The sequence below is a fragment of the Octopus bimaculoides genome, chromosome 24, assembly GCF_046866305.1.
Source record: "Octopus bimaculoides isolate indiv1 chromosome 24, ASM4686630v1, whole genome shotgun sequence".
NCBI classification, from domain to species: Eukaryota; Metazoa; Mollusca; class Cephalopoda; order Octopoda; family Octopodidae; genus Octopus; species Octopus bimaculoides.
The window spans coordinates 27,554,343-27,619,800 of record NC_142951.1 but is presented as its reverse complement, the minus strand read 5'-3'; the positions used below and the strand labels follow the sequence as shown (position 1 = coordinate 27,619,800).

Here is a 65,458-nt window from a genome sequence, read left to right as displayed (position 1 = left end):
TTAAAATAATAGAAAACTGTCGTAAGCAGGTATATCCAATAGTTATTATATCAGAGTATAAAAGGTAGGACACAAACAGCTGGTAGTATCACCAAAGTGGTAGCACGTACACAGGTGGTAGTTTCCAGTGGTTTTTATCACTGAAGTGCAAAAGGTAGTACACACACAGTTGGAACTATCACCAAAGATGCCACAGAATGAATACATGGTTGAATATATGATAAATGGTGAATTCTTGAAATCATTGAGTGACAGGTTATCATTGGAAATATGTAGGAGCAATCAATGGTAAGATGTTGTTTACTCTCTAAGCTCAGTGTATTTACAAGAATTTGGCTAACAGACCACTCATCAAACTTAAAATGGCACCTCTCCTGCTGCTACTTATAGCCCGATGAACTGGGCCGTAGTAAGTTAAAAGAGTTCTTGTCACAGATACACTACAGTCCTAAGATATGAATCACTGAACTCTTGCCTGGGTTTCTAGTTCCCTGTTATTTAGTGCCCTTGCTCGTAACAGATGAAGTGCCCCCTATGCAGCAACCATTAAACAGAATGGATGTTGCCCTGCCAAAGACTAAAGGTAATAAAAACTGAAGAATATTAATTGAATGGACACACCCCAATTCATATTTTCCACCATCTTTTCTTATTTCTTTATTGCCCACAAGGGGCTAAACATAGAGGGGACAAACAAGGACAGACAAACGGATTAAGTCGATTACATCAACCTCAGTGCGTAACTGGTACTTAAATTTATCGACCCCGAAAGGATGAAAGGCAAAGTCGACCTTGGCGGAATTTGAACTCAGAACGTAATGGCAGACAAAATACCGCGAAGCATTTCTCCTGGCGTGCTGACGTTTCTGCCAGCTCACCGCCTTTTCCACCATTTTCCACCATCTTTTCTCTCTCTCTTTCTCCTCTCCTTTCCCAACTGAGGCCTGCCATGTATCTCCTCTACAAGACCCCTGTTTCTGTCCCCACTATCATTCTCTAACTCACTGATAATAATAGTTACATGTTGGCGATTTCTATTATATTACAACAAAACCCAATCTATTTAGTAACTGGACAGACCTATCAATAATCGCTGGACTGATCACCTAACAACTGGACACCTGACCTCTGCAGCTTGATGTGAATCAAAGAGAAAACTTCTTTCATTCACATTTAATTAGAACGAGGAAATGGTCCCCCATCACATTTTAGCCATTATCAATTTTAATAATCACAATCCATACACCACCTATGGCACCCATTCACTCCAACTTTGGCCCTTAAAACTGCAAAGAAACCATAACAACAAGCAGGAAATTTTGGCAACAAGAAATCTGAGGTGAAGAGCTTTAAACTTTATATAAAAGTTATAGCGTATGCATATTGTATTATAATGTTGCTATGTTAGTTCGATACATTAAGATAGAATATTAAGTGTAAAATATTCAATAGAACTCAGGAGTAATTTTCGAACAAAATACACACACACAAAAAAAAAAATAATAAATAAAGTTAAATAAAAGGCAAATTTTTGGCAAGATATGAAATACTATTTAATCTTTTTTTTTTTTTTCATTTCTCCCATAAAAGTATGGATTTTCTTTCTTTTTTTTTTGTATTTTATGACATGGTTGTAATAGGGAAAGTAAATATTCCCACCATCTTGTTCAACTGTGAAACAAAAAGATTACTTACAAATCTGAGAATTTGGGTCTGTGTGTTGAGGGTGATCTCGGTTCCAATTGTGTTAACTACAACTAATGTTTGTGCGTGCGCACCTGTGTGTGTGTTTGTATATATATATATATATATATATATATATATATATATATATATACACACACATAATCATTTAACATCAATTTTCCATGCTGACACGGGGTAAAACTGGTCCAATGCATGCCAGCCTGGGAGATGGACATTAAACGATAACGATGCTCTATCTACCTATCTATATATCTATCTAGACCAGTGTTTCTCAACCAGGGTTCTCTGGAACCCTAGAGTTCCACAAAAGGTTCCTAGGGGTTCTGTGAGAAAGAGTGAGGTAAGCTAATGCTAATTTCATGATCTTAATATCCCTATACATGCACAAAATATTATTGGTCATTGTAATATTGTAATATAGACATCATCCTATCTAACCTATTATGTTATCAAAAAATATAACACCCACACACTCACATATATATATGTGATATTTACCACATGAACTACAATGAAAAAAATATGAGAAAGATATGGTATATAATATATGTTTTTTGTGCAGGGGGTTCCTTAAGACATGTAATTTATTTTAAGGGTTACGCAAGGATAATAAAGTTGAGAAACACTGATCTAGACTATACAATATATATACACCATATTATAATGTCACTATGTAAGTCAAACATATTAAGATGGAATATCAAATATATTCTTAGCATGCTAGCATGGAATCAGATTACATATGCACGTTGCGTTAGGTTTGATGCTGTTCCTTGTCACATCAACAAAAACCCAACCCCTCAGGGTGTTTTGCTTGCGTAATTATTACTTCCACATTCCTGGCAACAACATCTCTTAAATTCTCTTTCTTTGTAGTTTAGTGTAGAAAATGGCCGTTTCTGTCAATTTCCTATTAAACCATGAAGATGACATTGCAAATAATAAATAACCAAATGGTTTAAACAACCATTTGACAAACACATACACACACCTATCTATGACCAATTCAAAACACACACAAAAAAACATACATTTATATATATATATATATATATATATATGCGGTGGTACGGTGGTTGTCTACTCCTTACACAGAGTTTGACCACCTCCTGCACCTACACCTTAGCCCTTTCATGGCGTCTGATGTGGCTTTTTAAACCAGACAGTGTGTGTGTGTGTATATATATATATATATATATATATACACACACACACACACACACACATATATATATAAATGTTTGTTTTTATGTTAAGTTATAACAGACAATTTTACAGTGATCTGATGGGTTGCTCTACACTTTTGTAGAGTACAAATTTATTATTCTTATACAAGAATGTTGTTGATTGTGACTTCGAAGTTTTGCCCAGCTATCATCAGACAATGCCTTAGCTGGTCACAATTTCAAAGTTACTGTCAACAACATTCTTGTATAAGAATAATGAATATACATACATACATACATACATATGTATACACACACACACACACACATTAATATATATATAGTGTGTATGTATATATATACAGTAAACACTTGGCCTTGATTTAAATGATTTCAGATTAACAGATTGAACAAAAATAAATACAGTACTGTATAACCACTGTAGTTACAGTAAAATTATTTTCAAAATAGGGATATAAAAATTACATCACCACAATTTGTATTTCAAAAATTTCATATTGTGCAGTAGAGTATATTGTATTAAATCCTTTTTTTGTTTTTCATATTAAAAATAATAATTAAAAAAAACCCTATATAAGTTTCAATTTAAAAGACTTTCGGCATTAATGGACACATTTCCCCTCTTTTAGTCTGTTAAATCAAGTGCTTACGCCTCCTGTAATTGTGTGTATGTATGTCATTAGTCAGTTTTATTTCAAGATTTCTTGCCAATAGAGAAAGAGCCGGTTTCTAACCTAGATCCAAGGCTCCTTCATTGGAATTTCAACAATATCAACAAGGTATTTCTGCATGTATGTGTTTATGTGTGCAGTATTTGGAGTTAGTGCATGTGCAGTTTTGTATGATTTGTTTCATGTATGTACCCACATGCACATATATATATATATATATATATATATATATATATATGTATATATGAGAGAGAGAGACCAAAAGAGTACATATGCCGCTATATGTATATATAAAAAATAATACAAAAAAAAAATGGAACAAGAACAGAACAGGCGACAATAAAACATCCAGACAGTTAGATGATACGAAAAGTGACAAGAAAAAACAATGACGGGTCATTCAGAGTTTTCTATCATCAGTCAAGTTCCCGATTTTCTCAGCAGTTTCGGCTGGTTATACTGGTTATAGCTGAAACTGCTGAGAAGATCCGGAACTCGACTGAAGATAGAAAACTCCAAATGACCCGTCCTTGTTTTTTCTTGTCCCTTTTTGTATCGTCTGTCTGGATGCTTTGATGTCGCCTGTTGTGTTCTGGTTCCATTTTTTGTATTCTTTTATATACATATATATATACATATATATATATATATATATATATATATATATATATATATATAGACACACATGTATGTGTATATGTATGTATGTATGTATACATTACTGTTTTATTCTGTTTGCAGTTTGTAGCAATTTATAGTAAATCGACACAAGCTTAGCATAAATCTATTTACACAAATACACATTTTGAAACAAGTTACTCTAGCTCAGAAAGAAAATCTACCAACATGTCAACCAATTGGTTATGAGTTCATGTTGGCCCATCATCCATTGACGACAGCACACAACATTCTCCTGCCACAGTTTATTTGTGGCCAAGGGCAGGTAATTCAACATTTCAATCCGCTTCTGACAGCTGCAACTAATTTTAGCTGATTCTGAAATTCTTTGCTTTTAGTTTCTTTGTAAAAGATTCAAGGCCAATGTTTGGTGGTAGTGGCAACAGTGGTGTGGTGTGGTATAATGGACGTAAGTTAACGCTAACGCAAATACATTGCTACTGGTAATAAAAGAGGGGACATGGAACACAAAAAAACAAAAAAACATTTAGTCCAAAGATCTAACACCACCTAGGCAGGCAGTCTCTTGGGGGAAAAAAATTCAGGCAGTAAAAATTATAATAATAATAATAATAAAAAGAAAAAAGAAAAGAAAATATTTCAAACGTTATATTTCTGTGATCTATGGAGCTTTGAAAAACAAATGCTCAGTTACTTTTATGATGGCAGTTATTTTTGGCATGACAAAAAAAGCTGCTAAGTAGAAGATGTAATTCAGTACAAAATACTTGATAAATAAGGATAAAAATGAAAATAAATAAAATAAACATGATGATGCTGATGATATATATGTGTTTATTTGTATGTATGTGTGAGTGCATGTGTTTATATATGTGTATGTGTGTGTGTGTGTGTATATATATATATATATATATATATTATTTAAAAGTTCGATTCGGTTCCATGCGACTTAAAGTTTCTCAGGCCTCTAACAGAGGCTGTCTTTTTCCAGGTTTTAGATAACCGAATCGAAAACCTGAAAGAGACAGGCTTCTGTTAGAGGCTTGCGAAACTAAGTTACTGGAACTCAAACGGTTTTAAATAATACATGTAACACCCACTAAAAGTATTGAGTGCCCTTTTCTTCCATTTGTCCACTCATTCAGGTATATGCATATATATATATATATATTTTATATATACTACACACACACACAGATATAAGGTGTTTAATGTATGGTAAGAGTAACAATGATTTTCCTCAATTCAGTCTCTCTTTCTCTCACTCTTTGACACACACACACACACACACACATACACAAGAACAATAACGTATCCATAATACAACAAGAGTTGGCACGAGAAGGCAGAAAACAATGAAAGAATTGCAACATCTGATTCAAAGATGGTTGTGATGAGGTAAAAAAATCCTTTGTTCATTAAAAAAGACAAACCCCAAAACAACCAAAAAGTCTAAAATTGTAACAAGTGTAATGAAAGGGGATCAATACTAAAAGCTGTGATATAATGATTGAACCCCCTTCAATTTGAGATGGCTACAATATATGAAATACTTGTTAAAATTGTTTGGTGTTCAAAGCATTTTAAATGTAGCCATTGTAACATTAATTTTACTTCAGTTCACCCCATCAGGAAGACATCAAAACTGGTGGTAATCTTGCAAAATTTAAGAACTGATAGAAGACAAGATTATGACTGAAGATGGAGCAGACAAGGAGATGTTTTATCTGCTGTGTTTTAGCAAATCTGTATTTTTTTTGTTTGTTTTTTCCTTTTTTTGCGTTTTCAGATCACCAGCAACCATTTTAAATTCACAGCATTCAGAAAGACAACAAAGCTGGCAGTAATCATGCAAAATTTAGAAAAATGATGATAGAGACAAGGTTAGGATTGAAGAGGGAACAGACAAGATGTAATGTCTGTCTGTCTGCAGTGTTTTTTTGGTTTGTTTTTTATCTCTATCTTTTCCTGTTCAGTTCACCAGAAGTCATGTAGATTCACAGCATCAGGAAATGTGACAAAGCTGGTGCCAATCTTTGCTAAATTTAAGAGACGATGATGGACAGATTAAGATCGAAGAGGGAGGAGACAAGGAGATGTACTATCAGCACTGTTCTATCTAACGTGAGATTTCCTTTAAGCCACACTATCAGTTGGTCTTATTTGACTCAGTCCTAACATCAGAATGTCTCTTTTCTCCTTTGGGAAACGCAGTTCTCTACCAGCGAGCCGAGCGCTTTCCAGTTCTTGCTCAGCAACTTCTAATTCGTGATCAATAATTCCTGCAGTCTCCTGCTCCCTCGTGATCCAGTCGAGAGCCATCTGTGAGCGCATATCATCGTCTAATGCACGGTGGGAGTAGTGGGCAAGAACTTCTTGCCGAGAGCAGTTCCGCTCCCGCATCGCCTTTAAGCTACCATTCCAGTGCAGCAGTTGGAAGACGGTCATCAATTCTTGAAACTCTAGCATTGTTCGGCTCTTGTTTGCTTCCAACATGAACTTGAAGGCCCCGATTCCTGTGTTAGCATCCTCAGCATCTTCTTTCTTTCCCTGCAAAGACGAAAGAAATGACTTATGAGTGGACTGGAGATAAAAGCAAGAATGAGCTAAAGAGGTAAAAGCGAAAGTGAAGAAAGTGAAAAGACGAAGGTGGAAGCAAGGCAGAAAGTGAGGAAAAGTAAGGTGACGCAAGGACAACATTGTAGAGAAAATAAGCAATTATTTAGATAGAGCAAGATGAAATGTGCCAGTGAACTGCTAGCAAACACATGCGCACACAGATAGACAGACAGACATGTAAACATACACATATATCATCATCGTTTAACGTCTGCTTTCCATGCTGGCATGGGTTGGATGGTTTGACAGCAGCTGGTTAGCAGGGAGCTGTCCAGATGCCAACTGTCTATTGTGGCATGACATGAGTACATATAGAGGTTTGTATGGATAGACACACACACACGCACACAGACACACATACATGCATACAGGAATAAAACATTTTAATTATATCAGGTCTTAAATTTTATAAACAATTTGGTAGACAATGGCAACGATATTAGGAGTAATTAACTGATAAATGACCATAAAGTCTTAAGTTTAGATTCGTTACTGTTGTGGCTTGAAGGCAGGCTGTATAATGTTTTGTCCTCTGTCCACCACACAGAAGAAAAAGACAAGGAAGAAGGATAAGAAGAATGGACAGAAGAAAAAAAAGGCAAACATGATGATGAAGAAGGACAAAGAAGAGGATGAAGAGGAAAGATAGGACAAAGATGAAAAGGGCAACAAAGAGGATGAAGAAGAGGACAAAGAAGAAGAGGGAGAAGAAAACAACAACATTTTCGAATTTTGACCCAGGGGCAGCAATTTTGAAGGCAGTGGATTAGTTGATTACATTGGTCTTAGTATTCACTGATGAGAGATAAAGTTGGCATTGGTGGGATTTGAACTTAGAACCTAATGAGTGAGAAGAGATTTCACTAAGCATTTTGTCTGGTATTCAGCCAGCTTGTCATGATAATAATAATAATAATAATAATAACAATAATAATGATAATAATAATAATAATAATAATAATAATAATAATAAGAGCAATGAGAGAACGCAAACCTCTGCCAAGGCAGCACCCACATCCTCTCAATGATTAGCTGGAGATGATTTTAAAAATCAGAATATCTGAAATAAACTCGACTGCTCTCACAAACGAGGATACTAAAAATGAACCTGACTGCTCTCAAAAATTAAGTTAAAAAAAACAGGAAAAATAATCCAGAATCCTTGTTCAGTATTGGATGAATCCCAAACTCTAATCTGTTCATGCAAGTTCATGAGGCCAAACATCCCTGAAAGTTTCATCTGAATCCATCCAGTGGTTCTTGAGATATCTTATCCACAGACAAACAAACACAACTGAAAACAGTACCTCTGCCTTCACTAAGGCGGTGGTAATAAATAATAATCCTGTCTATTATAGGCACAAGGCCCAGAATTTTCGGTGAGGGTGGGATGTTAGTTGATTACATGAACCCCAGTACTCAACTGGTACTTATTCATCAATTCAGAAAGGATGAAAGGGAAAGTTGACCGCGGTGGAATTTGAACCCAGAATGTAAAAAATGGATGAAATGCTTCCAAGCATTTTTCCCAGCATGCTAACGGTTCTGCCATATAAATATGGTGTTGTTGTGGTTCTTTACGTTATTGCTGCTGCTGTTGTTGTTGTTGTTGTTGTCGTTTTCCAGAAGTTTCCATTACAGTTACCATTGATACCGGCATTGCTCTTTTTGTTGTTTTTGTTTTTGATCTTGCTGTTCTTGTTCTTGTTGATATAGTTCCTCTTATTGTTGTTTCTGCTGCTGCTGCACACTGTTGCTGCAGCTGTTGTTGTTGTTAGCAACATCTTTGCTGCTGCTGCTGCTGCCAGCATCGTTGCACTTGTTATCGCTGTCATGGCATCAAGACGAAATCCTGTTTCTCCTTGACGATAAATCAATTCCATCTCCAACCGCAGCTGCGTTTGGTGTTAAAACTGCATTCACAGAATACCAGGCTCTCCATTGATTACCATTATTTCGTTGCACTCTGACATTTTTCAAAAATTGGGGAAAAAAAAAATATGTGAATTCTTGACTTCACAAAAATGCAAAACAAATATTACTGAATTACCCCCTGCCAAAAAAAGGGGGGTGTAATTACACAGAAATGTTACCACCACAAACAAGCTGAAATGCTTGATTAAACACAAATTATGGAGCTCCAACTTAGTATGTCTTCTCCGTATGGTGGCCATAATCTTATAATTTTGTTTGTTCCTCTGTTACTTTGCCCGTCTGTAATGCTTCCATGAGATTAATTGCAGAGGAGAAAGGGAGATAGGGGAAGGAGAGGTGGTGGTGGTGGGTGAAATGTGTAATTTTTTTTTTCGTTTTGAACCAAGTTTTGTTACCTTTGTTACTTATCCCATCTGTAACGCTTTCATGTAATTAGTTGAAGGGATCAGCAAAGAGTGGAAAAAAAAAGGAGAGAGGAAAAGAAGGTAAGGCGAAGAATGAGAGAGAGAGAAGGAGAGTGTTGTGTATTAAGTCTATAAAATTGTGCATAAAATATATAAAATCATCATCATCATCGTCGTCGTCGTTTAACGTCTGCTTTCCATGCTTCACTGGTACTTAATTTATTGACCCTGAAAGAATGAAAGGCATAGTTGACCTTGGCGGAATATGAAATCAGAATGTAGGGACATGTAGCGAAATACCACTAAGTATTTCGTCCAGCATGCTACCAATTCTGCCAGCTTGCCATCTTATATAATAATAATAATAATGATGATGATGATGGTGGTGATGATGATGATGATGGTGATGGTGATGATGGTGGTGATGGTGATGATGGTGGTGATGGTGATGATGGTGGTGATGATGATGATGGTGGTGATGGTGATGATGGTGGTGATGGTGATGATGGTGGTGATGGTGATGATGGTGGTGATGGTGATGATGGTGGTGATGGTGATGATGGTGGTGATGGTGATGATGATGGTGATGGTGATGATGGTGGTGATGATGATGGTGATGGTGATGATGGTGGTGATGATGATGATGATGGTGGTGATGGTGATGATGATGGTGATGGTGATGATGGTGGTGATGGTGATGATGGTGGTGATGGTGATGATGGTGGTGATGGTGATGATGGTGGTGATGATGATGATGGTGGTGATGGTGATGATGGTGGTGATGGTGATGATGGTGGTGATGATGATGGTGGTGATGGTGATGATGGTGGTGATGGTGATGATGGTGGTGATGGTGATGATGGTGGTGATGGTGATGATGGTGGTGATGGTGATGATGATGGTGATGGTGATGATGGTGGTGATGGTGATGATGGTGGTGATGGTGATGATGGTGGTGATGGTGATGATGGTGGTGATGGTGATGATGGTGGTGATGATGGTGGTGATGGTGATGATGATGGTGATGGTGATGATGGTGGTGATGGTGATGATGGTGGTGATGGTGATGATGGTGGTGATGATGATGATGGTGGTGATGGTGATGATGGTGGTGATGGTGATGATGGTGGTGATGGTGATGATGGTGGTGATGATGATGGTGATGGTGATGATGGTGGTGATGATGATGATGATGGTGATGGTGATGATGGTGGTGATGATGGTGGTGATGATGATGATGGTGGTGATGGTGATGATGGTGGTGATGGTGATGATGGTGGTGATGGTGATGATGGTGGTGATGGTGATGATGGTGGTGATGATGATGATGATGGTGATGGTGATGATGGTGGTGATGGTGATGATGGTGGTGATGATGATGATGGTGGTGATGGTGATGATGGTGGTGATGGTGATGATGGTGGTGATGGTGATGATGGTGGTGATGGTGATGATGGTGGTGATGGTGATGATGGTGGTGATGGTGATGATGGTGGTGATGGTGATGATGGTGGTGATGGTGATGATGGTGGTGATAGTGGTGATGATGATGGACAGAAATAAGCAATTACCTTAAATGCAGCTAAAGCATCACCAACAGCTTTCTCAATGAAATCGTCAGAAATCTTTCGAGATGGATGTTCATTGAAGACAGAGTTCATGAGGGCGATTTTCGCAGCACTTCGACGGGCCTCAGCTTTTGTGGAGCAGTTCTTTCGAGGAGGACGACGAAAAGCAAAAACAAATGGAAGAAAAAAAAGAAAAGGATTCGTTGAATCTTTTTTTTTTCACATGAATTTGAATGGAAACCTAAACAATTTCATAATGTTGTTTTAGCCCAAAGATCAACCCTGGTACAGTAGCAGATCTATGATTGAAGACATTCCAGCGATGACCATCCTGTCTGTTATTCAGACAGACTGTCTTAGAACACTTAGCTGCCAGGTCAACCCTCATACGGTAGGAAGCCTATGATCAAAGACAATCCAGGGATGACCATCCTGTCTGTTTTTCAGAAACAGTGTCTAGGACTACACTTCGCTCTCATGTCAACCCTCATACAATAGGTGGCCTACGATTAAAGACATTCTAGCCATGACCATCCTGTCTGTTATTCAGACACTATATGCCTCTAAAAGAAGTTTTCTCAAGACAAGTACCACAATTTAGAAGGCTTTCAATGGAATATATACTTTTAGTATGATATAAAGTCTGCTAAGATATATATACGACGAGTTTCTTCCAGTTTCCGTCTACCAAATCCACCGACAATGCTTTGGTTGGCCTGGCGCTGTAGTAGATGACAGTTGCCCAAGGTGCCATGCAGTGGGACGGAACCTGAACAAACTTCTTAACAACACAGCCATGCTTGTGCATACACACACACACACACCTTCCCCACCAAATAGGAACCCTTTCCATCCCTTATTCCCATTATCCTCCCTTCCTCACTCACACTATCTTCTCCAGCCACCTCCTTTCTGTGCTTACAGTTATCCCTCACCTCACCCATCAAGCCTACTCACTACGGGCTGTCCACCCTCATAAAACCAACACCTCTACTATTCCATGTATATCATCCCCCCACCCTACAATCTGATCTGTCCCTCCCGATCTCTGTCCTATCTTATATGTATATGCGTGCGTGCGTGAATATATATATACATATATATTCACCATGATAGGTCGCTAGCCACTATACCTTCTTCTATTTTCTCTCCCTGTTTATTTCTGTGTTCCTTTCTGTCGAAGAGCGTAGGCTCGAAATGTAAAAGACTTTCTCACTTCCCGAGCATTAAACTAATACATCTGTTTGTTGTTTACACACCCGTCTTCGTCTTTTGCTTTTTTGTAAATTCTCACTATATATATATACACACACACACACACATACATATGTATGTGTGTGTATGTGTATACATGGTATATATATGTACATGTATACACACACACACATTCTTAATAGCAAAATGACAGTATTTCATGTAATATATTGGCTACAGAAGTAAGATTTGAACCCACGACTATGTGGCTACTAATCCAACATTTTTTTCCCTTACAGCCACCGGGTCTCATTTGTGGATTCAAATTGGAAAAAAAAAAGAAAAAAAAAAGGAAAAAGAAATAGACTGGGTAAATACTCACCTGGAAACTGCCAAAACAGCTTCCTCCGGGCAGCGTGACATAACAGACGTAGGGCATGGCATTAGATGGCTGAGACTCATAGACGACAAGCGCTCCGTTTTTTAAATCAGCTCCTCTTTCTAATTTCATCTGCCAAAATTCCTGAAGAGCTTCTACAACATTAACTGAAAAACAGAAAAGAAAAATAAGACGAAAAAAAAAAAACAATTACAATCCTTTAACATTTAAACTGGCCATATCCAGCAAGAAACATTCCATGTATTTTATGTTCAAACTGGCCAGATCTGGCCTCCCACTCCTACCCTACATTATCATTCTAAAAATAAACAGTTACCTCATCAAAATCTCAAAGCTACAAGATAATGCATGATTAATTTTTTTTTTTTTTTTAAAAAAGGATTATTTCACAAGCTGTTAGATATGGTATGTCAGGTTTATAAATTATACTGTGTAACATGATTTTTATCCTTAGGTACCAACTCTTGTTTCCTATTTGCTTACCCCGAGAAAGTATGAAAAATGGCTAATATTTCCTTCAAACATTGCTTTTCTTACAATATTTATTCAAATCCCAAAGAATTCCTCTCAACACAAGGCTATGATGCTCTCCCTACTACTCCTGCTCATCATCAGAGATGCACATATTGTCAGCCACTGAGGACATGCTCAACTGGCAACGATCACGCTCGAACGGTGCTCTTAGCGCTCCACTGGTACAGGTGCCATCACGATTCCGCTTTCGCTTGCCCCAACAGTTCTTCGCAAGACGAGTTTAGTGTCCAATGAAGGAGACGTTGGCATGGGAGCCAGTCGTCGAATTTAGTTCGATTTCGATTTCACTTGCCTCAACAGGTCTTCGCAAATGTTATAAAGACAATTTTCTAAACTAGGTATAGGCATCGTTTTGTGAGAAGTAGGCTGCATGAGACTTGGCTCATCGTCAGGCATTACTAAAAAAATTCAAAGTAATTTTTCATGTATCATCCAGGCGCAGGAGTGGCTGTGTGGTAAATAGCTTGCTTACGAACCACATGGTTCCGGGTTCAGTCCCACTGCATGGCACCTTGGGCAAGTGTCTTCTACTATAGCCTCGGGCCGACCAAAGCCTTGTGAGTGAATTTGGTAGATGGAAACTGAAAGAAGCCCGTCGTATATATATATATATATATATATATATATATATGTATATATATGTCTGTTTGTGTGTCTGTGTTTGTCCCCCCAACATTGTTTGACAACCGATGCCGGTGTGTTTACGTCCCCGTAACTTAGCGGTTCGGCAAAAAGAGACCGATAGAATAAGTACTAGGCTTACAAAGAATAAGTCCTGGGGCTGATTTGCTCGACTAAAGGCGGTGCTCCAGCATGGCCACAGTCAAATGACTGAAACAAGTAAAAGAGTAAAAGTTTTGTAGGCCGCAGTTTACCCACAACTGTTTAAAACCAAGGAAACTTACTTACCTCTACCGTAACCATGTGTGTGCTTGGCAAAACTGTTCACCACGGCATCGACTGCCTCTTTGAGGACGTGCTTGCTCTTTGGGTCAGTCATTCGTTGATAGCTCGCCTGGGCAGCCTGTCTATAGACGAGAGGAGGCACAGAGGACTGAGAGGCTCCACCTGTGCCACCTGCCACCTTTACACCGGCTCTCTGCGGAACATTCGATCGGTTTATGTGGGCATTGGTCCTGGGAACGGGTCTGTGCTGTGATGTCATAGCCATCGTTGGAACAGATGTAACTGTGACTTGGAAATATACGGTTGACAAAGGACAGACGAATCCAAATCCTGAATTCACAGCAAATTTCTAAATGACACAGGCTGAAATAGAGGAGAAAAAAAAAACAAAAAACAATTAAAAAAACAATAAATATGAGTGGAAATAATAAATTGAAATTGATATTTCAGGAGTGGCTGTGGTAAGTAGCTTGCTTACCAACCACATGGTTCCGGGTTCATTCCCACTGCGTGGCACCTTGGGCAAGTGTCTTCCACTATAGCCTCGGGCCGACCAAAGCCTGTGAGTGGATTTGGTAGACGGAAACTGAAAGAAGCCCGTCGTATATGTGTATATATATATATATATATGTATGTATGTGTGTGTGTATGTTTGTGTATGTGTTTGTGCCCCCAACATTGCCTGACAACCGATGGTGGTGTGTTTACGTCTCCGTATCTTAGCGGTTCGGCAAAAGAGACTGATAGAATAAGTACTAGGCGTCCAAAGTATAAGTCTACTAAAGGCGGTGCTCCAGCATGGCCGCAGTCAAATGACCGAAACAAGTAAAAGAATGCTCCTTCAGCATTCAGAATATTCTCTAAAATCTAATCTTTATTTATTCACATTGTTTTGAATTAATCCTGCATTATCTCATAACTTCAAAATTTCAATGATGTGATTATGTTTATTTTTAGAATGACATTGTAGGGTAGGTGTGAGAGGCTGAACCTGGCTAGTTTAAATGCTAAAAAAATTTAAAGAACTAAGCTTTAGAAAGTTTTAATTATTTCCTTGTCAAAATATCTTCTTTTATCTTTCACTCATTTCAATCTTTGGACTGTGGCCATGCTGGGGCACCGCCTTGAATGGTTGACTCAAATCACCCCCCAGCACTTATTTTTTAAGGCCTCGTGCTTATTCTATTGGCTTTTGCTGAACTGCCAAGTTACAGGGATGTAATCAAACCAGCACCAGTTGCTAAGCAATGGCACAGGACAAAACTCAAACATACAGACACACGCAGTGGGATTGAACCCGTGATTGGGAAGCAAGCTTCTTACCACACACACTCTATTTTACCAATATTTTATGCAATTCCTAATAACGTTTACTCTTTTACTCTTTTACTTGTTTCAGTCTTTTGACTGCGGCCATGCTGGAGCACCGCCTTTAGTCGAGCAAATCGGCCCCAGGACTTATTCTTTGGAAGCCTAGTACTTGTTCTATCGGTCTCTTTTGCCGAACCGCTAAGTTACGGGGGACGTAAACACACCAGCATCGGTTGTCAAGCGATGTTGGGGCAGGTGTTTTCAAGCTGTGGTCCGCAAGGACAAGACAGGGGGTCCGTGGACAGCAAATACTTTTTATGGGCAATTTGATTTTATATATGTTTTTTAATTGAAATCTTTTAATTGACAATAAACCTATTTTGTTAAATACTGTTAAATAAATAAATGTAAAAATGTTATTTTAAGCAAATATTTATGTATAAATTTCATAAGCGTTTATAAGGGGGTCCCTAAGGTAAAGCCTGAAATACAAACACAGACACACAAACACATATATATATATATATATATACATATATACGACAGGATTCTTTCAGTTTCCGTCTACCAAATCCACTCACAAGGCCTTGGTCGGCCCGAGGCCATAGTTATTTTTTCAAAACATCGAATGGCTTTGGGGGTCCTGTAGTATAAAATAGGAACCGAAGGGGTCCCTAGACAAAAAAAAAAAAAAAACGGTTGAGAACCACTGGTTTAGATCCTCCCCTCCTTGGCTCTGAGTGACATGTTAGTATACATTTGTGGCAGAAATACACAATCTACATGAATAAAAAAAGTGATGTAGTGATGTGTACTTACTAAAACAACCTAAGTAATTCTCTCACCATTATAACCAGCACCACCATCACTGCCACCTCCACTACTGCACCCCCCACCCCCCAACCTATCTTACAGCAACAGGGGGAAAGGAAAGGGGTTGAAGCTGGGGAGGCTGGATTTGATAAAATTGGAGTAAGGGTCGAGTGTTTTTATATTTATTACAAGATAACACTTGTAAAGTGGCTGTCATAGAGGGAGAGAGAGAGAGAGAGAGAGAGAGAAAGGAAAGGACCAGAGAGAGAGTAAAAAAAAATTTAGGGGTTTTTATTCTATGGTGGTGGTGGTGGCGTGGTGAACTAGTTATGCCCTGGAGGGGAGGGCAGGAGGAACAAGAGACAGATTAATGCAGCTGTCAGAGGAATTCATGTTAACACACAGACACACATACAAACACATTGTGTACACAAAGACAAGCATATACTTAGAAGCACACGCATGTGTGTGTGTGTATGTGTATATATATATATATATATATATATATGCACACACATAGACACACAGTGGTGTTCCAGTCATGATACCCCTCCCCCTGCATGTTTTTTTAAGTAACAAAAAGAAAAAAATAATCCAAATATATATATATACTAAGTTGGCAATATCAAAATACTATATACATACATGTGTGTGTGTGTATATATATATATATATATATATATATTTATTTATTTATATAAGGGCATTACTATACAATAATATATATGTATGTATATGTATATATGTGTGTGTGCATGTATAAATATGTGTATGTGTGCATATGTATGTAAATATATATATATATATATATATATATATATATATATGAAAGACTTTTCCATTTTTCCCCACCAACCATTAAACTAATACACCTGCTTGTTCCCACACCTGTCTTTGTCTTTTTTCTGTATATTTGAACTATATATATATAGGGTCATCCTATAAATAATGTGAGTTTTTGTTATACTACTTTTATTTTTCAAAATTAAAGTAAACAAAGTTCTTTTTTAATCTAAAATATACTCTCCTTCATTTTCTACAATGCTCTTCCATCTATTTGGTAGACCTGCAAAGCCCCTCATCCAAAATTCACTTGTCCGTGAGGAGAAATACTCCCCCGTTACTGTTCTGACCTTGTCTACAGAATTCATATTTTTTCCGTCCAAATGATTTTGAAGACTATGGAATAAATGATAATCAGATGGGGCAATGTCTGGGAAATATTGTGGTTGGGGCATCGTTTTCCATTCAAACTGCTCCAACCTTTGGAATGTCATCCTCGCTGTATGGGGCCGAGCATTATCCTGATGGAAGAACACCTTTCATCTTGAAACCAAAGATGGTCATTTTTCTTCTAGCGCTGACTTAAGCCGCTCAAGCTGCTCACAGTAGATCTCCTTTGTTATCATTTGGTTTGGGTTTAAAAGTTCAAAGTGGACTAAACCTTTCAGATCTCACGAAACAGATAACGACATCTTACATGGGTGAAGACCTTTTTTAGCCTGAGGTGCCAGTGTTTCTCCTTTCCCAACCCACTCTCCTCGGTGCTTGACATTTTTATAGAGAACCCATTTTTTGTCACCAGTCACTATTCAGTCCCAAAAAGGTTCATTCGTGAGATGTGACAGCAAAGAAGAGCACACATAGACTCTCTGCGCATGATGAGACACGGTAAGTTTCTGAGGAACCTATTGACTGAATTTGCTGACATTTTCAATGTCACGCAGATGTCAATGAATGGTTGACAGACCAAATCCAAGCTTCTCTGCTAGTTCATCAATAGTTATAATAGGATTTTGTTCCACCAGGGTTTGCAGGACATCCTCGTTGAACACTACATACATATATATATATATATATATATATATATATATATATATATATATACTCTAGATATACATATATATATATATTGGGCTTCTTTCAATTTCCATCTATCAAATCTACATGTATGGCTTCGATGAAGCCAGGGCGAGAGTAGAAGATGCTTGCCCAAGGTGCCATGCAGTGGGACTGAACCTGGAACCATGTGGTTGGGAAGCAAACTTCCTACCATCCAACAACACCTGCATCTATCATGTTGAATGTTTTTGCTGATACACCATTAATGCCAAGGAACCTTTAAGTGTTTTAAAGTGGCTCCACATTGAGATCGTATCAACACTCTTCCAAGTTCATGACTTGTTCTGAATGAGTTTCTGAGACCCTACTTAAGTGCTGTTGTTGCCAACACACACAGGCACATATACAACACACAAATATAACACACATACAGCACATGACACACACAAACACAAGTAGAACACAAATGCACAGATACACACATACACATGTACAACACACATGCATACACACACACATAAAATACACATGCACACACATTCACATGTACAACATACACACACATGTACAACACATACACATGTACAACACACATGCACACACATACACATGTACAACACACGTGCACACACATACACACGTACAACACACATGCACACACATCACATGCACACACATGCGCACATACAACACACATGCACACACATGCACGTACATCACATGCACACACATACGCACATGCAACACACATGCACACACATGTACAACACATAAGTACAGATACAAGTACAACACACACGCACAAATGCATGTGTAACACACACAAACTCTCACACACATATGTATAATCCACACACACACTTAATGATTATTAGTTTTCTACTTCAGATATTACAAACATGAAAAAACTGCAGAGCTGTGTGTAAATGAAATAAGATAATGAGGTACAGGCCACATACATACTTTACATACACACTCACAAACATACACACATACAGAAGCACACATGCAGACACACACACACACACACATACATACATATCCACATACACACATATATAAACATACATGTGTGCATACGCACTGTTAACCAAAAGAAGAGAATACGAAAAACAGATGAAAGAAAACCCAGATAAAAGAATCAAGAAGAGAGAGAGGGAAAAAAAAACCCCTTATTATTATTATTATTATTATTAGCCTGAGGTGATGTATCCAGCAAGTTAATTGTTCCAATATTCAGACTTTTAAGTTCTAGTTTTACATTTATTATTATTATTATTATTATTATTATTATTATTATTATTATTTATTATTATTATTATTATTACACGTTTATTTATTCGTTTTTTTTTTTTGTTTTTTGTTCTTTTTCCCTTAAAGATTTCCTGCCAAATTCTTGAATTCAGTTGAAAGAAAATTGATTTTTTTCTTCCACCTTTAGATCCAGTTACACGTTTCTAGGAACAACATCTGAGAGGAACAGGAGTTATTTTTGGTCGACTATATTCTCTTCTCTTTCACCTATCTTCAAATCTGTTTGAAGCAAGGAGCGAAGAATTCTGCAGAGGAATTGTGTTAAAGTCATCATTCCTATCAACTAATGTTCTTTTTTCTTTCTTTTTCGTTCTTTTCTTTTTTTACAATTGTTGTTGTTGTACTTTTCAAGAAACTATATTGTATGTTGGGCAAACCTGTTCAAAACATTTACCCTGTTAATCTCTGGTTTAAAATACTTGCACCTCTGGACATGTTTAAAATACTAGAGTGTACAGGGATAATCATTAAAATACTAGGTACATTGGGATATTTAAAAATACTCGGTACATTGGGATATTTAAAATACTAGGTACATTGGGATATTTGAAATACTAGGTATATCGAGACAATGTTAAAATACTGGGTATATTGCAAAAAATATTTAGAATACTGGGTATATTGTGATAATGCTTAAAATACTGGGTATATTGTGATAATGCTTAAAACATATGTAGATATTTCAATGATTAAATATTTTGTTATGGTTCTTTCTATGAAGAACCATTATAGCACAATCATCATGATGGAGAGGACCAAGTAGAAAAAAGCAATTAAAAAAAAAAAAAAGGGGGCTTTGTGGTAAGTAGCTTGCTTACCAACCACATATATATGGGTTCAGTCCCACATATATATGGTATCTTGGGCAAGTCTTCTATAGCCTCGGGCCGACCAAAACCTTGTGAGTGGATTTGACAGATGGAAACTGAAAGAAGCCCCATCGCATATATATGTGTGTGTGTGTGTGTGTGTTTGTACCCCCCCCCCCACTATCGCTTGACAACTGATGTTGATGTTTATGTCCCATAACTTAGCGGTTCGGCAAAAGAGACCGACAGAATAAATACTAGGCTTACAAAGAATAAGATCTGGGGTCGATTTGTTTGACTGAAGGCGGTGCTCCAGCATGGCTGCAGTCAAATGACTGAAACTAAGCAAAAGAATAAAAGAATATAAAATCAGTTTCCCCAACATTCCAGGATAAGGTTATATTGTAAAAAAATATTTAAGGATCTCCTCTCCCTCACACTTGGTATTCCAAAAAAAAAAACATAAAGACTCTAACTTGAAACATGGGTGAGGACCTCACAAAATGTTTAAAAAAATCTATGGAAACACGAGACCGAATGAAATGGTAAAAATTTATCAGAGGAAATTACAGAGTTTTTGAAACTATTTTGTCACCCAAGTCCCTCCTGATTCAGCCCAGCTTTGCTTACTCCTGCTCCATGCGACCCAACCCGTTCTTGAGGTCAGCGGTGTGAAATTTGAAGAAATATCTCACAAATGTCTGGGTGGCTGGCTGGGATGAGGCGGCAGAAATTAAGTGCAACACGAGAAGAATGGAGAACGAGCGGTGCCATTAGGGAATAAGGAAGAGGAGGAAAAAACCTGTTAACAGACAGTACCCCCCCTACCAGTGTACTCCTTCCAACAGTACTCTCAATTACAGAGTGACTCAAGAGAATGAATGGAAGAAGCAGGGCAGACAGTGGTGGGGGGGGGGGAAGAAGAGGGGGGGAGGGTAATGTCATGTCAGCAGAAAGAAAGAAAGGAAGGAAGAAAAAAAAAAATGGTAAAGACTCTCAAGGAAAGAAAATCAGGACAGACAAAACTTTGAGCAATGATATATATTATGTCAGTGGTAGGAGGAGGAACACACACACACACACACACAAGCGTGTACACATATACATGCATACACATGCATGCACATACATGCATGCATACACACACACATTCGTTATTCTTTTACTGGTTTCAGTCATTAGACTGTGGCCATGCTGGGGCACCATCTTGAAAAATTTTTAGTCGAATAGACCAACCCCAGTACTTATTATTCTATGAAGCCTGGTACTGATTCTATTGGTCTCTCTTGCCGAACTGCTAGGTTATAGAGATCTAAACACACCAACACTGGTTGTCAAACAGCAGTGGTGGGGGACAGAGACCACAAAGACACACACACATATATACATATATGATGGGCTTCTTTCAGTTTCCATCAATCGAATCCACTTACAAGGCTTTGGTTGGCCCAAGGACACTCGCCCAAAGTGCCAGGCAGTGGGACTGAACCCAGCACTATGTGGTTGGGAAGCAAGCTTCTTACCACACAGCCACTCCTGTGCCTATTAGCAACAGAAGCAGTGTTAGTTCTTCTTTATATCTTAATATCGATATACTATTGAAAGCCACAAAACTGCAGTAGTCATCTTGAGAAAGCTTCTTGTATAGATGTATTTCGCTAAAAAAGTGCAGAAGTCAGGCTCATGCCATGAGTAATTACTCAGGGTAAGCAGTTGGTGACATTTATGTAGTAAAACACACAAAACAATAAGCGAAACACAGGCGTGTGACTGAGTTGGAAGCAGATTTACTTCTGCCTTTATAGTGCGTAAAGAAAACGTTGTTGTAGGAATGTACGCAGCACATGTACTACAGCAGTACTATGCGTAGCTTTAATACTGAAATTGAAAGGCAGGGGCGAATTATGCCTACATAATCTATAAAAAAATAAAATATTTTGCATTTTATGCATAGTAATCAGAGTAACCTTCATAATTTTATTGAATTAGGTGCTTATTTTACCATAAAAGGAAAACGTTACTATCGATCTATTTCATTCAGGGTAAGCAACTGCCTACCTTGCCTACCCAGGTGGTACATCTCTGGCAGAAGTCTATCAGCCATGGTGGAATTGCTGAATCAGGATTTCTGTGTCTTTGCACATTATCAGCAGCAAGTATCTGCTATTAATTGTGTGCTTAGACAAATTTTGCTTCTACAGACACAGAAAACTCTCCTCTTCATCGACATTATTATTTAACCTCCATTTTCCATGCTGGTATGGGCTGGATGGTTTGACCCGAGCTGGTAAGGCTAGAGGCTGCACCAGGCTCCATTGTCTGTTTTGGCATGGTTTCTACAGCTGGATGCCCTTCTTAATGCCAACTACTCTACAGAGTGCACTGGGTGCTTTACATGTGGCACCAACGCCGGTATCAATTCTGCTGTGGCGGAGGGGGTCTTCTTGAGTATAACGGGACATCAGGTGTCTCAGTCCTTTGCCATCTCCTTAACAAATCACTGGTGTTGCTAATGACAAATTTTTACCCAACCTGACAGCTGAGTTTGTTTGTTTTACAATGCTGCTTCACATGCCATGTATTTTGTTCCAGGCTGGTTCCTGTAGCATGAAGTCACCTCATAATTTCTACAGATTTCTTACAAAGAAGTCAACGCCTCCATTCTTTTAATAGCTGTCTTGCTAGTAATATCTAAAAAAGCTTAATGTGGTGAGCTGGCAGAACCATTAGCATGTTGGGCAGAATGCTTAGAACAGTGGTCCCCAACCTTTCCACTACCAAAGACCCCTTTTATTTAAATGAGTTCTCTCATGGACTCCAGGACATGTTCATGGACCCTCACTACTACCTTTGCAGACCAGCAGGGATCTGCAGACCACAGGTTGGGAAACACTGGCTAAGAGGCATTTTTTCAATCTTTATGTTCCAAGTTCAAATTCCGTCTAGGTCGACTTTGCCCTGCTATCTCTAGTGGTTGAACATCCATCACTGATGAGACCAAAGAAGGTTGAAACCACGTGATCTGGTGTTCTTGGTGCTGGAGGTGGCAGGGATTTATCTCCCTGCTAGCAATATAAATGAGGTCATTTTGCACCAAAATGCCAATATGAGATTTTTTCTCATGGTAAATACCGCAGTAAAGTTTGTTCTAGCAGAACATCCGTGTTTAAGTGGAGATAAATACTACTTAACTTGTGAGACCTAAAAGGGTGCAGAGATGTGTGTGTATGGGGGAGGGGGTGTCTTTTTTTTTTATATCAAGGAATAGGAAGCAGTTGCAAGTGAGAGATGTCAGCCATCACAGTACTGGCGGTGCCCCAGCATGGCCACAGCTCATGAGCTGAAACTAGATAAAATGAAAAATGAAAATGAATGAAAGTGCCATACCCCAATACCTACAGTTTATATAGTCACCCAAACTCATACACAGACATACACAAACATGCACACACAAGGAGACAGAGATAGATACACACATACATACATACATACATACAAACACAAACACACACACAAGCACATGGATATGCAGAATACATACATACAAATTGTGCACACACAAATATATATATATATATATATATATATATATATATGTATACACACATATATATACATACATATGTGTATGTGCATGCACACTGATGCACATGCATGTGCACAAAAAAATAATGGACAAAGTCAATGACTATTTCAAAGGTTGCAAGATGCAACGAAAATTTTAGTAAAAATAGATAAGTAAATTAGTGGAAATCAGACCGGTGAGTGTTAAATTAATTAGGCACTAAAACAGTATGACTCTCCCCAGACACACACACACACAAAAAAAGCAGTTTTTCTTCAAATAGATGCCAAAAGTTTGGGAGTGCAGAAAGAGGAGGGCAGATGGGGGTAACAAGATCTCACCATCTTGCTCTAGGGGTCTGTCTGGGAAGAAGGGTCAGATGTGGAGGAGGGGTGAGGGGGTGTGCAAGTGTAGGCATAGCAAGAGAGTGTAAGGAATTATGAGAGAGAGGGGGGGGGGGGAATTTGGAAATAAAAGAAGGCAGCTGAAGAGAGGAAGATATATATTCTTCAAAAAACTGTCAAATGTAATGAATTCTCAAATTGAAAAAGCATTTCCTGGCATTAAGAAAGAGAAGAGTGTGAGAAGAGGAGAAAAGGGGCAGACCTCTTTCACACAGTATGGTAATTCTGCAGCGCTTGGAATGGCAGCAGCAGGGAAAGCGGAAGGGAGTGAGAAAAAAAGGAGGGGAATAGTGAGGGTGTTGGTGAGAGGAGCTACAGTAATAGGATAATTTCAACAGGAAAAAAAGAGGGGGTGGGGGAGAAGAGGGGAGCCGAGAGGGCGCTTGATTCCTTCCACCCCGCCAACCTACACCCCCCCTCCGATAATTTTACAATACCAGTCATTAAGGGAGCTCTTAAAAAGGTAATAATAATAAACGGTTTCTGAGGAAATTGTGTGATTAGATGGAGGGGGGAGGGGATTTGTAGGAGTGGGAGACAGAGAAAGATTAGATATTAACCAGGTTCATTTATTGTTTACAGAACATCTAGGAAGATGTGGTTGAGAAGAGGAGATGGAGGAGGAAACAAGGCGGGATAGATCTTGTCATTTTTTTTTTTGAAGAAATTTCTTTCTTATGGCGTAGTTTAGGAAAAATTTGGCTGCTGTTTCTAACAGGTTGAGAGACCACGTAAAACTTGTTGTGCTGTTCCCATGGGGACAAGCAGTCACGACTTCTGGTATGTCCAGGAAGGGAGGTTTCCAATTGGGCTGTGTGGTAAGTAGCTTGCTTACCAGTCACATGGTTCCAGGTTCAGTCCCACTGCATGGCACCTTGGGCAAATGTCTTCTACTACATCCTTGGGCCGACCAAAGTTTTGTGAGTAGATTTGGTAGACGGAAACTGAAAGAAGCCAGTCGTGTATATGTGTGTGTGTGTGTGTGTGTGTTTGTGTGTGTGTGTGTGTGTGTGTGTCTATGTGTGTGTGTGTGTGTGTGTGTGTGTGTGCGTTTGCGTTTGTCCCCCATCATCGCTTGACAACCGATGTTGGTGTGTTTACGTCCCTGTAACTTAGAGGTTCAGCAAAAGAGACCGATGGAATAAGTACTAGGCTTACAAAGAATAAGTGCTGGGCCGATTTGTTCGACTAAAGGTGGTGCTCCAGCATGGCCGCAGTCAAACGACTGAAACAAATAAAATTAAATAAAAAACAATGAAGGAGGGAACAAGGAGGGACAGATTTTTTTTTAAAGACGTTATGGTGTAGTCTAAGAAAGATTTGACTGCTATTTCAGGCTGGTCAAGAGACCACGTCAAAGTTTTGTGCGCTGGTCCCGTAGGACAAGCAGTTACGACTTGCATGTCCGGCAATCGAGGCTCCCGATTGGCTAAAATTACATGAATTTAAATGCTTTCGTCGTCTAGTTTCAGTCATTTGACTGTGGCCATGCTGGAGCACCGCCTTTAGTCGAGCAAATCGACCCCATGACTTATTCTTTGTAAGCCTAGTATTTATTCTATCGGTCTGTTTTGCCGAACCGCTAAGTTACGGGGACGTAAACACACCAACATCGGTTGTCAAGCGATGTTGGGGGGGACAAACACAGACACACACACACACACACATATATATATATATATATATATATATATATATATATATATATGCGATGGGCTTCTTTCAGTTTCCGTCTACCAAATCCACTCTCAAGGTTTTGGTCGACCCCCAAGGTGTCACGCAGTGGCACTGAACCCGGAACCATGTGGTTGGTAAGCAAGCTAATTACCACACAGCCACTCCTGCGCCTAAATTTTTTTAAAATTAATTTCTAGAAAAAATTTTTAAAATGCAATTTTCGTCACCAGAATGTAAACTACATCAGAACTATACATTTTTGAAAGTAATATGTTGAAAATTTGAAAAACTTCAAGTGGTTGAAAGAACATGAACAAGACCCAGAAAGATAAATAATTCGTGTGGTTTAGCCACAGGTCAGTTCCTGAGTAAGCAAGCTGTCTATGACCGTAGGCATTCCAACCAGGACCACACTATCGTATAATGTGCTCCCTATTGAAAAAAAGGGATGAGGGATCCACGGGATGTTTTGACTCCTATTTCTGGCAGGTAGTGTTACCGCATAGGGGCTTTTACCCGTTGGCTGATAAGGAGAGTGTGTGAGGGACGGGGAGACGACGGAAAGCTGAGAGCGAGTTACGGAAATATGGAAGAAAGGATCTTTTCAATCTCAGTCACAGATTAAAAGATTTTTTTTTAACAGTTTGAAACTTCGGATACTTCGGTTGAAAATAATGAGAGAGAGAGAGAGAGAGACAGAGAGAGAGAGAGAGAGACAGACAGAGAGAGAGAGAGAGACAGAGAGAGGGAGTGAATACAAGAGAGAGAGAGGGAGAGAGGGAGTGAATACAAGAGAGAGAGAGAGAGAGAGAGTAAATACTACGGGAGCAAGAGGAAAAGAGAAAGAGAAAGAGACAAAACTGCGCGTGCGAGCATGTGTATGTGTGTGGGGGAATGGAACTAGAGAAACGAAGTGAGGAGAGAGAGGAGGAGGAATAAAGAGAAGGGAGAGAGAGAGAGGGTGGTGGTGGTGGTGTGAGCAAACCCGAGATAATCTGAAGACATTATGAGGGTAATAAATGAATGTTTATGTATGTATGTATGTGCGTGTATGTAGGTATGTGTACATGAGCGAGCAAAAAAAGCATACCGTACGTATGTATGTACAAATGAGTGAAAGTATGTCATGAAATCGTGTGGAGAAAAATATATACAGGAGCAATAAAAAAAAGAGATTCAGTCTCCTTTCTCTAGCACCACCGCCGCCACGATTCCCTCCCTACACAGTCTCCTTTCTCCTCCTCCTTATCTCACACCATTTTCAGTATGTCACCACCCAACCCCCTACTGCCACCCAGCCAAGTTTTTTTTCTTTCTTACAGCCTCACCATCGCCACCATCACGCTAACAACCATAATCCAGTTGACTATGTAAACCTTAAAACAGTGAAATTCCAGTTGAGATTCCATTGAACAGATTTCAAACAGATTCAAACTTGCTCCCCGACTCAGGGTCAAACCTTAAGCCGATTCTTCCCCTATCGCCACCACCGCAACCCCCTACAACCCCCACACACAGAGTCAATAAAACATCCAATTATAACTGGATGAAGACCCGATATTTTGCTGAGGTAGGGATGATATTACAATAAAATATGTCAACACACACACACACGTATATGTGTATACATATGTTGACATATATAAATACATGAGCCCCATGTGATGAGAAACTAATAGACTAACGTCCATTAGTATTAAAGCGTCTGTACAAGTGTTGGTACGCCTTTTGTATAAATAAAATATCTAAGTCTACATTGAAATGCATTGAGTCATTTTATAACCACGGCTTTCTTAATCAGGCAATTAAGATAATCATTTATTAACATACATGCACTTATATAGACGTATACAATGATACACCCACCCATATATACAAACGGTTCTCTAAACAAACAAATTGAATAACGAATGGTGGTTCTCACATGAGTTGAAATTTGATCTACGAATTCTGAGCATACTACACAGGCATATGTGAAGCCGAGAATGGTATATAAAAACAATTTGTTAACGTCCATGTACACATTTCATATAGCATGGAAATTTCCATATTTTATAATAAGAATATTTAGTTACTTTTATTGCTAAAAGCCACCAAAGATTGACAGAAGCAAAACAAAGAGGAGAAACGAGCACATATATACACACACATGTATATAATATACATGGTGTTTGGGTTAAGTTTGACAGTTTGCATAAAAGGAAGAGAAAACGTAATATCCCATCCAGAAATGGAAGTATTTTAAAAGATCAACAAGTCCCACTGCGTAGCACCTTGGGCAAGTGTCTTCTACTATAGCCTCGGGCCGACCAAAGCCTTGTGAGTGGATTTGGTAGATGGAAACTGAAAGAAGCCCGTTGTATATATGTATGTATATATATTTCGAAACGTCTAGATAGAATAGAGACAGCTGATGAAGGGATATTCCAAGGGGCTTTCCGTTTTCCTATGTGTTCGTTCCGTTGTCTGTAGTTTATTGTTCTAACGTCCTGTACCCTGATATGCATGTATATACACATGTAGATGTAAGTATGTACATATATGTGTGTATACATGTATATATATTCTTTGTATTATATATATATATATATATATATGTATGTGTGTGTGTGTGTGTGTTTGTGTGTCTGTGTTTGTCCCCCCAACATCGCTTGACAACCGATGCTGGTGTGTTTACGTCGCCATAACTTAGCAGTTCGGCAAAAGAGACCGATAGAATAAGTACTAGGCTTGCAAAGAATAAGTTCTGGGGTCGATTTGCTCGACTAAAGGCGGTGCTCCAGCATGGCCACAGTCAAATGACTGAAACGAGTAAAAGAGTGATAACCACAGTGGCAATCGATAAACAAACCTATGGGAAGCGGTGGTTAACTGACATCACTCACAGACAGGTTAATCTCTAAGAAATTAAACCCATTAGATTTGAACTGGACTATTATTATTGCTGTCGGGAGCTGGCGCGCCGATTGTTGCAAAGTCAATCGGCTGTAAGTCGGACAGGTCGTAAGTCGACGGCAACCTGTATACAAATATTCCAGACTGCATGTCTTACAAGGTCACCAACTGATTGTCCTGAAGTCACTCAATAACTATTCCAGACTCTCACCCATAGACATGCTGTCTCTTTGCTCTTACAACAATGGCCTCTGTTCTCAGAACTGGTTGGTCTCCTTTCACCTCCACTCAGGCTTAGTGACTCAATCTCCACTCTTCCTCCTCTGACACATATTGTCTTCACTTCCTCCAAGGACTTAACACTAACGAGGACACTCAGTCCGTCTTCTTCAGATCAAAGATCCTCAAGAATTCCCTCACTGCTGATGTTATCCCTACAATTCTTTTGTCTCTTACTTGTTTCAATCATTAGACTGGCCATGCTAGGGCACTGTGGCCATGTTAGGGCACTGTGGCCATGTTAGGGCATTGTGGCCATGTTAGGGCATTGCCTTCAAAGATTTCAATCAAGTGAATTGACCCCATTATTTTCTTTTAAAGTCTGGTACTTATTCTGTTGGTCTCTTTTTGCCAAACTGCTAGGTTATGGGGATATAAACACACCAACACCAGTTGTCAAGTGGTGATGGTAGTGGAGGGGGACACACAGACACACAAATAAATACACACACACCATAAGTTTCTTTCAGCTTCTTATTTCTTTACTGCCCACAAGGGGGCTAAACACAGAGGAGACAAACAAACGGATTAAGTCGATTATATCGACCCCAGTGTGTAACTGGTACTTATTTAATCAACATCGAAAGGATGAAAGGCAAAGTCGACCTCGGCGGAATTTGAACTCAGACGAAATACTGCTAAGCATTTCGCCCGGCGTGCTAACGTTTCTGCCAGCTCACCGCCTTTCAGTTTCTGTCTACCAAATTCTCTCACAAGGGTTTTGTCAGCCCGAGGCTATAGTAGAAGACACTTGCTCAAGGTGCCACACAGTGGGACTGAACCAGGAACCATGTGGTCTTGAAGCAAAGGTTTTACCGCACGACTGAACCTTGTAATTCAAGTGGAACACCAAGCAAGAGCATTGCTATTACTGGTTTTAATAGGGTCTGTGAGGGCAGTGCACATGGGCCCTTTCTTCCGCAAAAAAATCAGTGGAAGATTGTGTGAGTGAGTACATTCATGTATTACATCATAATAAAGCCAGATATATTCTTTTTTTTTTTTACTTGTTTCAGTCATTTGACTGCGGCCATGCTGGAGCACTACCTTAAAGGGTTTTTTTTTTCATCAAAGAAATCAATCCCAGGATTTATTATTTGGAAGCTTAGTACTTATTCTATCAGTTATGGGGATGTAAACACACCAACATCGGTTGTCAAGAGGTGGCGGGGGACAAACACAGACACAAAGACAAGTGACTGAGCAATCCACAGACACGTGTACCCCTTATGTAGTTCTCAGGGAGATTCAGCGTGACACAGAGTGTGACAAGGTTGGCCCCTTTGAAATACAGGTACCACTCATTTTTGCCAGCTGAGTGAACTGGAACAACGTGAAATAAAGTGTTTTGCTCAAGGACACAATGCGTCACTGGGAATTGAACTAACGACCTTACAATCGCGATCCGAATACCCTAACCACTAAGCCACATGCCTTCACAATATATATATATATATATAATGTCAAGCTAAGTAGAAGCATGGTTGTTCTTGTATACAGGCATGTCCCATGCATCCATTTCCAGCTGATTGTCCCTGATCTTGTGGGATCATGGATGTTGGTGCCACATAAAAAGCACCCATACCAGTGCCATGTAAGCACCCTCACACCAGTGCTGCGTAAAAGCACCCAGTCCACTCTGCAGAGTGGTTGGTATTAGGAAGGGCATCCAGCTGTAGAATCTATGCCAAAACCCTGACATGAAGTCTGGGCAGCTTTTCTGCTAGCCAGTTCCTCTGTCAAACTGCCCATCTCAAGCCAGCATAGAAAACGGATGTTAAATGATGATGATATACATACATACATACATACACACACACACATACATATATATACATGCATATATACACACATACATATATATACACACATATATATATATACACCCATACATATATATATACACACACACACATATATATATACACACACATATATATATACATATACACACACATATATATATATATATACATATACACACACATATATATATATACATAGATACACACAGATATACACACATATATATATACACACACACACACAGATATACACACATATATATATACACACACACACACACACACACATATACATGTGTATATATACATACTCACTCACATGCACACATACAAATATACTTACACACAAACCTGAAGATCAGGTACAGGAAATTAAAAGGTTATATTTCGTGAACTTTCCGTATCACAAACGAAAACTATAGACTTGTATCAAACACTGCTCCATGTTGTTTGTAAATACAAACGTTTACCTAATTATATATGTGTGAGTGTATGTATGTGTACACACAAATACAGATAGACAGACACACACACACACACACACACACACATATATATATATATATATGCACATGTATATGTGTGTGTGTGTGTGTGTATCTATATATATATGTATATAAGTGTGTGTGCATATATATATATATATATATATATATATATATATATATATATATATATATATATATGCACACAACCATATAGTTGAGAAAAGGGTGAAAATAGTGTAGAAATGCTCTGACAGACTTGATAGAGGAGAAAGAAATATACAATGTCTGGAATGCCGGTAGTGGTGGTGGTGTCGGTATATCTTGACAAAGTGTATTTAGTAGTTGGTGGTATGTACTGTGACTGAATGTAGTTGGTGATGGTGTGGACTGAGTGTAGTTTGGTAGCAGGAGTGGAAACGGTGGTGGTATGTGTATCCTGACGGAGTTGTTTTGTGGTTAGTAGTAGGGGGTGATTGTGCGCGTGAGGGTAAGCAGCAGTTGTTCAGGTGGTGCGTGTATGTATATATGTGTATATGGATGTGTGTGTATGTATATACATATATACATATACATATATATATATATATATTATTAATTTTTCTATATGTGATAGTGGATTTTCATCGATGAGTTCATGAAACTTGGTTCTTTTATCTAAAACTATATATTTATATATATTTTAATCTGTAAAGCTCAATTTAATTTTAATTTTTTATAAATTGATTTCAATTGAGTTTTTACCTGTAATTTTGGATTTTGTCCCTTATATATATATATATATATATATATATATATAGAGAGAGAGAGAGAGAGAGAGAGAGAGAGAGAGAGGGGGGGGAGATGAGGTTTATATATGGAGCAGAGGTTTAACCCAGGGTCAACTCATGATCCAGTAGACCTCATCATTATCAAATGGAATGTAATATAATGTCATCATCACCATTATCATCCAGTATTTCAGTCCGACAAAGTCTACCTAAGACTACATTATTCAATGTGTCTTTGTTTTCTCTAAGACAAGAAAGGCAAAAGTGCGATTTGAGGGAAATTTAGCTGCAAACTGCAGGTCTTCCCCGCCAACTCCATTTTGCAGACGATATTGATGTGCATAAGAGAGCGAATGTGGTGGCGTGATCTGCACCGACCACCCTTTCGCCCTTTAGAAGCCGGTCATCCACTGACCAGCTTATAAAAATACATTTTTCTAGTAACCTCAGCTACCTTGCTGAGGTTTACTCAAGTGTTACTGAATGGAAGGCCACAGTGTATGGAAGAAGACTTGTTTAGAAATCTCCCTTAAAAAAAACCACACCGTCACCATTTTACGAAAGGAAATGGCGTGTTTAACGTGGAAAGATTTTATTAAATTTTCTTTCAACCATTTGGTGCGCTTTGGTGCTTTAATAATGAATGAAAAATGCCAATATCCCAGCTAAGTCATATAATGTGCCATCCTTTCTGGGTTTTTTAGACGTTATGGTGTAGTATAAGGAAGATTTTGCTGCTATTTCTAGCAGTTCGAGAGACCACGTAAAGGTTTTGTCTTCGTTGACTTATCTCCATCTTCGCTGATCTCCATGACAACAAACAGCTCCGACCTACGACATGTTCGCAATGGAAGCATTCGATAGGCTAAAATTACGTAACTTTAAGCGCTTGCAATTTCACTATTATTAGTTTCTAGGAAAATTTTTTTTTAAATAAAATGTGATTTTCTTCATCAGCATGCAAAAATATTTTTTGAAAATATGCTGAAGGGGCAAATTTGAAAAATGTTCAAGTGGTTGGGATAAATTTAACATCCAAGCAAAGAGTTAAATAGCCCCAAAATGATGAGATGGCTCATAAATGGAATTCTTTTGGTTACAGGTTCGTTAAATAAGAGTTAACCCGAGGCGAAACAACAACAACAACAACAACAACATTACTGCATACCCCTATACCAAGCAGTGTTATGACTCGTGTAGTTGTTGGTTAGTCCTAGTTCAACCTTTACCCAACACATTAAAGACACTCCTACATAGACCATCCCGACAGAGTTATCCAATGTATCCATTATTTTTTAAGATGATCGTAGTGCGATTTTAAGGGAGGCTTTAATTGCTTTTTCTTGCCAGTCTGGTAACCACATAGATGCTCCCTTTTGGGCGCTTACTTCCTTTATTCATGTTACTAATAGATAGATAGATAGAGAGAGAGAGAGAGGGTAGGGCAGAGGCATTATGGACACAGTTGTAAAAATGGAAGTGGAGGCACGTGGCCTAGTGGTTAGGGTGTCAGCATCATGATCGTAAGACTGTGGTTTCGATTCCTGGATTCCTAGACCGGGCGACGTGTTGTGTTCTTGAGCAAAACACTTTATTTCACGTTGCTCCAGTCCACTCAGCTGGCAAAAATGAGTAACGCTGCGATGGACTGGCGTCCCGTCCAGCTAGAGAACACATACGCCATTGAAACCGGGAAACCGGGCCCATGAGCCTGGCTAGGCTTTAAAAGGGCGCATTTGATTTATTTTGATTTTTTGTAAAAATAGAAGGGTAGCATGTAATGTCATCATCACCATCATCATCGTTTAACCTCCATGTTCCATGTTGCATGGGTTTGGATGGTTTGACAAGAGCCAATTGCTCAAGGACTGCCACATGTTCCATTGTCTGCTTTGGCATGGTTCTGGATGCCCTTCCTAACACCAACCACCATACACTAATTTATGAGCACATGTGGAGGTGTATGGCTTAGTGGTTAGGTTGTCAGACACATGATCATAAGATTGCAGTTTCGATTCCTGGACAAAGCAGTGCATTGTGTTGTGTTCTTCAGCAAAACACTTCATCTCATTCGGCTCCAGTGCACTCCAGAGAAACCAGGAAACTGGCCTATGCTCATTATGGAGTAACATGAACTAACCATGAGTATCCCAACCATATGGTTCTGGGTTCAGTCTCATTGCGTGACACCTTGGGTAAGTGTCTTCTACAGTAGCCTCAGGCCAACCAAAGCCTTGTGATTGGATTTGGTAGACGGAAACTGAAAGAAGCCCGTCGTATGTATATATATATATATATAATATATATATATATATATATATAAATGTATATAATATATATATGTATATAATATATATATGTATATAATATATATATGTATATAATATATATGTGTGTATATAATATATGTGTGTATATAATATATATGTGTGTATATATATATGTATATATATATGTGTACGTCTGTCTGTCTGTCTGTGTCTCTCTCTCTCTCTCTCTCTCTCTCATATATATATATATATATATATATATATATATATATATATATATATATATATATATATATATTATTATTTGTTTCAATCATTTGACTGCAGCCATGCTGGAGCACCGCCTTTAGTCAAACAAATCAACTCCAAGACTTATTCTTTGTAAACCTAGTACTTATTCTAGCGGTGTCTTTTGCCGAACTGCTAAGTTACAGGAATGTAAACACACCAACATCGGTTTCAATACATGCTTCCATATCTTACAAAATAAATGCAAAGAATTACAATAGAGTTTAACTTTATGAAGAGGAAAATGTAGCACGTTTGTACGTGTGAATAAGTACATGTATACTTATTTTAATTAATATGCATATATAACAAGACACCTGTTCTTGTCCCCCCAGAATACTTTAGCTTCTCAGCACCTGGTATAAAGCCAGCATTCCCTCTCAAATATTCCCCAACAAGCAAGGTGCGATTCGAGAGATATTTAGCTGCAAATTGCAAGTCTTTCCCACCGACTTTGTTCAGCAGATGATATTGATCTACAAAGAACACTGGTGTGGTGGTGATCTGCACTGCCAGCCCTTACATTTTTATTACATTTTAATTATTTAGCTTTTAATAGATTAAATCTTACAGATTCCAATTTATTTTTTCATCCTCAGAGGATCGATAAAACCTATTGGTCAATCTATTTAATTAAACCACTGACTCAAATGTCTGTTGTGGTGACTATATCAAAATGCAATTACCATGGCTTTCCAAATGCGAGTTTTTCTTTGAAATGCTAATAGTATCATAGTTGCTGCTACATAGAAATCCTTACACCTTGTTTCAAATTATATTCACAATTCTGTGGTTTTGTTTTTATTGTTATTTTCATTGGTGTTGCCATGCTTGAGTAATTTTATGCATGCAATCTGGTAAATATGATCGTGAGATTGTGGTTTCGATTCCTGGACTGGGCGACGCGTTGTGTTCTTGAGCAAAGCACTTCATTTCATGTTGCTCCAGTCCACTCAGCTGGCAAAAATGAGTAACGTTGCGATGGACTGGCGTCCCGTCCAGCTGGGGAACACATACGCCATTGAAACCGGGAAACCGGGCCCATGAGCCTGGCTAGGCTTTAAAAGGGCGCATTTATTTTATTTTAATCTGGTAAATAAGGAGGACATGGTACTTTTCTCTTTCCTGTCTAGCAGCTAATTTAGCAACTTCACAAGGTCCAGTGGCATGAAAAAAGCACCCATATGCCACTGGCACTAGTGATGTTGCCACCCAGTACACACTCTAAGGTGGTTGACATTAGAAAGGACATCCAGCTGTAGAAAACATGCCAAGCTGACACTGGAATTTCAGCACAGCTCTGTAGCATGCCAAATCCTGTTGAACTGTCCAACCCATACCAGCATGAAAAACGAGTGTTAAACAATGATGATATTAAAAAAATTGCTTCATTTAGTCATTTGACAGCCATCTAATTATTCAATAAGATCGTTATTGCCGTTATCATTATCGATTTAACATCCACTTTTCCATAGTTGCATAGGTCAGACAAAGTTTACCGAAGCAGATTTTCTACAATTGGATGCTCTACCAGTTGCCAACCCTTACTCGTTTCCAAGCAAGGTAATATTTCCCCCCATAGCAACAGAGCATGGAAATGAATGACATTAATTTACAGAAACCACTTAATGTCAAGACAAGGAGACAAAAAAACATACTTCCACTAATATGCCTTAGAGGTGGGGGGGTGCTAAAAAGTTCCTGGTTTTAAGGGTATCGTGAAAGGCCTGGTTGGAGGCCCAACCATCCAAATCCCTTTTACAGCAAAGGAGATGCTCCAGCATGACCACAGTCAAATGACTAAAACAATATATGTATATGTATATTTTCTCCTTGTTTCTCTCATTTTTTTCTTTTTTTTCTCCTTTTTTTTTCTCCATTTTTTTTTTCTCATTTTTTTTCTCCATGTTCCTCTCCTTATTTCTTTATGTGTTCCTTTTTGTTGAAGAGCGTAGCTCGAAACGTCAAAGACTTTCTCTATTCCCGAGCGTTAAACTAATACATCCATTTGTTGTTTACACCACCTGTCTTCGTCTGTTGTTTTTTTCGTAAATTCTCCCATATATATATATATGGCGTTAGGAAGGGCATCCAGCTGTAGAAACTCTGCCAAATCAGATTGGAGCCTGGTGTTGCCATCTGGTTTCACCAGTCCTCAGTCAAATCGTCCAACCTATGCTAGCATGGAAAGCGGACGTTAAACGATGATGATGATGATGATGATATATATATATATATATCAAGGCAGTGCCCCAGAATGGCCAGTGTGATGACTGAAACAAGTAAAAAACATATTTATTGAGGTTTTCTTATATGGTTTTTTCCATCACCTAGATAGCTTACCAGCCAACACCAAAGATCAGATGTATGCCCTGCACCAGATGCCAACACCAGGCCTGCAGGTTAGGTGACCTAATTAGCAGTGGGAGCTACTATACACCTGACTCCCACAGCTAATTAAGTTAGTTGGGTAAATGGTGAGCAAAAAAAAAAAAAACAAGTTAGGAAAAGTTCAGGAAGCTACTAACTACCTCAGTTGTCGACAAAGAGCATCTCTTTCTCTCTCAGAGCGAAGGCCAGGTTGTATCTCTCTTTTACTCTTTTACTTGTTTCAGTCTTTTGACTGTGGCCATGCTGGAGCACCACCTTTAGTTGAGCAACTCGGCCCCAGGACTTATTCTTTGGAAGCCTAGTACTTATTCTATCGGTCTCTTTTGCCGAACCGCTAAGTTACGGGGACGTGAACACACCAGCATCGGTTGTCAAGCGATGTTGAGGGTACAAACACAGACACACAAATATATATATACATATATACCACGGGCTTCTTTCAGTTTCCGTCTACCAAATCCACTCCACAAGGCTTTGGTCGGCCTGAGGCTATAGTAGAAGACACTTGCCCAAGGTGACACCCAGTGGGACTGAACCCGGAACCATGTGGTTGGTAGGCAAGCTACTTACCACACAGCCACTCCTGTATGTATGTAAAGTGGGATTCTGTATGGCAGTGAGACGTGGCCTTGAAGGCAAAGGACTCGTGGGAGCTAGAAAGGGAGGACGTGAACACACATCTCAAGATGTGCAGTAATGTTACCATGCATGAATGTTACAGTGGGAGTGGCTGTGTAGTAAGACGTTTGCTTACGAACCACATGGTCCTGGGTTCGGTCCCACTGTGTGGTGGTATCTTGGGCAAACCTTACCTTTTATTCTGATAACCTCCACTTTCTTAACTTTTAATTAATTCTTTATTAACATTCATCAGATTCTTACTACCAATAATTTTTATGTCTATCAATCACACACACACACACACACACACACACTCTCTCTCCCTTTCCCGTTTCTCCCTCTCCCTGATCATTGTCACTCCTACTATACTCTTGCAATTTTCTCTCCTCCCACTCTTATTTTTTTGCAGTCATCATCTCATCCTCTGCCCTGTGCACTCTACTGGTCATGTTGACCCCAATGAACACAATGTAGAGTTTTGAGGGCCCCTACCCCCGGTAGCGCTCACGATAACATGTACCCAGTACATTCTGTAAAGTGATCAGCAAATGAGCAGAGACAACAGAAAGTGGAGAGGTGACCCTTTTGGTCCCGACTTAAAGATATGACCTCTCTGGTGTTTGGTACCTTGATAAAATACACCTAGAGATTGGCGTTACAAAAAAGTGAGGACTGGTTCTCTGAAATGTCTAACAAGACCCTAATTCCATTTGAGAACAGACTCAGGCCACTACCACCCACCCACCTTATTCTTGTAAGCATGGAGAGTGGATGTTGTTGTTGTTGGCACTCCGTCACTTACGACGTCGAGGGTTCCAGTTGATCCGATTAAAGAAACAGCCTCCTCGTGAAATTAACGTGCAAGTGGCTGAGCACTCCACAGACACGTGTACCCTTAACGTAGTTCTCGGGGATATTCAGCATGACACAGAGTGTGACAAGGCTGACCCTTTGAATTACAGACACAACAGAAACAGGAAGTAAGAGTGAGAGAAAGTTGTGGTGTTTTCGCTCAATAAACACTCACAACACCCGGTCTGGGAATCGAAACCGCGATCCTATGACCACGAGACCGCTGCCCTAACCACTGGGCCATTGCACCTCCACGGAGAGTGGATGTAAAATTATGATAATCATCATTCTCATCCTGACAGACAGACATGCATACATACATACATACAGAGAGAGAATTATATGGATAAACAAAATTAAGAATATAAGCTTGCCCAAGCGGTTATATTTAATTTGTTTATCTGCATAAATGTTTCCATATCTGCTCATCGGGATTCCTCTTATAGCTACTCTTTATCCTGCAGAATTGGTCCCTCGTAAAGACATCGGAGTCTAAAATTGGATCATTCGAGTGCTACTAAGTGTTCTCTATACCAAGAGTCTCTGGATCTCATCTGTTGACTCTACACACACACACACACACCTATAGAAATACATAGTGATTTGGGACAGAGAGGAGAAACTGTGTACAGTTGTGGAAATCAGCTGCCCAGCAGATGTTAGCATAAAGCTAAAGATTGGAGAAAAAGATAAATACCTACGCTGAACTATTGAGAAATCTACAGTTATTCTACTCAGACTACAAGTTCAGGTTTATACCTGTAATTATTGGGGCACTGGGATACATAACACACTGCCTGAGTACCAATCTTGAGAAAGAAGACATACATGGAATATGAACTATTTTTTCAAACAACGAAAGATACAAATGGAAAACAAAACAAGCAACACAAAGAACGACCCTTCATTGGTTGTTGGCTATTTTTCTACACTCATATGTCGAGACAGTTAATAAAAAAACACATATCAGAAAGAAGCACACTCTAAAGAGTAGGGCAGTAATTATTACAACAAAAATTTTATATCTTGGACATAGAGTTACCCAAGTTTTTGCATACACAAAGCAAACAAAGCCTTGTGGATGCGAAACCTTGGGTAACTCCATGTCCAAGATATAAAATTTTTGTTGTTTTATATATATATATATATATATATATATATATATATATATATATATATATATATATACATACACATACGTACATACCTATATGTTTATAAATTTGTGTTTCAAAATTCCTGATGTGAAACCATGTGTTGAAATGGATATTGTTGTATTTTAGGATGGTTCTTTTAGTGTTTAGTATACAACTGGGACCAGTATTATTGGTTTGTCTGTCGTTGCTTCATTCTGTGTTAATGCTTGTTAACATCTTATTTTTAATTTGTCTTGGTAGAATTTTTTAACTGATTATTAGTAATAGTAGATTTGAATTTTAGTGGCATTAGCTTTATTGGGTTAGATATCGGCAAGCTTTTACATTATGGTAGACTTAAATATATATATGTGTATATATATATATATATATATATATATATATATATATATATATATATATATATATATATATATATATATATATATATGTATATATATATGTATATATATATATATATATATATATATATATGTATATATATATGTATATATATATGTATATATATATGTATATATATATGTATATATATATATATATATATATATATGTATATATATATGTATATATATATATATATATATATATATGTATATATATATGTATATATGTATATATATATATATATATATATATATATATATATATATATATATATATATATATATATATATATATATATATATATATATATATATATATATATATATATATATATATATATATATGTATATATGTATATATATATGTATATATATATATATATATATATATATGTATATATATATGTATATATATATGTATATATATATGTATATATATATGTATATATATATGTATATATATATGTATATATATATATATATATATATATATATATATATATATATATATATATATATATATATATATATATATATATATATATATATATATATATATATATATATATATATATATATATATATATATATGTATATATATATGTATATATATATGTATATATATATATATATATATATATATATATGTATATATATATCTATATATATATGTATATATATATATATATATATATATATATATATATATATATGTATATATATATATATATATATATATATATATATATGTATATATATATATATATATATGTATATATATATGTATATATATATATATATGTATATATATATGTATATATATATATATATATGTATATATATATATATATATATATGTATATATATATGTATATATATATGTATATATATATGTATATATATATATATGTATATATATATGTATATATATATGTATATATATATGTATATATATATATATATATATATATGTATATATATATATATATATATATATGTATATATATATGTATATATATATGTATATATATATGTATATATATATGTATATATATATGTATATATATATATATATGTATATATATATATATATATGTATATATATATGTATATATATATATATATGTATATATATATGTATATATATATGTATATATATATATATATATATATATATATGTATATATATATGTATATATATATATATATATATATATATATATATATATATATATATATGTATATATATATATATATATATATATATATATATATATGTATATATATATATATATATATATATATATATATATATGTATATATATATATATATATATATATATATATATATATATATATATATATATATATATATATATATATATATATATATATATATATATGTATATATATATATATATATATATATATATATATATGTATTATATATATATATATATATATGTATATATATATATATATATGTATATATATATATATATATGTGTGTGTGTGTGTGTGTGATGCAATCAATGTGGTGACAAACATACTGAAGACTGAATCAAAAAGGGGAACGTACAAACTTCACAATAACAACAGTTTAAATCTAAAGGGACACAGCCGACATCTTGTCATCTGCTGCTCTTTTGGAAATCATTGGAATTTTGACATACAATCCAACAGTATTGACATCAGCCAAAAAAAAATATTCAATTGCTACAAGTACATACACACATCAGTCCGCAATGGCCAAAACTTCGAAGTCACTGTCAACAACATACAAGTATAAGAATGTATTCATGTCTTATGAGAATATTATTGGATTTATACATCAACTGTTGGATAACCTATTTCAAATACCTAACTGAGAGCAAACTGGTAAATGTTTGGAGTAATCCATTGCTATTTGCAAATATATATATATACATATATATTTTACTGTTTTCAGTCGTTAGACAGCGGCCAGACTGGGGCATCACCTTGCAGAAATTTTAGTCGAATGAATTGACCCAAGTACATATCTTTTGTTAAGCCTGGTACATATTCTATCAGTATCTTTTTGCTGAATTGCTAAGTTAAAGCGATGTAAACACACCAACACCGGTTGTCAAGCAGTGGTTGGGGACAAACACAGACAAGAGGTCGGTCACACACACATGCAATGGGCTTCTTTCAGCTTCCATCTACCGAATCCACTCACAATGCCTTGGTTGGCCCAATGCTATAGTAGAAGACCACTTGCCCAAGGTGCCACACAGTGGAACTGAACCTGGAACCATGTGGTTGGGAAGCACGAAACGCCAGCGTTGAATGGTGGCAGCTGATGAAGGAAATGTTCTCTATGTGGCCTGTGTGTTTTCTGTACTTGTTTATCATTTTGTCTACGTTTTGTTTGCAATGTCCTGTACCCAGATATGCATCTATATATACAGGTAGATGTAAGTATGTACATACATGTACGTATATATGCATATACTCATTTATTACTTGTTTTTATATGACCGAACGCCAGCGTCACCACTGTTGTAAGTATATATACGTATATATATATATATATATATATATATATATATACATATATATATATATAATAACCAAGTTTCAAGAACTCATCGATGAAAATCTACTATCACATATAGAAAAATTAATAATTAAAAGCACAATAAATGAGTATAATATAAAGTAAAGTAAATATCATAAGATAAATTAGTTATGAAACACGTGTAATCTTTTTATTATATTTATCTTAAGATATATATAAATAATCATTATTTCATGTCTGTCGTCCATGATGGCAAAGGTTGGACAGTCTGACCAGAGCTGGCACGCTGTACCAGACTCCAGTCTAATCTGGCTTGGTTTCTGTGGCTGGATGCCCTTCCTAATGCCAACCACTCCACAGAGTGTACTGGATGTTTTTAACTGGCACTGCATGGGCACTTTTCCATCCCAGTTACTTCCACTCCGCTCTATATGTGTGTGGCAGCCATGTCTCCCCCTCTATAACAAAACAAGCTTTAGCCTTTCAACTCTTGGCATAAAGCCATCTTCCCCCCAATTTTTTCTGTCTTGCAAGTTACTTGGCAACATCACTGGCATTGGTGGTATGACCCCCACCCCAAAAAAGGGCCCCCAGTACACACTGTAAAGTGGTTGGTTTTAGGAAGGACATCCAGCCATAGAAACCATGCCAGAGCTAACAGCTGAGTTTGGAGTAGCCCTTTAGCTCACAAGATGTTGTCAATCAGTTCAACTCATGCCAGCAGGAAAACGGACTTCAATTAATGATCACATACATACACACATATAGATAGATATACATACATACATATATATATACACATTCATGCATACAGCGGGTAGACCAGAAGTCACGCACCAAAACTGTCTGTACAAGTACGTATGCATTCGTTATTATTTTATCCACTTTTAGAAAAATTGAAGCCCATCTTTCACAATTCCAGAGCGTATTGAACTTATTTCGTGTGTGTGTGTGTGTGTGTGTGTGTGTTTGTGTATATAATAGGCGCAGGAGTGGCTGTGTGGTAAGTAGCTTGTTTACCAACCACATGGTTCCGAGTTCAGTCCCACTGCATGGACACTTGGGCAAGTGCCTTCTACTATAGCCTCAGGCCGACCAAAGCCTTGTGAGTGGATTTGGTAGACGGAAACTGAAAGAAGCCCGTCGTATATATGAATATATATATATGTGTGTGTGTGTGTTTGTGTTTGTCCCCCTACCATCATCGCTTGACAGCCCATGCTGGTGTGTTTACGTCCCCGTAACTTAGCGGTTCGGCAAAAATAGACCGATAGAATAAGTACTAGGCCTCCAAAGAATAAGTCCTGGGGTCGATTTGCTCGACTAAAGGCGGTGCTCCAGCATGGCCGCAGTCAAATGACTGAAACCAGGAAAAGAGTATATATACACACACACAAATATCTGTATACACACACGTATCTTTATATACACTCTCCCCAGTTAATGCCTGCTCTACCTACTCTCTCCACTATCACCCTATCACAACAATAAATCTATTGCAATCACCCCATATATATATATATAACCATAGCACCCTCTCGTTTTTATTCTCTTTTACTAATAGCATATTCTGCATACTTAGTTTTGTATGGAACAATGTAATGTCCACTAGTGCTGATGCTACGAAAAAAAAAATAATAATAATAATAATAATAATAATAATAATAGCCAGTGCACTCTGTAAAGTGGTTGGCGTCCGGACGGGCATCCAGCCATAGGGACCACGTCGGAGTAGACGTTGATGGATGACGCAGTCTTCCGACACGTCGTATCCTGTCGAACACTGAACTTCAGCCAACATGGAAGATGGACATTAAGTGATGATGATAATAAAATAACTGTTTATACATACTCACAGACACACACACACGCGCGTATACACCTGTCTGTCTGTTTGTCTCTAAATATTCACACATATATACATCTCTGTCTCTCTCTCTCTATATATATATACATACACACACATATGTATACATACATATCTATCTATATACACACACATATATATATACATCTCTCGCTATATATATATACATACACACACATATCTATCTATCTATCTATATACACACACATATATACATCTCTCTCTCTCTCTCTCTCTCTCTCTCTCTCTCTCTATATATATATATATATATAACATACACACACATATATGTACATATCTATCTATCTATCTATATACACACATATATATCTCTCGCTCGCTCGCTCTCTCTCTCTCTATATATATATATATACATATGCACACACATATATATACATATCTATCTATCTATATACACACACATATATACATCTCAGGCTCTCTCTCTCTCTCTCTCTCTATATATATATATATATACATACACACACATATATACATATCTATCTATCTATATACACACACACATACGAGTGCCTGTCTTCACTGAGTATAGTTTCTTTATATATATATATATTCCTACATGCATTACAGATAATAAAGTAATCAGAGACAAAATGCGTTTATGGAGCATTATACAAACATACACACACACACACACACACACACACACACACACACACACACACACACATACACATATATATATATAATGCTCCATCAATTCAATGGTTTCTTATTTACTGAGATGATGTAGTCAGGACACAATAAAACCCACCAACACTCGTCTTTTTTCTGATCGATGACATTTTCCAACTCAATCAAACTTAAACGAAACCAAAACATTAAAAACACAAAACGTAAAAAATGAACAACTGCTTCATCATTATTTCGTTCTTCAACGACGAATTGCCTTGTCTTCCTCTCCATACAACACAGATCAAGCACGGATCATTCTATATTTGTATAATTTGTATTCCTATTCCCCGACACACACACACACATACTAATACTCACACACACACACACACTAATACACACACATATACTAATACCCCCACACACACACTAATATACACACACACACACACACACACACACACATATACACTAATACCCCCCACACACACACACACACTAATACCCCCCACACACACATACACTAATACGCACACACAAACTAATACATACACACACACTAAATATATTATTATTCCAAGGCAACATTTCCAGGCTGACACGTCTTCAACGGGTTAACATTCGTCGTAAACCGAAACAACGGATAAATGTCGACGTCCACTTACCTAAAAGAGTGAAATTTCGTCGCTACAACTTGTATTTATCCGCACATTTTGTATTTGGTTTACATGTTGTCATCCAGAGTTTTTTTTAGCTGGTCGACATTGCTTCTGTCTTGTTTTAGTGGAGGTCAAGGGGTAATGTGCACTAGTTACGTCTGTTCGCACACACAACTTATACTCTTTCTTCTTTCACCGCCGTCCCCCTACACACTTCCTCTCTGTTGTCTCTTACTCTTTCTTCTTTCACCTCCGTCCCTACATACTTACTCTCTGTTGTCTTTTACTCTTTCTTCTTTCACCTCCGTACCTTCACACTTACTCTCTCTTGTCTTTTACTCTTTCTTCTTTCACCTCCGTCCCTACATACTTACTCTCTGTTGTCTTTCACTCTTTCTTTCTTCGTCTACTACCACCACCGTACACACATAGATACAGCTCTCTCTCTCTCTCTCGATCTCTTGTTTCTTACTTTCTCTTTCTTTGTCTACTACCATCACCACCACCACCACCATCATACACACATAGACACTCCCCCTCCCTCATGTTTTTTACTCTTTCTTTTTCTCCGTCTACCACCACCACCACCACCGTACACACATGTAGACATGCATCACACTCCCCCAGTCTCGCTTTCTTTGTCCGACACCACCACCACCACCACCGTACACACATATAGACACACATCTCCCTCCGTCTTTTGCTTTTACTGTTTCTATCTGTCTTTCTCTCCCCTCTCTTGCTTTTCCTATTTCCGTCACTCTCTCTATCTCCCTTTCGTGTCTTTTACTGTTTCTTTTCCCACTACCACCACCACCACCACCACATATAACCGCGCCCCCTCTCTATTGCTTTTTACTCTTTCTCTTTCCTATACTACTGCTACCACACACACACACGCACACACATACACATATTTGAGTGATCTGCGAGACATAGCAGCCAAATCTCTTTCAAATCAGACGACACAGTCTTAGAAGAAAAAAAGACGTTGCGTAACGTAATGTGAGCTTCATTTTCTTCCCAATGTTAGAAACAGACTGGATGGCAATGGCTGGATTGTCCTTCATCGTAGGTTTTCCTTCATCAGGGCTGACCTAGGGCCAAACGACCATTACAACACCGCCCTCTCTATTTTTTCTTTCTCTTTTATCATCAAATAACCCGCAACCCTTTTATCTCTCTTCGTCCTCTCTCTCTTATTCATAATTTTCTCACACCAACACTCTCTCTCCATGTCTGTTGCTTTTACTATTTCTATTTCTTTACTATCATATTACTCTTTAACTCTCTCTATCTCCTGCCCTCTCTCTCTCTATCTCCTGACCTCTCTCTCTCTATCTCCCGCTCTCTCTCTCTCTCTCTCTTAGTTTCCTTTTCGCTTCATTTCCGAGAAACTACTCCCTCATTCTCCTGCTTCCCTCTTCCTTCTTCCTTTTACTCTTTCTATTTCCTTAATATCAAATCACACTCTTCCTTTCTCCCTCTCTCTCTCTCTCTCTCTCTGTCACTCCCCTTCCTTTTCCACGCTTACATAGCTCTCTCTTACCACTTCTCTTCTGACTAACCATTCTCTCTATTTCCTTACTCTTTCTCCTCCTCGTCCCTCCTAATGCTTTCTTTGTTTCTTTCTTTTCTTTTTCTTTCTATTCTCCCGGACAATAAAATGACTGAACGGAGGACTGTCCCGTATAGATTCAAAATACAGCTGATGTCGTCTTGATCTTTTTATTCCTCCTGGGTCGATAAATTAAGACACTAGTCACGTACTCGGCCGACACAATCGACTATAATACACTTCTTTCTTTTTCTCTATCAGCTAATTTATTTCTCTGTCATTTCTTCTCACTCTCTATTGCTTCTTCGCTTCTTCTTTCCTTTTTCTCTTTCCATCCCATCTTAGCCGTTCTCACCTACATTCACTCATTTTGTCTCTCTCTCTCTCTCATTTATATTTTGTCTTCTCTCTTTCTCTCCTCGTTTACTTCGTTTTCTCTCTCTTCTCACATTTCTTTTCCTCTGGCTGGGATCATTTCTCACTTATCTTACTCTCTCTCTCTCTCTCCCCTCAACTTTTTTACTTTTTTAAAGGTCTCTCTTTGTCTCCCTCTCTTCACAACTTCCAACCATTGATTTCCATCTGTTTGTGTGCGTGTGCGCGCGCGTATCTCACTTGCTCTCACTTTTTCTCTAACTCTTTCTCTCTCTCCCTCCCTGTTTCTCTTTCTCTCTCTCTCTCCCTCCCTGTTTCTCTTTCTCTCTCTCCCTCCCTGTTTCTCTTACTCTCTTACACACACATATGTACTCTCTCACATTTATCTCCCCTGTCTGCTAACATCACTTAGTACAGTCTGGTTCTACAACTTCAGCTGATTTGTCTTCATTTTTGTTTTTATTAAGTCTCAGATGTGAAACGAACGATCTGCTTCAGAATAATCAAGCAGACAACGTCTATAAATAAATATAATTTTCAACAGCACTGTATATCGTTCATGTTATTTATTGCCATTAATTCAATACCAGCATTCGCATTAAGAATGTTTTATAGCAAATCGATCCAGTGCTTGGCTGGTGTTTTATATCATCGACTCCAGGCAAAGTTGTCCTTAACGGAATTCGAACCTAGGACGTTAAGGGCCGTAAGGGCATTTGAACCGTTTCGTTTCTATCATCTTTAGTCCTAGATCAGTCCTCGAAAAAACTTATGATTAAACTGTTTGAAAGACAACAATAAGCATGCCTTACACAAGTGTAACTCCCCTCTACCGACATTGTTTCTTCGTAACTTTTCAGAAAATCGGGTATTTTCCAGTTGAACTTTCTATAAATACCTTTCAGATGGTGTAGATTACGATTATGTGCGAATTTGATGTGGAAAAAATGGTGGGGAGGCGCGCACACAAACACAGTGACACACATAATATATATATCTACAAAATTAAATTTGCAAAATATTATGTGATGTATGTCAGTCGGTATGTGTGTCCGCGCCAATCAGTTTTTTTTTTACATTAAATTCTGATACTATCGTAATATACACCAGAAAATTTCATTGAAAAATACCCATTTTTGTCAAAGTTATGAGGCAACAAAGTCGAGGGACATACTTGTATAAATAAGCCAATAAATAAATAAAAATTCCAACCGTAGCCATCTGTCTCCCCCCCCACACACACACACCTCAGACATAGTGTATCTAGATCTACATTATATAACTCTATTCTTCCTCTTTTCTAAGATATTACGGTTAGAAAGCGTTTTATCATAGATTTACTCGAACAAGTCCGAACTGGTGCTAAATAGCAACGAAACCAAGTGATACTATTCTGCTTCTACCAAGCTACACTTAGCATCTTCGTCGCAATGTCTAGTGTTACAAATCTTCTACTCGGTATCAATTCAGACTCAGTGACATTCTCGTCATAAATTCCAAGCACTGTACCAGCTGCGTTAGTTCCTATCTTTTACTTACACCCAATAAATTCTTTATACGAATCAGCAGGGAGTTTCCACACTAATGCATTTGTGTGTGTGATTGTGCATGCACATACATACATATGTAAGAAGTTAAATTCATTCATACATACATACATACATACATACATGTACGTATTTTGTGTATCTCTGTTACTCTTTTACTTGTTTAGTCGAGAAAATCGACCCCAGGACTTATTCTTTGTAAGCCTAGTACTTATTCTATCGGTCTCTTTTTGCCGAACCGCTAGATTACGGAGGCATAAACACACCAGCATCGGTTGTCAAGCAAAGTTGGGGGGGAGGACAAACACAGACACACAAACATATATACACACACACACACACACACATATATATATATATACATATATACGACGGGCTTCTTTCAGTTTCCGTCTACCAAATCCACTCACAAGGCTTTGGTCGGCCTGAGGCTATAGTAGAAGACACTTGCCCAAGGTGCCACGCAGTGGGACTGAACCCGGAACCATGTGGTTGATAAGCAAGCTACTTACCACACAGCCACTCCTGCGCCTGTATGTGTAGATTTTATTTTTATATATGATCTATAATTTATTTCTTTATTACCCATAGGGGGGCTAAACATAGAGGAGACAAGCAAGGACAGACAAACGGATTAAGTCGATTACATCGATCCCAGTGCGTAACTGGTACTTATTTAATCGACCCCGAAAGGATGAAAGGTAACGGTCTAAAGACGATAGAGAGGAAATGAGAGACGAAGTGAGATGTGGATGGGAGAAGGACGTCAGAACATCAGAGCTGGTTGAGAAAATTCGCAATTTTCTGGACGAAGACCGTCGTGTGTCTATAAAGACAATAAGTATACAGTTTGGAGTTGGTGTGGCAACTGTACACAGAATCATTCATAAAAGTCTGAACGTGTGCAAAATTTGTTCCCAGGGTGCTCATTGACGAGTAATCTGGTAACCATTGATTTAACAGAGATAGGCATGAAATCTGTCCCTAACCCTCCCGACAGTCCAGACCTTGCCCTCTGTGACTTCTGGTTATTCCTCAAACCGAAGGGGAACATCAGGGGCTGTCGTTTTGAAGACGAAGGAGGCCGTGACAAGAGTTCTGAACACCTTTACTTTGAAAGAATTCCATGGCTGGAGCGCTGCAACAAATGCGTTGATGTCGGAGAATCCTACTTTGAAAGAGTTTAGAGTTTCGTACTTCTTTGAAATTTATAAATGTCTCACCCGAAAAAAGTCTCAAGACTTCTGGAATGCACCTTGTTCATTAAACACTTTAGAAAAGCAAAAATATAAAGTTTTTTTTTTAATATAAAAACACATCACAGTGCAATAAATTGATTTTTACTCGTCTACTAGCATTGCTTGATAAGCTATTGTATATTGTTAATCATTTTAGTTGTTTCACATACCTAATAGCAGATTGTCTAGTTCCCCATGAGAGATATTTTGTCAGCTTCACAAATATTGCAGCGTTTGTTGGTTGTAAAAAAAGCAGTAAAGTATATTAACAATACGATTTACATTTGGAACAAGATATTTTAATGTAGCGCCATATCACTTCAGTCAATAACTTCGGAAAATGTTTTTAGTGCATGAGAACAGACGATTTGTTATTTAAGGGGTTTTTTCTTTTTGCTTGTTTTTTTGTAACTTGTTTATTTTCCTGAGTTTCATTTTGTTTGAGATTATGTTGCTTTATTTTTATACTTGGTGTCAAGGACTTCCGATACAAAACGAAAGCAATGTAATGATCACACAGGTAATAAAATTTTAATTTTTGGTGGTGGGTGGGTGGTCTTTGGTCAGTAAGTAGTATTTCCTATTTGCTTTTATCTAGAAATCAAAGGAAACCATTACTACATGGTACCGGGTTCATTCCCACAGCGAGGCACCTTGGACAAGTGTCTTCTACTATAGCCTCGGGCCGACCGAAGCCTTGTGAGTGGATTTGGAAGACGGAAACTGAAAGAAGCCTGCCGTATATATGTATATATATATATATATATATATATATATATATGTACGTGTGTGTATATGTTTGTGTGTCTGTCCCCCCAACATCGCTTGACAACCGATGCTGTTGTGTTTACGTCCCCGTAACTTAGCGGTTCGGCAAAAGACTCCGATAGAATAAGTACTAGGCTTCCAAAGAATAAGTCCTGGGGTCGATTCGCCCCCAATGGTTAGGGTAGCGGACTCGCGGTCATAGGATCGCGGTTTCGATTCCCAGACCTGGCGTTGTGAGTGTTTATTGAGCGAAAATACCTAAAAAGCTCTATGAGGCTCCGGCAGGGGACGGTGGCGAACCCTGCTGTACTCTTTCACCACAACTTTCTCTCACTCTTACTTCCTGTTTCTGTTGTGCCTGTAATTCAAAGGGTCAGCCTTGTCACACTGTGTCATGCTGAATATCCCCGAGAACTACGTTAAGGGTACACGTGTCTGTGGAGTGCTCGGTCACTTGCACGTTAATTTCACGAGCAGGCTGTTTCCGTTGATCGGATCAACTGGAACCCTCGGCGTCGTAAGCGACGCAGTGCCAACAACAAATGACTGGACTAAACTAACTGAAGCTGACTATTCACGAAGCAGGTGATTCGGAGTTATTTCCCTGTTACTGGTTATCTCTTCCGGTGTCACCGAACTCACGTTGTCTTCATCGATGCAATTACTTTCACCAATTAATTAGTTAATCTTATACCTACACGAAAATGCCCAAATACAAGCTGAAGAAGATTAAACTTGCAGGTATCAGTCATACAGCACTCACAAATTTCTCTTTTTATTTCATTTATTTTCAATGAGATTCTTTTTTTTCTCTTAATTCACCACGCGATCGACTAAATCTAAAACCACGTTATGTTTATGTTGTTGGCATGTTTTATCAAATTTGTATTTGTTAAACTTTTGTCTCGAATCTGTAACACTGTTTGTTTTTCGTCGTGTAAAATGTAAGATCGTTGTTCAACCTCATTAACCCCTGAGCTATTGAACAAGAGCGGCGTAATTAAAATTGAAAACATTTTTAGGTGTTAATTATTTTGTTTATCGTTGCCAGTGGGAAACAGCAACGTAATTAAGTACTTGTTTCTTTTTTTTTTCATCAAATAAAACGGCATAACTATGATCATTAGAGATTTACCATAGTATTTTAATATACTGCTACATGATTTGCGTATCTAATGGATTTTGACTTTTAAAACTAAACATATTCAGAATCTTTTAATAAAAGAATGTTATCACCGACAAGACCCAAAAATCTCATTAAAAATTCGACGTCTTTCGTCACTAGCATCAGTATAGAGACAAAATTAATTAGATCTATCGTATGTTGATATTTTATTACGCTGCTTTTCTCTCATTTTCACCTGTTTTTAAAACTATCTTACAGAGCTTGTTTTAATTCAAAGCGATTTGGAGCTAGAGGTTTGATACCAGGGAGTTAAAAACCAAACATAGTTGTGGGCAAAGACGGACACAAATGACCAATATATTCCTATAAGGCATCTGAAGTGTAAATGAAATTATAATAGAAGAGATTACTCTACTAATTTTGCAATCTGTTGGGAGGGTCATCACGCCAGTAATAAACACACACTAGTTCAGTTACATTTCTTCATTAGTAAGTAAAATCCCTCTACACATCTGTGTAATTTTTCGTGCAATTCCACCCACCCGTTTGACCGTGAATCCCAAGACGAGAAAGAATCGCCCATGTCAAATTAATATGTATAGATATATACACACACACATACTCTGGGCCAATCTAATGACCTGTTTTTACTCCACAAATTCCTTCTTCCTTGTACCTAAGTTATAAATCATTACTATTGATCAAAAAAGAATTAGAAATTTATTGGGGTATTTGCGATGTGATTGATTGATTGTTTCTTCTCCAAATTTATATTTTTGTGCGTCTGTTATAAATTGCTATTTATGAAAGGGGAGTAATATTTACATAAAAACTTAGTTCTACTTTACCTTTCTTTACCCATTCCAGCTAGCTGGCTGTGGCCTTGCTGGAGCACCACATCACTTGTTTCATGTCATTCATGTTTGTTCGTTCATTTCTTGATCAGAGTACGAAAGAAAATCCGAGGGAGACCTCTCAATAAACGGAGACGAGGTACAGTTGTCTGAGGCTGGTGCAGATGTGTCCGATGATAGCGATGATGCACCTGAAGAGGTGACCTTCAGCACGAGTAAGAAAGCCACATTGGAAACGGCACGGCAGGTGCATGAAAATCTCAGAGATATTAATGAAAAGAAGAAAGAGAAGAGAAAGCGAATTCAAGAAAGAAACACACGGCAAAAGGTTATTGTTTTTTTTAAATATTTCTTGGAGTCTTTTGTGTGTGTGTGTGTATTTAAAGCTAATATCAAAATGCTGAAACTTAAGAATAAAGGGACACAGGCCTGAGGTATGTGGTGCATTGCTGTACTTGAGAAGACCCACACACCACAACAGAAATGATATCCTAAGGTGGCGAGTTGGCAGAAACGTTAGCACGCCGGGCGAAATGCTTAGCGGTATTTCGTCTGCCGTTACGTTCTGAGTTCAAATTCCGCCGAGGTCGACTTTTCCTTTCATCATTCCGGGGGTGTCGATAAAATAGTACCAGTTAAATACTAGGGTCTGATGTAATCAACTTGCCCCCCTCTCCCAAAATTGCTAGCCTTGTGTCAAAATTTGAGTCCAATGTTACAGATAATTGTTTTGTTTCATTATAATATTTCTTCTTGCAGTTAGAAAAACAGAAGGCAGTTCAAGTATTAGACGAAAAGTCTTCAGAGACTGGAACTGTTTCAAAGACAGCTGTACCACAGTTGCCAGCAGCATTTAGTGATGATGATGATGATGATGATGAAATTGATGATGATGATGAAGAGAAACAAACAGGTATAAACCATAACTGAATACTCATATAACATCGCAAGTAAATAAGGGAGCTCTCAACGTGGTCACTCAATCTGCAAGAAATAGCAGCCAAATCTCATTTGTATCACACACCCACCATCTTAGTAAAAGACATGTTGGTTAATGTGGTCTTGGGTTCTCAGGTGGACGGTCATGATTGGATTGTCTTTGATCATAGTCCTATTCAATCAAGGCTCCTTGTGTTATACAAGAACAACATCACACCATGGGAATGTCTATGTGGTACCTCCTTACAGCTTGGTGAACTGTGCCTCTCTCTGGTACCTCCTTACAACTTGATGGACTGTGCCGCTCTGTGGTACCTGCTTACAGCTTGGTGAACTGTGCCTCTCTGTGGTACCTCCTTACAACTTCATGGACTGTGCCGCTCTGTGGTACCTGCTTACAGCTTGGTGAACTGTGCCTCTCTGTGGTACCTCCTTCCAACTTGATGGACTGTGCCGCTCTGTGGTACCTGCTTACAGCTTGGTGAACTGTGCCTCTCTGTGGTACATCCTTACAGCTTGGTGGACTGTACCTCACTGTGGTGCCTTCTTACACCTGAGTGGACTGTACCTCTCAGTGGTACCTCCCTACAACATGGTGAACTGTACCTTTCTGTGGCACCTTGTTACAACTTGGTAGACTGTACCTTTCTGTGGTACCTTCTTACAGCTTGGTGGACTGCACCTCTCTGTGGTGCCTATTTATAGCTCAGTGGACTGTACTACCTCACTGTGGTACCTCCTTTTAACTAGGTGGACTGCACTTCATTGTGGTATCTTCTTGCGGCTGGGTACACTGTACCACTCTGTGGTACCAGCTGACACATAGATTGTTCCAAACTTATTCCTACTTGCAGCCAAGTGGATTCTGCCAATTGCAGTAGCTGTTTCATTTCAGGTTTGACTTGACTATATCACTCTATTGCATCTACTTTTAGTAATGAACCATGCTGACAATGGTTGTGGTGATGGTGGAGAGAACAGCCTAAAAACATTTAATTTTATTAATTTCAGATAATCCGTCAGATAGAGAAGATGAAGTGGAGTTTACAGAAGATGAAAATTTCATCCCCTTAACCAGGTCTTTATCCTCTTAAGTTATATCTTATTATAATGTTGTTGTTGTTGTTATTTATGATTATTATTATTGTTGTTGATGTTGTTATTGATGCTGCAAAGAGTAATCTGCCATTTCGATTGTGTCCCTTCATCGGAGAGACTGAAAATTAGCTTTCAACTGTTAATGACCTGTAGGGACACTGTATTTTGTTATGCAACCATGATATGCTTCAAAGTATATTAAACGTTTTTTTTAACTTAATACTGTGTTCTACTGTGTGAAATGCAGCAGGATTTGGAAAGATGGTGGTGATGTTTGAATGTTTACACTAATAAAATACACCATTTTGAGCGTGGCCGTTGCCAGTACCGCCTGACTGGCCTTCGTGCGGGTGACACGTAAAAGCACCCACTACACTCTCTGAGTGGTTGGCTTTTAAGAAGGGCATCCAGCTGTAGAAACTCAGATTGGAGCCTGGTGTTGCCATCCGGTTTCACCAGTCCTCAGTCAAATCGACTAACCCATGCTAGCATGGAAAGCGGACGTTAAACGATGATGATGATGAGGCGGCGAGCTGGCAGAAATGTTAGAGAATGCCGAGCGAAATGCTTAGCGGTATTTCGTCTGCCATTATGTTCTGAGTTCAAATTCCGCCAAGGTCGACTTTGCCTTTCATCCTTTTGGAGGTCGATTAAATAAGTACCAGTTATGCACTGGGGTCGATATAATCGACTTAATCCGTTTGTCTGTCCTTGTTTGTCTCCTCTATGTTTAGCCTCTTGTGGGTAGTAATACTGTGTCAATTTGTATACTGGAAAATACACTAATTCTTTGTTATGTGACCATTCAGTGATGACCAATATTTCTTTTTTCATTCTTCCAGAGGAATCAAAGTCGTTCCATTGACAAAAAGGATTAACAAAACAGCAAATTCTGCATTAAACTTTCGGCAACAGTCTCTTTATGGTAACAGGATTAAAAGAGATTCTGGTAAGAGGAGGAAATTTAGTTCTAATGGATGTTGTTGTTAATTTCTTCTCTGTCTGTTCATCCATTCCACTCTTGCTTTCTCTCTCTCACCCCCCCCCTCTCTCTCTCTCTCTCTCTCTCTCTATATATATATATATATATATATAACATAATTAAGGGATCAGCAAATATTTGCTTCATATTTGCTGATCCCTTAATTATGTTTATAAATATATATGAGCTTTTAAATAAGTTCTCCACCAATAATGGTGCTTACATACCGATGGGCTTGGTAAAAATTATTAATTATTAATTGATTTATTAATTAATAAATTGATAATCCTTTACCCTTTAATTTGTAATATATATATATATATATATATATATATATATATAACTGGATAATTTCATAGTTTTTATTTATTCCAGTGTCTGAAGTTTAGGTGTGATTGTTGAATCTTGCTTTGAAATTTCCCTCTGTGAGACTCATACATCTCTTGGATGAAACTGTATTATTAGCGTTTGTGGAACTTACTGTGGCTTCATAAATAATGGCCTCAGTCATACAGGCTCCATTTAGCGGGCACAAGTCATTGTCACTGCAGGAACAGCTGGCTTCCTGTTGTTGTGTTTGCATTGTGTGTAATTATGCTTTTGAAGTATGGGGTAGAACTAAAACTATATACGTGTGTGTGTGTGTGGAGGTGTATAGTCTAGTGCAGTGGTTTTCAAACTGTGGTCCGCGGACCACAGGGGGTCCGCAAGGACAAGACAGGGGGTCCGTGGACAGCAAATACTTTTTATGGGCAATTTGATTTTATATATGGTTTTTAATCGAAATCTTTTAATTGACAATAAACCTATTTGTTAAATACTGTTAAATAAACAAATGTAAAAATATATGTTATTTTAAGCAAATATTTATGTATAAATTTCATAAGCGTTTATAAGGTAAAGCCTGAAATATAAAGGGGTCCGCAAGTCAAAAAGTTTGAAAACCCTGGTCTAGTGGTTAGAGTGTTGCAGGTAGTCATGGCTAGAATGTCTTTGGTGGTAAAGTAAGCCTGAGACATAATTAGTCAAAACAACTAACAAGAGACATAACTAATCGGAATTTTGAGACAAGATAAAGGAAAATTTATGGTGAGAATTAAACAGTGTGAACATTCTCATTCAGTTAAACAATTAGAATATGGAAAACCCTGATACCACCACCACCACCATCATGATCATCATCATCATTCTCACCACGACCTTGATTATCTATTTGTATTCTGTATTCCTTGATGACATATTTTCTTTTGATATTTCAGTGATTAAGTCTTTTTTTTTTTTTGCCCCTTTTGTTTGCGGTGGATCTCCCTCATTAATTCCGACAAAGCGTGTCCCAGCTGTTCAGTGAATGAAACCACCTGGTCATTGTTTTAGAGTGTGAATGACTAATTATTATTTCATGAGTGCTTGTACTCTTATCAGGACTCCCATGTAGATTCAGGGCAACAAAGTTTTGAGTGTGTGTGGTCTGAGAAGTCTGGGCCATTTGTGTGTGTGTGTGTGTATATTGTGTGTATATTGTGTTTGTGTGTGTATGTATGTATATATATATGTGTGTGTGTGTGTATGCATGTATATATGTATGTATATATGAATGTATGTATGTATGTATGAATGTATATAAATGCATATATATACGTGTATATATATATATATGGATTACAAGTACAGTCTATCTTATTTCTTTATTGCCCACAAGGGGCCAAACATAGAGGACAAACAAAGGGATTAAGTCGATTACATTGACCCCAGTGCATAACTGGTACTTAATTTATCGAAAGGATGAAAGGCAAAGGCGACCTCGGCAGAATTTGAACTCCTCCTCCTTTAATGTCTGTTTGGCATAAACTGGACGGTTTGACAGGCACTAGCAAGCCAGAGAAGTACACCAAGTTCCAGTCTGATCCGGTTTGGTCTCTCCAGATGGATTGGATGTTCTTCCTAATGCCAACCATTTTACAGTGTGTGCCGGGTGGTCTTAACGTTTTAACAGCACGAGTGCCGCCTAGTGGCACTGGCACGAGTGCTTTTTACGCAACTCCAGCACAGGCCAATCCACTTCATCAGCAGGGGGAATGGCCTTAACACTTCTGCTGTGGAGGATAGGATGGATCTTCTTGAGTACAGCGAAACTCCAGGTAATCACAGGTACAACCCATCTTGGATTATAAGCCTATATGTACAAGTATTCCATCAACACATAATCCCATGGCACTGTGTGTGACAAGCCTGGACCGTTGAATCACAGCCACATCCTATCCTCTGAGTTTCCCCAGTTCCCATCTCCCTATTTTTCAATCACAACACTTGGTTTGACCCGAGTCTGTGATAGAAGACATTTACCTAAAGTGTCAAGTATGAACTTTTAAACTGATTGGCCATTCCTGAACCCATTTCTATTAAACAGCAGCAGCAACAACAACAACAAATTTTCTTTTTTTTTTTTTTTGAGTTGTCTGACAACTTTCTGTCATCCCTCTAATATGAAGAACAATAGATGCAACGAGAGGATGAGAATTCTTGGTAATTATTTCTCTGATGATACCCACACACACACACACACACACACACACATATATACACATATGTATATATATACATGTATGTATATATAAATGTGTATGTATGTGTATATATTAGTCAGGTCAATTGTTGGAACAATCGTCTCTCTCCATTTAAGTTATCATATCTTAGATGTAGGTCGAAGCTGGAAGGGCTGGGTGGGTGTCTGTCTGCTTGCAACTACTTGGGCATATTTGATTGCAAGTCATGGCTGTATATTTTGTTTTGTAATTTTGTGTCTGTCTGTCTGTCATGTATATATTTTATGTATATTTATATATATATAAAAATGTACACACCATATAGTGTGTGTCGTGTGGGTGACACGTAAAAGCACCCACTACACTCTCTGAGTGGTTGGCGTTAGGAAGGGCATCCAGCTGTAGAAATTAGATTGGAGCCTGGTGTTGCCATCCGGTTTCACCAGTCCTCAGTCAAATCGTCCAACCCATGCTAGCATGGAAAGCGGACGTTAAACGATGATGATGATATATATATATATATATATATATATATATATATATATATGTATATATATTGGTGAGACCTTAATTTTATGGGCGCAGGTGTGGCTGTGTGGTAAGTAGTTTGCTTACCAACCACATGGTCCCGGGTTCAGTCCCACTCTGTGTCACCTTGGGCAAGTGTCTTCTGCTATAGCCTTGAACTGACCAAGGCCGGAAACTGAAAGAAGCCTGTTGTATATATATGTGTGTGTGTGTATGTTTGTGTGTCTGTATTTGTCCCCTCCCCCAACATCACTCGACAACTGATGGTGGTGTGTTTATATCCTTGTAACTTAGCAGTGACTGATAAAATAGTGCTAGGCTTACAAAGAATAAGTCCTGAGGTTGATTTGTTCGACTAAAGGTGGTGTTCCAGCATGACCGCAGTCAAATGACTGAAACAAGTAAAAGAATATATATATATATGTGTGTGTGTGTGTATGAAATATATATGTATATATGTTTATGAAATATATATGGCACCTTGGTCAAGTGTCTTCTACTATAGCCTTGGGCCGACCAAGTTATATATATATATATATATATATATATGTATATATGAGTTATATATATATATGTATATGAAATATCATCATACATCCATTTTCCATGCTGGCATGGGTTGGACGGTTTGACTGAGGTCCGGAAAGCCAGCGGCTGCACCAGGCTGCAATCTGATCTGGCAATGTTTCTACAGTTGCATGCCTTTCCTAATGCCAACCACTCCGAGAGTGTAGTGGGTGCTTTATATACATATATATATATATATATATATATATATATATATAAAGCACCCACTACACTCTATATAAATATATGTATATGATATATATATATATATATATATATATATATATATGTATATGTATATGAAATATGTATGAAGTGTGTGGTCTTGATATCTTAAAGACTTTTCCATTTCTCCTGAATGTCAAACTAATACACCTGCTTGTCGTTCCCTCACCTGTCTCTGTCTTTTGTTTCCTGGACATTTGCACCATATATATATATATATATATATATATATATATATATATAAGTATTAAATTCTTTATTACTATAATGAATTTTCTCTTCTATTTACAGCAAAAGACTACTTCATGAAGAAAACGAAGAAAAGAGCAAGATAAAACACTTGAATAAATAAACACTTTATATTTGTAAAAAGAAATTCATTTTTATTATTCGTTCATTTTAATTTTTACCGTCTCTTCACCTCCTTTGAAAATACATAAAAAAATCTCTTTTGGTATGGCTGTGTGGTAAGATGCTTGCTTCCCAACCACATGTTTCTGGGTTCAGTTCCACTGCATGGCACCTTGAGTTTCTGACTATAGCCTTGAGCTGACAAAAGCCTTGTGAGTGGATTTGGTAGATGGAAACTGAAAGAAGCCTGTTGTATATATATATGTGTTTGGGTGTGTTTGTCCTCCACTATGCGTGACAGCTGTTGTTGATGTGTTTATGTCCCCATAGCTGAGTAGTTCGGCAAAAGAGATCGATAGAACAAGTACCAGGTTAAAAAAAATAATAATAAATGGTACAGTTGATTCATTCGACTAAAACATCTTCAAGGTGGTGCCCCAGCATGGCCGCAAGAAGATATCCTGGCAACTTAAGTGAGAACAACTGAATGTTTACTTGGTGGCATCAAAAGAATTGAAATGCTGAAAATCCCTGCCCATCCTGTCTCTAATGGATTCAAATCCACTCACAAGGCTTTGGTCGGTGCGAGGCTATAGTAGAAGACATTTGCCCAAGGTGCCATGCAGTGGGACTGAACCCGGAACCATGTGGCTGGTAAGCAAGCTACTTACCACACAGCCACTCCACAATCCTGTCTTTTTTCAGATAGTGTATCTACTACTAGTTTATCCAATGTGTCCTTCCTATTATTAGGAAAATAGTGTGATTATTTGGAAGATTTGATTGCTATTTCTTAAAAAGTAGGGCGACATCGGTGATTGACATTCGGGAGTTGTCGCCCTTGGAGCCTTCGCCGTTTACGTTACTGTTCTGTTGATTTGCTGGACAACCGGTATTAATTTGTTTACTTTCGCGTCACTTAGCAGTTCGGCAAAAGAGACCGATAGAATAAGTACTAGGCTTAAAAGAATAAGTCCTGGGGTCGACTTGTTCGACTGAAACCCTTTCAAGGCGGTGCTTCAGCATGGCCGTAGTCAAATGACTGCAACAAGTAAAATAATAAATGAATGTGTATATGACTGAACGCAGCGTCTCCAATTGTAAGTAGTTTTCGTAACTTCATATTTTCCGACGCTACTCTATCTCTTTCTCTTTCTCTTCCTCTATCATTTTCCCCCCTCTCGTTCTTCCTCTGTTACTACTACGTATCTCTTTTTTTCCGCCTCGTACTTCCTCTCTTTCTCTTTTCCTCTCGTTGCTCACCTATTCTTCTACTTCCTCCCTTTGTTTCTCCCTCTACCACTCTTTCTCTTCCCCTTACACCGGCATGGTCACATGCTTCCGGTCAATAATCTTTTTCTTCCTTGGCTATCGCCGAGCAAACACGCGAACTACCTCGTCCCTACTTTCAAGTTCGTGCCTCACAGCGTTCATACACAAATAATTTTTCTCGTCTGGCCGTAAAGCTTTTTCTGTTTGTTTTCCTGTCTTGTTTTGTGTCCGCCACTACATTTCTCCATGGCAAGATTTAATTTGTGTATACAAATTTAATTTGCAGTCCATGGGAAGAGCCGTTTTAACGATGCGTCCTGCCCAGCTCTTCGAAACGCCGGTGTTAAAATGGGGGTAGCTGATGAAGTAGAATGTTCTCTATGTGGCTTGTGTGTTTTCTCGTCTACGTTTTGTTTGCAATGTCCTGTACCCAGATATGCATCTATACATACAGGTGGATGTCGGTATGCACATACCTGTACGTATATATGCATATACTCATTTACTATTTGTTTATATATATATATATATATATATATATCACAATGGTTTCAAATTTTGTTACAGAGGCAGCCATTTTGAAGAAGGAGATGTGTCGATTACATCGACACCAGTATTCAACTGGTATTGAATTTATCGCTCCCGGAAAAATGAAAAGCAAATATATAAACATTGATTAGAAAAAGAAAAAAAAATTCAAGGGAAGCAATTTCAATTTGTAATGTTTTGAATTACCTCCCTTCGTAAAAATTTCTCCAATTTCTTGGTTGCGTTTGAGTTGGCGATATTTAGAGGTTTTCATTGTTTGTCATTTACTTTTGAACTATTTTCTGTCATTTTATTGCGGCCATGCTAGAGCACTACATCGAGGTGCTCTTGTCGATTATATCGACCCATTTATTTCATCCTGGTCCTTATGTTATGTTAAGTGGATAACATGACTTCTAGTTATAATCACTCATCTTTTATTTGTTTCAATAATTTGGAGTGCAGCCATGCTGAGGGCCCTGCCTTGGAAGGTTTAGTCGAACAAATGGAACCCACTACTTGCTTTTTTTTTTTCTTCTAAAACCTGGTACTTATTTAGTCGTCTCCGTTGCCGAACCTCAGCACGCTGGGGAAAATGCTTAGCGGCGTTTTGTTCGTCTTTACGTTCTGAGTTCAAATTCCACCGAGGTTCATTTCGCCTTTTACTCCTTTTGGCGCCGATAAAATAAGTACCAGTTGTGTACTGAGGTCCATGTGATCGACTTACTACCCTACCACCGCATGAACATGCTGGCCTTTGCCAAAATATGAAACATATTTACGTAAATACATCAATAACTTGATCCAACAGACCTTTGAACGAATGTGTTCCATCTATAAAACACCCTGTCATTCACTCTGATACAGTGTATCTTGGACTACGTTTGTGTGATGTGTTGTTTTGTTCAGCCGTAGCTTAGCATCATCGAGCAGATCTATGACCAAAGGTGTTCCGCTCTTGACCCTCCCGTCTTCCGTTCAGACAGAATACGTATATTCAGGTCTACGCTAGTGGAGCCTTCTGTAGTGTAGTTGCTGTTTAACCCTCGGTCAACCGGTCAAACAGGCATTTAATCGGAGATCTTCCTTCTAGATGTGACTATTCTATCTTTTATTCAAACATAATATATCTGGGGATTCCGTTATTCAATGCGAACCGTTATAAAGAAAAAAAGAGAAGCCAGTTTGGTTATGATTCAAGGGAAATTCAGTTGCTGTTTGCTGCGGGTCGAGCTACGACAGACATTAATTCATTGTGTCATCAACTGGATTTGATCTCAACACTGCAGACTACTAACGAATCACTTGTTAGCTTAACATTACTACCAAGGCAGTGGATGCGCAATGGCTCAGTGGTTAGAGCAGCGGACTCGCGGTCTTAGGATCGCAGTTTCGATTCCCAGACCGGGTGTTGTGAGTGTTTATTGAGCGAAAACACCTAAAGCGCCACGAGGCTCCGGCAGGGGACGGTGGCGAACCCTGCTGTACTCTTCCACCACAACTTTCTCTTACTCTTTCTTCCTGTTTCTGTTGTGCCTGTGATTCAAAGGGTCAGCCTTGTCACACTGTGTCACGCTGAATCTCCCCGAGAACTACGTTAAGGGTACACTTGTCTGAGGAGTGCTCAGCCACTTGCACGTTAATTTCACGAGCAGGCTGTTCCGTTGATCGGATCAAATGGAACACTAGTCGTCGTAACCGACGGAGTGCCAACTACCAAGGCATGGAGTGAGCAAAAATGTTCCTGCTTTGTGGTGTCTGTTTTAGCTGGACACTTATGAACTTGGCTAGTTATTGCTCTCAAATTTTGGCATAAAGTCAGCAAGTTCGTGGGGAAGGGTATAAGTCGATTACGCCAACCCCAATGGTCAACTGGTATTTATTTTATCGATTTCGAAAGGATGAAAAGTAAAGTCGGCCTCTATGGAATTTGAACTCAGAACGTAAAGACGGACGAAATGCTGCTAAGCATTTCGTCCGGCGTGCTAACAATTCTGTCAGCTCTCTACCTTTTACCAAACTGTAAATATATTCTTTTCTATTCTAGGCACAATGCCCGAAATTTTGGGGAAGGGGGTCAGTCGATTAGATCGACCCCAGTACGCAACTGGTACTTATTTTATCGACCCCTGAAAGGATGAAAGGCAAAGTGGACCTCTGCGGAATTTGAACTCAGAACGTAAAGACAGACGAAATATCGCTAAGCATTTCGCCCGGCGTGCTAACGTTTCTTATTTCTTTATTGCCCACAAGGGGCTAAACATAGAGGGGACAAACAAGGACAGACAAAAGGGATCAAGTCGATTACATCGACCCCAATGCTCAACTGGTATTTATTTTATCGATTTCGAAAAGATGAAAAGCAAAGTCGGCCTCTGTGGAATTTGAACTCAGAACGTAATGACGGACGAAATGCCGCTAAAAATTTACCCGATGTGCTACCAGTTCTGCCAGCTCGCCGCCTTAACTTGACAATTTATTGTTGCTTAGTTGCAGTTCTGCACCGTTTAAAGAAACCCACGATTTAAGACATTTAAGCCGTGACCATCTTATCTGTTTTTTGGGGGGGGCAGAATTTATCTAGGATTACATTGGAAACAGATTAGGTTGTTTTTAGGACAAAGTTTATCTTGGACTATACTAGCAAATGTGTTTGTGTGTTGTGTGTGGTAGACCAGCATGGCCGCAGTCAAATGACTGAAACAAGTAAAAGAATATATATATATATATATATATATATATATACATACATATATGGGTTATGAGTTTTTCACAACCTAATAACCCTGTATTGTAATTCGATGAATAATTTTATAATAGTCAGGAAACTAATATTTATTTTGCTTTATTTGACAAGAACATCACCCACAACTTAAAAAATCAATCACCGTTTTTGACCGAAATCATGCAAATTTCTAGGGTAGGGTGGGGTTCATAACGCCTGCTCAAGTTTTTACCAAACTTGGTGTGCTGACTCAATACAATGCAGAAATAGTATATCTGAAATTTCAGCTTTCTAGTTGAAGTAGTTTCGGAGTTACGGGCTTTTAAAACTATAATCACTAGGTGGCAGTAGATTCACACTTAAGCATTTCCGCTGCGTAAATTCTTGTAAACGCAAGAGAGATGTGGAATAAAAGTGTATTTATACATTTTTAAGATTACTGAATTGAAATTGTTCTATGCAAAGGTTCAAAAGTAGGCTATTTTAAGACAGAGGCCACTACAATCCTTCGATAACATACAAAACTGAAAACAATACATATTTTTAACTTTATAGGTTTAATTCCAATTTTAAGTAACTGTATCAGAAAAAGGGTGCTGCATGTTAGCAAATTTTAAAATATAACAAAGAATTAACATGTTTTGTTAGATAAAATAAATCGAAGCTGAAGTTTCTCCTTCTTTTACAAACATCATAAAGATTCTGAAGACACTTGGTTGTCCGTTCTGCACTCTGATTTGTTCTGCGTATTCCCAGTTTTGATGGTTCTCGACTCCAATAGTCTTTTACAGAGTTCAATGCTTTTTTATGAACTTGCAGGCTACCACATACCTTC

General features: G+C 38.0%; 2 protein-coding genes across 2 annotated transcripts; one reads left to right on the top strand and one right to left on the bottom strand.

The window, feature by feature from the left end:
- Positions 1-4,837: 4,837 nt before the first annotated feature.
- On the bottom strand, positions 4,838-45,525 carry LOC106877441 (protein limb expression 1 homolog). Its single transcript, XM_089340906.1, has 5 exons — positions 45,406-45,525; positions 13,768-14,127; positions 12,307-12,470; positions 10,734-10,874; positions 4,838-6,754 (listed from the first exon to the last, which is right to left on the bottom strand). The coding sequence occupies exons 2-5, from the start codon at positions 14,027-14,029 to the stop codon at positions 6,341-6,343; spliced, it is 981 nt and encodes a 326-aa protein (XP_089197032.1). The 5' UTR covers positions 14,030-14,127; positions 45,406-45,525; the 3' UTR covers positions 4,838-6,340.
- Positions 45,526-51,446: 5,921 nt separating this feature from the next.
- Positions 51,447-60,123, top strand: LOC106877442 (uncharacterized). The gene is made up of 6 exons (XM_014926343.3): positions 51,447-51,626; positions 52,958-53,193; positions 53,625-53,778; positions 54,816-54,882; positions 55,745-55,851; positions 60,039-60,123. Exons 1-6 carry the CDS (start codon positions 51,590-51,592, stop codon positions 60,080-60,082), a joined length of 645 nt encoding a protein of 214 aa, XP_014781829.2. The 5' UTR covers positions 51,447-51,589; the 3' UTR covers positions 60,083-60,123.
- Positions 60,124-65,458: the final 5,335 nt, after the last annotated feature.

Bases quoted from the DNA above. Each gene is read 5' to 3' on its own strand.
- LOC106877442 (XM_014926343.3), top strand. From the start codon at position 51,590: ATGCCCAAATACAAGCTGAAGAAGATTAAACTTGCAG. The intron at 51,627-52,957 runs GTATCAGTCATA...TTTCTTGATCAG, and splicing joins GAAGAAGATTAAACTTGCAG to AGTACGAAAGAAAATCCGAG. The intron at 53,779-54,815 runs GTATAAACCATA...TATTAATTTCAG, and splicing joins TGATGAAGAGAAACAAACAG to ATAATCCGTCAGATAGAGAA.
- LOC106877441 (XM_089340906.1), bottom strand. From the start codon at position 14,029: ATGGCTATGACATCACAGCACAGACCCGTTCCCAGGACCAATGCCCAC. The intron at 12,471-13,767 runs GTAAGTAAGTTT...TCTGTTTTTCAG, and splicing joins CACACATGGTTACGGTAGAG to TTAATGTTGTAGAAGCTCTT. The intron at 6,755-10,733 runs GTAATTGCTTAT...TCGTCTTTGCAG, and splicing joins ATGCTTTAGCTGCATTTAAG to GGAAAGAAAGAAGATGCTGA.